This window comes from Poecile atricapillus, chromosome Z (assembly GCF_030490865.1).
Source record: "Poecile atricapillus isolate bPoeAtr1 chromosome Z, bPoeAtr1.hap1, whole genome shotgun sequence".
NCBI lineage: Eukaryota > Metazoa > Chordata > Aves > Passeriformes > Paridae > Poecile > Poecile atricapillus.
This window is the reverse complement of record NC_081289.1, coordinates 85,301,747-85,362,694: the sequence shown is the minus strand read 5'-3', so window position 1 is coordinate 85,362,694 and position 60,948 is coordinate 85,301,747. Positions and strand designations below refer to the sequence as shown.

Below are 60,948 nucleotides of genomic sequence, written 5' to 3'. Positions count from 1 at the left end.
TCTTTAGAGTTAATGGAACCCTTTTTTTTTTCCTTTAGGTAGAATAAAATCATTAATATTGGAAAAGACCTCTAAGATCATTGTGTTCAGTTGCCTTCTTCTGTTTGTTTGCTGATGTCTAGAGAGAAACATAAGGAAATAATCAGAAAATCGGAAAAAATATAAGACATGAAGCAAGATGTTTTTCACACTGCAAGGTATCTTTAGCTCAATAGAGGGGACTCTTTCCATAATGGCTAATTCGCATGTAAATAACTCCAAAATTTAATTTCTCAATCATATTAAGTGAAGACTAACAAAAAAGCTACGTGTTTAGGGGTTTTTTTTCTTACATGGAATTTGTTTTTGTGAGCTGCGAGTACTTCTCTCTTTTACCTCCTTACTCTTACTTTGACCATGATTGTTTGTTCACAGGAACTTTTGCCATTAAAAGATTGCCATCAACACAGTGGATAATACGGGCTGAAGATCCTTTATGCATGAGTCAGATCCCTAAAACACATGTATTGTTTAGCAATACCCCATGCTTGTCCATAGTATGGGTTTTAAAGTAGTGCTAACATGTCTGTGCATATTTATGCTCTAAATAGAAGGTTCACATGACACTTTCGTTTCATCACACTCCCAAAAAGTCTTTCTTGTTCTTGAATATAGGTAATTGTGGACAGTGTTGCTTCTCACTTGGATCACTTATCTTTGTGTCGGACATTTTTCTCTTCTAAGGGCAATACATCTCTAATATTGCTCAAATGTTGTCAGTCTCATTCTTGCTGTCACCACAGTGTACTCCTTAGTCATAAGCATAGGGCACTACATATTATAAGGGGCTATACTCAGAATGAATGTAGAATCCAAAATACTGAGGTCACCAACATGCAAGAAGGCCACAGGCAAGGGCTTGATAGCTTGTACCATTTGTCAAGGTTTGATGATCAAAGGCACTGTTTTGTTTGCTGCAGCAGAGTTTGTGCTCTATGGGCCATGCTGTATTATCAAGGCCTTTTAGCTGTATATGAAAATGTACCTATAAAGAATGTGAAAAAAGTAAGGGATTTTTCTGCACTGATAGTGAAAGGAACGTGGCCAGGTGCAATACTATGTTTAATAACTTGAAAGCTTGTCAGAATTTGTCAAATTGCTTTTTATGTCCTTAGCATCTTGGATTGATAACTGTCAAGCTATTATTTAGTCATAATCTCTTGCTCCACATAGAAATATTAGAAAAATGAGATTATGAACTAAAATAATAAAACAAATCCTCTCATTGCTGCTATCTGTTCTAGCTTTCTTCCTTCTAAAAAATCCTCAGTACTGTTGGAGTCACAGAGACACAGAGAGTGTGCCCTTATCTCTGACACCTGGCTCTGACATCCAAGAAAGCACTGAATTTCATATAACATCCTGAAAACAACTGTTAAATAGAAAAACTAGAAGTGTGTAAATTAGAAAGCTTTCTTAAGTCACTGTGCGAAAAAGTTAAAGTTTGGAGCTTAAACTACTTTAGAAAACAGAAGAGAAGATGGAGGATTTAGGGTGTTGTCTCTTGTCCTTCTTCTTTCTTCTTCTTCTAGAAGTTTTTGGGTAATAGTAAGTGATTGGATAGAAAATGCCACAGTGCAGCACACAGGTGCTGGGTCATTGGATCACTAAGAAAAATAATTTACTTGGCATTTGTTAATTGAGTAAATGAACATATAAAAGACCTTGAAGATCTTAGCCATTTTGCACCTTTCTATCTTAGTGCACGTAGCTCCTTGTACCTTGAATATATGTAAAATAGATAAAAGAAGAATAAACAACCAAGTCCAAACAAGAGAAAACTGCCTTTTTCTCATTAATCTCAGTCCAAGGGGAAGAAGAACCCAGCCACAAATGTCCTATCTAGACATAGTACTAACCATTTTACTTGGGAGAATTGGCCACTTCTATTTGGCTTCCATCAAGGACAACCTTATGGTGTTTTGGTTAATATTTCTGTCAAACCTCTCTGCTTTTCCTGCTAGTAATGTTCAAAAGCAGCTATGGTCTCTTCCTCTTCCATGGCCAGCTTAAAATACTGTGTAGGTATCATCGTTGTTGCTGCTCTTTGAGAGCTGTTTCACAAGCCAGATTTCAACAGTCAGAAGACCGAATACACAGTTCTGTTTATGGGATCATTATGCCTGCCTTATTTTTCATGCAACATTAAACTGACTGACTTGGTTTTCCAGAATTTTTTGCTTTTGTTTCCAGAGAATTATATTCATCAAGTCACTGTTTTTCTCTCAGCGTAATAGAAGTTGTAATTCAGTCCTTCAGACCTCCTACTGAGTTCACAGGGAAGTATTATTTCCAAATTTCCAGAGACCTTTTTTTACTGCTTTATTTTATAGTGGACTTTTAATAATAAGGACTTACCTAAGTCTCAGTTTTAAGAGGGAATATGTGGAAAACACTAACATCAAGAGAATTTTACCATGACTAGAATGAAAAGAGGCAGAGCAGAAGGATCAGGTAGTTCAAAAACAGGCTGACAGCAAACATGGAGATAGAGGGGATGGAGAAGAACATTTCATCTACTCAAGTTCATGTTAAATCTTTCAAAATTATAATGAGATCTTACAGTGAGATCTTTCAGAATCTCAGGGTGATCCTTTGCTTTCATTCCTTATCAGAATCCTTATACTTCTGTCACTGCTCCCTTCCTTTTTCCTTTCTTTACTTGTAGTTGTCTTTTCTGCATTTATCTTTCATGTTCCAGACGATCTACTCTTCTCCCCAAAAAACCTTTTGGCTGCCAAGTTCACATCTTTCAAATTCCTCCCTAAAACCTATTTCATCAGGGAATTTTCACTTTTTATCCAAGCCAGATGCCTTTCTTGCTCTGAATATTTTTCCATATCTTCCCTTGTCTTTCTTAAGGCCTGCATATCTGGTAGTGAAGGATTATCAGTAATTTTCTTACTTGAAACAGAATGAGAATTCTTTACAAATTCACTGTTTTGACTGAAATAGCCTATAGGTCGTTCTATCCCTCTGTTGCCATTCAAAAGCTTCCTCTCTCTTAAAGGAAAAGAGTGTGTCAGAGGCAGAGAAGGGGGCAAGCATCACCTCACTGATGGCAAGAAAATGGGCCATTTCTTGCCACCTCTCTAAGGAGTCCACGTTTCTAGAGCTTGCTTTTCTATGTGGTATAAAATTGCTTGAAACAGAGAACTTTCCAATAAGACTGCAAAATCATGTTCCTGATCATACTTCCATGAATATTAAAGGTGCGCCTTTAACAGTGTTAAGGGGATGGAAGCAGAGTTCACTAGGAAAATAAATAGTCCCACTTAAATCTGCTGGAATGTTGCTCTACATTATTTACGTAGACAGACATTGCCTTCAAGAACGGTAGGAAAAAGTATCATGGTTTCAAAAATAAAATTAAAATTTAATTACTGCTGCTGTCAACTAGCAGTCAGTTTTCAGGGCCTTGAAAAGACATGCAACAAGGTAATTTCTCTCATTAAATTTCATCCTCTGTGAAATACTGACTACAACTTCACTGGCATTATAAGCAACATTTACATAGAGATCAACTAGTCCTCTTCTCGTGTTTCATTCCAGTAAATTTCAATGGTGCTGCTTTGGCACATAATGGGAGTAACATGATAATGATCCAATCCCAAAAAGAAAGGGCCTCCTTAATCACCTGTGTAATATTTGCAGAACTTAAGTTCCTCATTTATTCCTTTTCAGATCACAATTCATCATACCTATGTACATATATAATTCAAAGACATAGCAAAGATATTTCACCATCAGATGGAGACTCTAATATTATGAACATAGTTACAAACACACCTAATTTTGAAATGACATTTCTTTTTATTAACAGACGGACATGTCTTTTATTAACACTACTAATGGTGTGTGCATTTTTGAGAGAAATCCACCCTGACCTCTGAGTCAGTAAACCGGCAGCTGAGGAACAAATGGGTCCATATTCTTCCTTTTTTCTGGCCTAGGCATCATCATACACTGTGAACTAATGTGCTCATGTAAGTCAAACTGGACTATGAAATTGAAAATTGAGCCCTTGTTTGCCTTGTAACTGTTTAAAGGATTGACACAAATATTGAATCCCTTAAGCTTACTAGAGGCCAAAGAGTGTATCTGTTTACATTGGCATTTCTTGGGAACAACTTCAATGCATCATCAGATCAATCCAAATCTATACTTGATTCTGATGAAGACTTATGATGAGGGTGTTAAACCTCGGCTGAGTGAGTCTTTGCCTCTCTCCCTTTCTCCCTCTCTCTTTCTCCTCCCTTGCCCCCACCATGCATAATATACACATGAAAGCACTTCTCTGACTCAAGGCATTTCAAATATGGCTTCAAGTCACTACTAGATGTCACATTTTGATCACATTGAAAAAATAAAATTGACAGAACAAGACCATTGCCAGCTTTCTTTTACCCATCAAGACTGTCAAATGGGAACTAAAATACATATTTACAATATTTTTGGGAACATTAAAATATTTTAGATGTTCTAAGGAGAAAAAATATGCATGCATACAAGGGTCCAGCTGGTTCTTCTCCTGTACTGTGTTTTCCTTTTCCTTGCATAATATTCCAAAGTCATTCTTTGCCTGGGCTTGTAGTCACGGGCATGATGGGTAGGACTGGATGTGCAGTCCTCTGCTGCCAAAGCACACTCTGAGGAGAAGGGAACCAGCTGCCTACATAGCACACATTCAGAGGAGAGCTGCTTCAGACTAGCCCTAGTCTGCTTCTAAGACCTGGATGGCGACAGCTGTTGGACTATACCAGAAACCATGTGTGAGCCTGCTGGCTTAATGCCACCAAAAAGGAACCCCATTTTGCTCCCTTGTATCCTTCTTCCAGGTAAAGAATGGAAGTTGGGAAGATCAGGAATATAATTTTAGAATTGCCCTCCCGATCCAAGACAAAATGCAAATGTAGGCTTAATGCAATTTGGCTTATATATCCTGCTTTGAAACTTCTACTCTTGAATGCACAAGCAGAATTTCGATGGTAGAGATTTTGTAGATTGTAGAGACCCACACCAACTCTAAAAATAGCTTTCAATTTATTTTAAAACAGGAAAACCTTCACTGTATTTGTGTTTTCACTAATACTGTGTCCCAGTTTTAAAGTCTTTCAGGTAATTTTGTCATTCTTTTCTTATCTGCAGCTTAATTTTAATTTTTTTTTTTTGTTGGTTTGACTTTATATGGCATATATTTTTATTTCTCTGCTTTCTTCTGCCTACTATTGTCTGCAGAAAAATCTCTGCTAATTATTTCACAGTACACTATTACTTTTGATTCACCCTTCCTTATTTTCCTTTATTAGTGCTGTGCTTGATTCTTAAAGGGAACAAGAATTCAATTTGTTTGAAACCTATGTCTAATGAAGTTGCTTTAAAGGCATGAATATGGGATTTGGAATGGATACCTTTCAAAAATAGATAATGTAGAGGCTATGGAGAGAAATACCTATTTTCCGGCAATTTTATGTCCAAGTCCTTAACGGAAAAAGACATTTTAAGAAGAGTCATAGGGTGAAAGTCTCATCTGTATTTTGTTTTATCTTATTAAAAAGAAAAATAATTTTAAAATGACCAGTGTATCCAAATCAACAAAACCTTCTTTCCTTTAAATACTGAGAAAATTCTCCATGCTTGCTGCTTAAAAATTTTTGTTGTGCCATGTTCTTACTTATTGGCAGAGGTCATACTACGTAAAAGGTTGCTTCTAAGTCTGAGCCTGTCTAGCAAGAGTTTACTTGTGGCTCTGGATCCAGTCCTGAGAAAATAGGAGCCTGTCAGTAGCAGGCTGTGTACTGGCTGTCTGTGGGCAGTACACATCTGCTTATCTGGTTTATCTGGTGGCTGCTGGAGCTGAGAGGCCTTCAGAGGCTGAGCTGCCAGACAACTGTGAAATGCCAGATCTGAGCTTGTGATCTGCTTGGGACACAGGTGTTTAAAGAGGGCCTTTGTGAGACTATGCAGCTATAAGAAAAGATGTGGAAAAAAGGATGAAAAGAGACAATGGATTAGAGGAGGAAAGAAGAGGGAAGAGAACAGGAAAGTTACATGAAAGAAGGTGAGTACAGGAAAAATGTAGCCGGTATAAATTAAAAAGGAGGCTGTGTTCCCTCTTCTCCTCTTCTTTCTCTTCAATGTTTCTTGCTCATATGTCTGTTAAGATTTGTTAAGCATTTACCACTGCAAAGCCAAGTTGTCTACCGTTGTGTGTGTTCATGTTATTTCAGTTATAATACTGGCAAAATATATTTATCCCCAATATAGAAGATGTAGTTTATTTCTGACTACCTGAACACGCCACCGGTGCCTCTGTTGTACATATTGCCCAGTGGTAAACTGGTGTAATAGAAAAGGCTAATGAAGGGAGAAGCACTAGGTTTTGTAGGTGACTTTTAATATTTTTTAACATTATAGAGATTACATTCATGTAGCATGATGAACAAATTTAATAGTCTAAGAAATATATCTAGAGAAACATAGAAACATCTGCTAACTACTCTTAAGTGCTTTTAAGGCCACAAAGAAAATGCAATGAGAATTTGCCATCTAACACTTAAAAGAGCACATAAGTTCAAAGTGTACTTGTAGAATATACTGAAAAAGTAAAATTTTCATAACACTACAGAGAACGACAACTGCAAACAAGAGTAGATCTTTCTGGATATGAATTTTAAAATGAACCATGGAACAGACATTAAAGATTTCTTTTCATAATTAATCACCTTAATTTTTTCTATGCTATTCTTTATATTGTTAATGTACGAAGGTATCTCTTATACAGTCAGAAAGCAGAAAATATGTAATGAATCACTTGGACAACAAAACACTTAAGAATTCAGATAGCCTTTTCAGATTCATTTGAAGATGTTAATTTCTGCACCTCAAACAGCATTACGAGTTCTTTTGAGGGATTTTGATTGTGACGGTCTTAACTTCTGTGTATTCATGAAGTCCGTATTCTCCCCTAGATAAAAGAGAACAAAGAGCAACATTTATGCTAATGCTTTTTATATGAGTTTTGTTCTGGATGGGATTTTCAGTAGTAGTGTGGAATTGGCCAGATATCTAACAAGTACATTGGACATATTTGGAAGGCAGCTGTGCAGCTAGACTGCTGCTGGAAACCTTTTGAAAGGAAAAATGGGAGAGACAGCAGTTTTATTTCTGGGAGTGGTGTTTAAATTAAAGCATTTCTAAACTGTATTTCTGTACAGCAGCTCAAGAACAACTTACATCATCACAAGTATGTTTGTAAAGCACAAGTTATTTGTAAAGCTCTTCTTCTGATGTCAAAACTTTCTCCAGAGTCAAAGAATAGGGACTTCATCTCAAGTAAATGGGGACTAAATTATTCCATGACGAAAACTCAGTGAAAAAGAGTTAAAATCTTTGACATGTTATGAGCATGTTTCACCTTTATGTTTTCAGTGATGAGATGAAGCTTGTTTGTGTTCCTAAATATTTGACATCTGATATAGTTGAACTATTTAGACATAACTGATTGCTCTATGAGCAAGGGTTTGCTACAGCGTAATATTACGCAGTTCTCACTGCTGTTTTTCCTAGATAGACATACAAGCAAGGCAGAAATCTGTGCTCAGGACACTTGTACTGGCTGAAAATGTTTACTGTTTCTCTTCAATTTTGGAGATGAATTTTGTTAATATATGACATTCAGTAGATTAATTCATAATGGTGTTATCACTCCAAGAATTATTCAGAGAATTTTATTCTGTGGATCAAGGAAGTCAGTGGCTTAACACAACCACATCCTAATTTTTTCAGTGTAGGTTTTTCACAGATATTTCCTCTTCTACTAAAAATTGTTGTCATATATTTATCAATTTTCTCATGACAGACATCTATCTGGTGATGATTCTTTCCTTGACCTTTAGTGGGAATATTTTTATTGGTCTGATAATTGTGACTTTGAGCCTGAAAACTTTGTTAGCATGAAAGATTTATTCCTTCAAAATGTACTGTTATAGAGAGCATTTTTAATAGTCTATTATTTCCAGCAAATAAATCCAATTAATATTTCTGAAAAAGGCTGTCATTCAGAATTGATTATCTCCCAATTATTGGCACACAACAAAGGCAAAGCTGTCTTTGATAAAAATGGCCTAAATTACTGAAGGTTTTCAATTTCCAGTTTTCTAAAGCTCTCAACATTGGCTTGACCGTTCCTTTGAAGTCAGTGGGACCTTTGCCATCAGAAACGGATTGTGTCCAGTGATGAGCAAGTATGAAAACACTAGGCTTTATCTCTGAAGAAACTACATAAAAAGAAGCTCTGAAGTGCCTCACTTATATTTTTAATCACTTCCATGGTTCATTAGAAGTGTTATGTATTTGTCTTAATAAGAAAAAGAAGGCTTACATGTACTGTAATTAGTAATTTAGTCATTGCTTTAAAAATAGTTTATACATATGACATTATTTGCAAAGACTGAATACAAGTAAGACAGGATATAATTCAAGTTGTAACTGAATAAAAACTTAGAAGTTTGAAAAAATTTGTTTAGTTTATAATATTTGTATGTTACTTGGCTTCTATTCCCGGGAAAATAAACAAAGGTCCAAAACTACAGAGGGTTATTTTCACCATAACTTTTGACCTGGCTGGCATATACTGTAAAAACATTAGTTTCACAAATTTTTAATTGAAAAATCTTAGATCAAGGATGTTGGATAGCCTTGTGTTTTCAAAACCTAGCATTTAAAGGGGGTTTCATAAATTATCCACAGATTTATCTTCATGAAAATGACAGTTTCTCTACATAAACATAAACACAATGGTCAGTTTTGTTTAACAGCATACCACAGCCACAGTAGGCTGCAAACCGGTCATATTGAAAAAGTATGCATCTAAGAAATTTTCTTATTTTCTTAGTGGAGGAATTGCTGGTTGATGTTGCCTCTGACAATGTGATGCCTCTAAGCTCTCTAGAGACTAATTTGACAAAATCTCAAATTGGACATCCTAGCTATGCATATTTTAAGCTGGGGTTTGGAATTTCCTTTTGAATTTCTTGTGAATCTACAGTTTAAAAAATATTTACTTACATTTCTCGTCCATTTCCTGACATCTTAAAACCTCCAAAGGGACACTGAGCAGACAATGCACTATAGCAATTAACCCTGGAAAAATAGGAATATTACTTTTGACAGTGTGAAACAATTTTTTTCACTTCTGAAAAATCAGTGTTTTTTTGTCACCTCTAAAAAGCCTATAGTGATAGTCACAAACAGTATCTAAGCATATATTTGCAAAAATATATGTAGTTTGGAGATAAGATAGATGAAACATCAAAAACAGCTACAGATATTATCAGAGTACTAAAACTCAGCAAGGGTTTTCAAGCAGAGAGACAGTCATATCTCTCTCTGATCATTGCAAAAAAATTCCTAATTTGAACATAAGCTCTCTCACAAAAGATTACCCACAGATAAATGTTCTGCATAAGAGTTTATCATTCTAGTAGATAAACTCAGGGTAGTTTCACTATATATTTAGGAAGCTTTGTTTGGTTCTACTCAGTTAAACCTTATTCTGTATTGCAGTTGAGAACAAAGACACAATAATGAATAAGAAAGGAATTTCAGAGGCATATTTTTAGGTATGAAGAATTTTGGCAGAATACTCATCCTATTTCCTAGCTGAGAAGCTCTTTTTGTTTTACAACCTTGTCAGACCAAATATTCTCTATTTTCATATCTTATATTCTATGCTCCTGCTAGTCTACTGGTTTCAACAAAAGAGATTCTGTTCATAGCTAAGGATTCTGAGACCACCAATCACGTAAGAGCAAATCCCAAGTATTCCACTTTTATTCCAAACTTTCTTCCATATAAAGAATACCAACTCTGAAGTCAACACTCTTAACATACTTTTTTGAAAGAATATGTTCTTAGATCAGAGGACCTGGGCAGGAATTTATGCTGGTTTCAAGTGCTTTCAGATAAAATGTAAATTGGACACAGGTTTTGCATTCAAATAAAATTGATTGTTCTCCTTCTGGTGCATTGAAATAACTGTAGCGAAATCCAGAACTTCATCAGTGATTGTCATTGGACCCTGCTATGCCTCCAAGCTTTCACTCTTTAATTTCTTAGCTCTTTCTTTTCCAACTCCATATAGGGTGCCTCTTCTTTTCCATTGCTGGAAATTTGTCCTTTTAGTAGTTCTCATAGCTTGTATATCCTTTATTTGTTCAATCACATTTTATCTATCTTTCCCATCACAGATGGATGTTCTGCCGAGGCAAATGGCCACTGAACTTCAGATAACTAATTTCTTTACACAATACCAAAACTGATCTCATAAATTATCTATTGGGTTATCCCCAGATCCTGAAGTAAAGGGCACTCTCACAACATTTTATTTTGTTTCCTTTTCTTTTAGTAAGTAAGTTTCTTTTTTTGACTAAGTTTGTGGGAAAATTGTATGAAGACTAACAAGAAGTAATAATTTAGTAACACATTAAATAGGGAAGCTTGTGGGAAGAATAAACAGAAGAGACAATGATCTACCTCTATAAAGAAGACAAGGAATAAATATAAAAAAAAAAGACCATGCAAAATACTGTGAGTATGTCTTACAATTAGTGCCATGGACACCTGCACATCTGAAGTAATAATTTAAAAAAACATTGCTTACCATACTGTTCCAGCCTGAAGGGCAGCTGCAAATGTCAGTGCTTTATCAATGTCTTTGGTAAAAACTGCTGCTGCTAAGCCATAGGTGGTATTATTTGCCCTCTTGATAACTTCATCTATGGTTTTAAACTTCATGATTTGTTGAACAGGTCCAAATATCTGTATCAAACACATGAAGTGAACTGGAAGAACTTACGATTTGAAGTAATTTATGAATTGTTAGATGGCCTTATTCCCAGATTCATTCAGTTAAGAGGGAATAAAGTTCTAAAAAATAGTCTAAACTTGCATAAAGATGTTTTCATTATGAAGTCAAGAGTACCTACAGTAAATAGTTCATAAAACAATAAATGAATAATGAAAACAAATAAACAATGACTAAATTGCACCCATCATAAAGGTAGTTAACATGGTGTCACAGTGTGCTAGCTATCTGTACTGGTTACCAAGAAACTCATGTTTTCTGGACAAGGTCCATTTTTAAAGTTGAGAAAAACATTCAATTTTTCCTTCACCTAAATCTACTATTAGACTTTTATCCCTGCAGTTAGCTGCACAACTGAGAATGTACTCCTAGTGAAACAACTAATTCTGCTTTCCATAAGGGTGTCAGGTAAGAGAATAGTCCCTCAGATTTGGCTTTCCTGCTACCACTGTCCAAAGTTGGCACCCAGAAGTGCCCATGCCTATCACAGAACACAAGGCTGGAGGGGCATTACAACATCTAACTTGTTCTATTTCCATAGACTGCAAGCTTTCTACTTGACTGAGGTTTTTGTGCTGGTTTCTAGATAGAGTTGTAAGGATTGATATCCATAGATCAGAAAAACATTGAACATTCCCCCAGTGTTCAAGTTGTGAGCTTCAAAACTCAAAAATTCTTTAGACTGTCCTGGCTATCTGTAGTTTCTTTGTTCATTACACTTAAAATAATGTGAGGAGCAGTCCTTGTACTGCTGACAAAGGGGTAACTAATAGAACTGACTGCAAAAAAATCAGAACTCTGTGCTGTCTCCTACTTGACTCATAGTATGGTGGAAACAATCCAGATTCTGTCTCATACAGCTCTATCATATTTTACAACCCTCTCCCTGTCACAAATAATTCTAAATGTGCTGTAGTCATTTTTACTCAGGTTGTTGACTCTTGGTGGATGTAGTAAGTACGTTTAGCATATTGCATCAGTTTTATAGTATGTAGTTTAATGGGCATTAATTGCAGCCCATTTGCAGTGGTTATTATTTAAGATAAATGTAAAAAAAACACAGTGAAGAGGTCATGACTTGACTTTGAGCTTTTATGTAGAGAGCTAGCTGAGATGGCAGCTCAGCACTCCCAAACTTCTCTGGTTCCTTCCAGACAATCACTGGTGGCCTAGAATTGTCATCTTAGTTGAGACAGTAGCAGACTCTTCAAAAATGTGTAGACACATCTGCAAACTGATCTAAGTTAAATAACCCCACAGGGCTGAAACAATAAGCCACCAACAAAATGCCTCTGGAAGCACAATCCAACTAGTTTCTCATATTGCAAAGTAGCTGCCTGGTGCATACAAGCACCAAGGGGCTCCTTAGGCAGGGTAAAATGTTCACAAGTTGTGTCTCCAAGGCTTTCATCTATGTTACAGGTCAGTGTGACTTTGATATGTGAGACATGGACAGTATGGAGCAATGCAACAATCCAAACCTCAGCATTTATCTACTGCAGGAGCCTTTGCTGGCAGGGCAGCCTCATACTCCTCTGCCTCCTTGGGCAATCTGGTGAAACAGGCACCAGAAAACAAGAAAAACACTTTAAACACCACCAGGATGGAACGACATCTTTAATGAGAAAATTTTCATGTAGTCACTTGACCTTCTAAATGGATATTTTGTACAGACATTTAAACAGATGACTTCCACTGAGAGAAGAGTCTGCTGAAAATTTATTTACCTCTTCTTTGGCGATGCGCATATCATCCGTAACATTAGAAAAAACTGTCGGCTGGATGAAGTAGCCCTTGTTTCCCCATGGACCTCCTCCACATTCCAGTTTGGCTCCTTCTTTTTTCCCACTCTCAATTAGCTCCAGGATTTTTTGATACTGCTCCTTATCAATCTAAATGAAAAGATATTTCAGGAATGAAAACTACACACACTGATAACAGTTGGTCTTCTAGCTTATTATCCTAAACCTGTGTCCCCATGAGCTGGAGAAAAATGTGGCTTTTTCTCTGTGGCAATAGACCTCAGAGAATAGACCTGATACAGACTATAATTTTCTGTTTCTAGGAAAAGTTACTCAAAACATAACAAGATATATGAAGACAAAGAGAGATATTAAACATAATTACCATTAAAAAATACAGCTACACCCCATGATTACAATTTTCCATTAAATGGGGTCATACCAGTTCTAAAAGGAGTAATTTTCTAATCCATAAAATAGTTAAGCTTCAGCTAAATGCTGCTAAAGAGAAAAATAAATTTAAAAAAGCAAATTATGAGACTGGAAGAGAAAAATGTTCATTCAAATATTTTCATTATTGCTTTTTTCATATGTTTAAATTCCTTAATTTTTTAGTAGGAGTGTGTTTACATGTCTCATTTAAATTGTTAGCATGAAATTCAAACTCAGTAAAGCCACAATAATATGAGAGAGGATTTCTGTTAATTTTATATTAGCTGTACACCAGACAAATGGAGTTTACTTTTTTGAATCTTCCTATCCTTTGACTTTTAAATTTCTTCAGCTGAATTTATTATCTTGCATCAGAGCATATTCCAGGATTTGAAATAATATTTTTGATTTCTCAAATTTTGTGTGGCTTGGAGTGCATTTTTTCCAGTTTACTGGGTGTCTTTTTTTACTCAACATGATTGTCATAAACAATAAAGAATATTTTACTCTATAAAATGCATGGGAGTGGTTTTGTCTCCTACTTTTTCTTTGGCTCTACTCAGCTTTTTATTCCATGCTTTTATTCCATATCCTACAGTATAAACTGATGCAAGAATAAGACAAGATGAGAACTATTGTAACAGCACTCTGATCTATTGAGTTCACAGCATTGTGAAAGCAATACTTTTTAGTGGTGCATTTTAATGTTCATTTGATGGGAAAGCTGTTGGTATAATTTTTGAGGAAAAAAAACCCTTGCATTTTAATTGTGTAGTATTCTAAAACTGAGAGCAGTATAATAAAAGTCTAGTACCTTGAAAAAGAGGAAAAGATATCATAACTCCTATTTCTTCAAGCTAGTCACTTAAGAGTGGCACTATGAATGGAAAGCTAGCAAGCTCTAACATGACATGGGTGATTGTACTTGCACTTTTATAGATCTTGCATTGGAGCTTTCTCAAAGCATTTCAATTTTTTATAACTGTTCCCCATCAATAATAAAAAGAACTAGAAAAGAGAAAGAGACCTTAGGCCGATGATATTGCCACAAACAACAATCACTCTGATTTCTTCCTTGTACTCCAGATTAACCTCTACAAAACTGTACTTAGACTTGAAGCTGTTGCAACAGTAAGTTTAGAAAGACATTAAATTGTGATGTCATGACACAATTATGCTGGAAACTTGTAATATTACTCACTTGAGGGCCTTGCTGTACACCAGGCTTCAAAGGATCCCCAAGCGTATACTTCTTTGCTCTTTCAATGCTTCGGCGAACAAACTCATCATAAATAGGCTCTTCCACAAAAATCCTAGACCCTGCAATGCAACATTGTCCCTGGTGGTAGAACAGACCAATATGGGCAAATTCCACTGCAGCATCCACTGGAAAGAAATGCAGAGTTTGTCAGATCATAAACCTGAATTGTCACGTCATAAATTCTTTACTATCCTTTGTCACCCGTCTAATTTCCTTTTCTAGCATTTCTTGTTTTTATGGCCCTTTAAAACACAGATATACAACCATTTGATTATGTCCAAACCACCCTTCTCAAGAGTATCATGATACACCTAGCTGAACTCACCTCCAGGCACTGTATGGGAAATTTGACATTATTTGCCCTGTTAGGAGTGCCAAGAAGAGTATTCAGACAAAAAGCTAAAAAACCTGTTTAAGATCTTTCTATCTGCTTTTCATTCTGCATTCATATTTCATTAGGATGAACATTAATTACATTAAGAGTGAACAGGTTTTCAGAGGTCCATATCTATTCAGGAGCCATCAATTTTGGCGGCAATTTAACTGAAAATCACAGCATGGTCAGTAAACATTAAAAATTACTTCTTTTTTGAAAAGGTTCAAATAATTTACTGAAAAATAAAGGGAAAAACAAGTTGGATGTGCAATTGTAGTAGTTAATAAAATAAAATTGCTACTAACAGTCTGCATCTGCAAATATAATGTTAGGACTTTTTCCTCCAAGTTCCAAGGTAACTCTCTTCAGATTGCTCTTCCCTGCTGCTTCTTTAATCAGTTTGCCAACCTAAAAGATAGGGAGAGGACAGCTGAATGCCAAAATGTTCATAATGACTGCTATAATATTTTTCTGATTTCCACAAAAGCGAAGATCAGTTAAGAGATTTCTACTATCCCAGTAATAACATGAAAAATCAGTTAAAATAAAACAACTGAGAAGAGTCAGGTGCAAGGGACTTGTGCCCTATGAAGTGGAAATGTTTTCTTGTAAGAGTTTTCCCCTGTAATATTAATTGCCAAAGATACATGGTGCTTTTTTGGTTACTACCACTCTACTTTCATGTATCTCTAATCTAAAGGAGGCACAGGTTGCTGCTGCACAAGTTACTCCCATTAGAATAAAATCCCTCTGTTTTATGCTTGAGAAGGCTTTTTAATGCAAAAAGTTTATGAGAAAATCTACGCTGGCTGCATGGACACTCTTCCTTGTTTCAATTTCTCTCTTAGATGAATGAAGAGGAGGAAGTGGACACTGCAAGCTAGAACCCCTACCCTGCTTTTCTCTACTGATGACATGATTAAAGGAATTACTTACTATGAATTGCCCTGAAAAAGCTGTGAAGGAAAAATCTGCTTGTAACTCTTGTGGCTTTGGTCTCTAACAGCCTGTGTGTATCAACTATCGGACAAACTTCTTCCCTCTGTCAGCCTTCCTGACATCATTTCTCATTGCTAAATTGCACTGCTAGAAGAGAACAGTCACCAAGTTCTAGAATACACCCTTCTGGTCCATCTGCCTGTGGAGGGTCACTGGGAGCTGGGAACTCTAGTTGTCACTGTCTGTTGGGAACATCTGTGGGATATTTCGCAGATTTCTAGGGGTTTTGGGTTGTTTTGATTTCCCATTAGAGCTGAAGATTTCTGAGAGTGAACATAGCTCTTGCACTCAGTGTGTACTGATCCCTGACACAGGGCAATGATATTTATCTTTGGAGTTTACATCCAAGAAGTTTAGGGACCAGACGGCAGCTTTTCCATTTTGCATGCATGTAGACAGACAATACAATGAATTGTATCAAGGATATAGCTTGATCCTATATATATGTAGCTTAATCCTATATATAGCTTGCAATGAGAAAACTCCAATTATAGCACTGACAGTTCTTCAGAGTGAAGGTTAGGGAAAATTAACAGTGACCTCCCTTTTAAACAGATACATATTCAAACAGTCTTCTTAGACCACCCAGATGGTACTAAGTGTCACTGAAATACCAAAAATCTGTCACTACACCTAAACGTGTGCAGACTGAAGAATGAGGTTTCCTAGGTAACTTCCTGTCATCCTGCTGTTATTAAACTTAAAGATAACAGAACTTCTTAAAAAAAGAGTAAACAATGTTATGAAAAAGTTTTGGTTTAAATGAGTAAGACTTGAAATACCCTTGCTATATTAGAACCTACTGTATCTCATGGACTGCCTTTGTTTGAAGGGCTTCCCAGCAATTTCCAGCAACAAATATTGTTTAAATATGTTTAAAGTTAATAATAACCAACAAATCATTAAACAGACTTTGTTTAATAAACCAGCAGCCATAAGAAAGAAAAGAGTTAAAATAATTACACAGACTAAGTAAGGCATTAAATCATTGCTGGGAATCAGAGGGGCACATTTCCTGCTTATATTTTCTTGCATTCATTGTATTACCTCTGTAGAGCCTGTGAAAGATACTTTATCTATATCCATGTGGTGAGAAATTGCTGCTCCAGCGGTGGGTCCAAAGCCTGGCACAATATTCACTACTCCAGGTGGAAATCCTGCCTGAATTGAAAGAAAGAATCCTGTAAATTTGGGGGAGGATCATAACTAGAAGAACACGTGTCACACTGTCTTACTTCCCTTTTCAGTTCTCCAGCCACCTTTTCTTAGCCATATATTTATTCTCAGCCCTAGAGCCCCAAAAAATTTCATTCTCACATGGTTTACACCCTCTTTCTTTTACCTCTCTGTTTAACCCTGAACTACCTCTTTTTTTTATTTTTTCCCAAAGAACATGTTGCTTTAGTTCTTTGTTAGTGCCTTTTCTGAATAAGTATACTTTTTAAAAATTCTCTCAGATGTATAATGAAACATTATTTACTTTCACGTATTTTTTGTTAAAGCTGTTTGAATCAACAAATATGTTTGCTGGCTTCTTAATATCCATGCTACATGGAATTTAATTAATGATCTGCTACTGAAATTCTTTTAAGAAAAATGATGGAGCTCTGGATGTAGGTTGAAATTACAGTGGGCAATATATGAGTTAACAGGAAAAAAAAGGGCAGATCAGCTACCAAGCATGAAGAAGCAGGCTGAGATATGCACAGTTTCAACATCTTGCACATTCTTTATGTAAATAAGCTTTTTCTATGATTTAAAACAAATGCATTGTCTCCTATAAATCCTGTATTAAATATGTTTCATTCACATAATACAAAATAAGCTATTTTTTCACAAAATAAGCTATTTTATTCCAGCAGCTTGTCAGGCAAACCCCAATGATATGCAAAGAGTAGATGGCATTTTTATTGGTTTATGAAGCAGCTGCATAATCTCAATGACACTTGTGGAGGAAACATAGAATTAAAATATCAAATAGGTTCATATCCTGAATTATCATTTAAATAAGTCTCTTTATAACACTAAACAGGGCTTTGGAATTGCATAAAGAAGCTCCATATTTTTTAGAAAACAGTGAATTTCAGATGGTGAGTTGGAGCTTCTAAAATTCATAGCCTGCATTTTGGATATCAGGTTGTTACTTTTGTTTAAGCAACTTTTATTCCTTACAGTTTCATGCTGAGATACTGTCTGTCAATGCTTCCTATGCTCATTTAGTTTTCCAGATGTTTACCCTGAAATTGATGAGACAATGAGGTTCTTTCCACTTGCTTAGCATTGTGTTTCTTAATTTGTGTAGAGAATCTCATTTTGAGCATTTAATTTCCGTATTTGTTTTAGGATGTCTTCTCTTTATATTAGTAAGGGAGCCTTGTAAGAGTTGTGAAGCAAGATAGTGAAAGCCACCAGAAGTATATATAAATATTTTTTAAAGTGGACATTTGGGAACTAGAAAGTTAAATTTTAGATATTTTCACAAATCTAAAGCAGCTATTGAAGTGCTTACTGGGAGGGATTTGGGCTCCTATGTTTTTTTTATATTCTGGATACTTATCATATTACCACTTCTGAGCTCTTCTTTCAAATAATCAGACTATCAGAACAGATGTTTCATTAGATCATAACAAAATTGAGTTACTTTCCATGTAAAGTTCCTTTTTTCAGAAGAATAAGCTTTCAGATACTCATTGCTAAAAATTAATAGAGGACATTTTTAAAAGCTATTCCTCCTTCCTAGTATTATCTAATAGCATTTATTATATGATGCAATAACAGCAGGACTTGGCTCCATTCTAATAATAATTTATTTTCTGTGTAATATTAACACACAACCAGTCAGTATGCTTTGCTGAATCACTGTTTTAAAGCAGAATTATAAAATGTGCCAAGTCATTTCCATTAAAACTCTGCAAGGTTATTGCACTGGTGGTTATTAACATCTGTGCCAACCTTTGAAACAACTTAGATTGTATTTGTTGATTTTACTGGGAAGAAAACTAATCTGTTTTACTGTTCTCTTTGGGTGTTTGCTGGACTGGGCACAATAGCTAACTTTGGAGATGCTAACTTTTTGAAGGAACTGGCACACATCTTGTTCAGGAGCACAAAGTGTCTTCTGAGTTTCTGTGTAGAGAGAATTCACAGATTTGGCAGCAGTCATCAGTTTGATTTTACAGCTTCCTGTTAATAATAAACTTAGGTGCATAAAAACTTTGTTCAGCTAAAAAAAAAAAAAAGAGCTGTACAAACATGTTCTTTTCTGTGATAACTATGCTAATAAAGTCATTGCCATCCACCTCCAAGTACTCTGCACTTGACTCCTTGTTTGCTTTTGACTTTGAAAGGTACTTTAATAATACAAATATATTTAAAAAATAGCAAAATAATACTTGCTAAAGAATTGAGTCCACTGAATTGCTGTTGTGGGATTTTTTTTGTGTGTGTACTAGGCTGAAAGATATACATGCTTTTGCTCTGGTTTGGCTTCACTGGTTTACAGCAAGGTAAGTTCCACAGTGCAAGGCTGGGCATGCAGTGAGCCTGTCTTATATTACCTTTGTGGCATTTCAGCTGCAGTATACTCTTACATGTCTGAGAGGGGCAAATAACTCTGTTGTAGGTGACTTACCTCTTTAATTAAGGATCCCATGTAAAGGGCACTGAGTGGAGTTTGTTCTGCTGGTTTGACAACCACCGTGTTTCCACAACAAAGGGCAGGGGCAATCTTCCAGATGAACATAACCAATGGGAAGTTCCACTGAAAGACAGACGAGAAAGTGTATCCTATTTCTAACACATCACCAAAATACCTCAGCTTTTTCTATTATTATAGTGCAAATTTTCAGCTGGGTGGTTGAACTTTTTGTTGTAGTCCTTTCAGAATGAAGATGTTTTGAAATAAATTGGTGAGCCATGTAATACAAAGACTGGGGATTTTTGTGTGTTCATAAGTCCAGGGGATCCAAGGTTTTAGTTACAAGCTCAAGAGACAATGAGTGTACTCCTTTAACAAAGTATTACAGGCAGTTGTTGGATTAGTGGTGCAATTGGGATTTTTGCTGTCTTAAATGGTCACATCCATCATGAATTCAGTTTTCTAAGGGAGAAAATGTAATGGCACATAGTGCTGCACATGCCCTCTACCCTGGAGGTTTCGCTGGCTGTTGTGGGCTGTTCAGACAGACTGAGGAGCAGCTAAATGCTTTGGATCCCACGTTCTGCAGTGTGAGGGACAACATGGCCAGGGGAAAACAGCTTTGAGAATATTTACAATAGTTTGTGTAGTATTGAGGCTATGAGCCTCAGCTCAATAGACACCTTTCTGAAATGGGGAAAAAGGCAGTTTAGAGTTACCTATTACAATCAGAAGGGCTAATTGGAATATACATGCAGCACTTCTTTTTGTCTCTCCTTGTATCTTGCCAGACTGACCCCAGCCTCAAAAATAATGGGAACATAAATAATACAAAGTGAGGGATTATAGGGTTTTCTGCATATTCATTGTTAAAAGTGGAGCTGTATAAATGAAGGGAAGTGGAAAGGGTGAGCTATCAAAAGTGGTTTGCAACATACACACAGTCCTCACAGTTTTGGTTTATACAGAAACACTCAATTTGTTGGTTCAGGTTTCAATGGAGAGAAAATGAAGATATATTCAGAAATACTTAACATTTTTTAAGGGAAGTCAGTATTTGTTCTAACTGCTGCTTATACTTCCAGGAGACAGTTATATTTTAAATGACCACATCTAGTATTTCTCTCTTAGCACAGCTTGACTGAGTGTTTTACTTGAAATGTCTTGTATCTGACATACAAGAGGATCTAAACCAGCAGTTTCCCAAGCTCTCCAGAGACTGGATACAAACATATTCAAGCAATGTTTTCCAAATCAATATGGAGTTCTAAAGATAGAGCAAATTTTCAAGATCAGCTTAAAGATGTTGGGAACATGAGCAGGATCCACCCATCTGAGCAGACCTTATGGACAAGATGACTTTTTGAGAATCTGTTGAGTTGTCAAGCAGATTAGCTGAGGCTCATAATTACCATGTGTGAGGGGTGGGTGGATTAGGAGAGCCTAGTGCATACAACTATTTTCACAGACACCCACCAAAACTATATGGACTTCAAAAATAAATTTAGCACTTGAGATCCTCAAATCTTTTGAAGGATCAGACTCAGGTAAGCCTTTTGAAACTTCAGTTAAAATGAGCAAGTTCAAAACTGGGAATTTAGGCATGCCAAAAGCTTTTTTGCACACATTTGTGTAGTAACTTGTACCACCATCATGGTGAATGATTCTTAGCCATAAACAAAGATCTAGCAAATCTAAATGTCTAAATGCTGTATGGAGCAGAACAGATATTCTAGGTCTAAGAGAACTTATTGTTTATAGCCTCATAGGCATAAACATTATAGACTGTAAATATTACATTATCCTACATGTTTACTTCTAATTTTTTCAGTTTCAACAAAACACAATTCCATCTTTCAAATTATTTCATAAACCAAACTCTTCAGATTTATTTTCTCTCCATATACTGGAGGAGAGGGACAAGGTTGGACAAAAGTGACTCATCACACACCGATGAATCAGAATTACAGTACTTAGGATGGTAACCTGAGGGATAGGACCTGAAAATTTGTATTTGTGGTTGGTAATGTTTCACAAATGCACTTGCATAGGCAAAATTTTAAAAGCATTTCTATTTGTAACAAGGAACATTTGTGTTTACATAAATGGTTCCAACTTACTGGAATAATTTGGCCACACACCCCAATGGGCTCATGTCTTGTAAATGTAAAAAAGTTTCCATCTAAGGGAAAAAAAAATAAATTAGGCATTCAGACAAAGCATTTGTGAGAAACAGTTAAATCAGAAAGATGATAAAGTAGGCTACCAAACTTAGCTGGATACAATTTTACTTATAAATGATATTTTCAAAATCTTAACTATGCGAAAAGCCATAAAGTACATCTGGATTCAATGTCTACTTTCTTCATAGCTCCAAGGTTTGATTTTTCCAATCTGACTGTCTTTTTACAGTGACAACCCTGCTTCTCAATATGGTATGCACAGCCAATAAGAAATAAGCATTCCTCATTTCTTTTTTCTTTTATCACCTTTTTTTTTTCCTTTAAAAAAATTCTCTTTTAAATCCTAGGTACATATCAGACATTTTTTAATATTAGATCTTAGCTTAAATCAAATCCATTAAATATAAAATTCTCTTTGATTCAAATAAATATGTGTTCTATTAAACCTAGTATAGAGATCTACATGAGGCAAAAAAGTTGGAAGTATTTATCACTCTAGTTTTCCTTAATTCCTTCTTTATTACCTTTTCCTTAATTCCTTCTTTATTACCTTTTCCTTAATTCCTTCTTTATTACCATTCTTTTTTTTTGTCTTTCTGAGAGAAGGTAGCTAGAGAGACAATGTTTTCATAGAGCTGCTTAATGGGAAAGGGAATAGAATGAAATTTAGCAAATGCTGTTTCCTCATTCCTATCTCTTGGTACTTTTCCTAATACATTATCCAATCACTGAAGTAAATATTTTTGCTTTGTGCTAATCTTTGCTTAAATATGTAGGCACCCAGGTCTCACTACTGTAGTCTTGTATAAACTATACATTGCTGTGGAAAAGTAGCCTACCACATTTCTTAGCTGTACATACAGGTTGAATGTTTTTGGTTCATAAACAATAGTTGTTAGTAGTGTATAGAACAAGAAATAAATGTGAAGACCTACACTAAATGTTTAAACTGAGAACTATGATAAATCCTTAATAACCTATCTTAGAAACTTTCTAGAATATTTTCCATTTGAGATATTTTCTGTGTTGCACAACTTTTAGGTAGAAGTCAGTTATTTACAGCTCGTGTTGGCCTCAGTTCTGTAGTTTTGTTATCTGGGAACTACTCACCCATTGGAACAGTACGCCCATGGATTTTATCAGCCCAGCCTGCACAGTAGCGTAAAGTTTTGATACAGGCACCCAAATCCATTAGATAGGCTGTGGAAAAGAGCTTCCCACCATCAATCGTTTCCATTGTCTGCAGACAACAGCAATTGAAAAGTTAATACCAAATACTGATAATGGTTCTTTTGCTTGTGCTTCGTAATTTAGCTTTTGGTAGTTCACTTTGAGGATTTCAGCTTCAGCAAAAACATTTAGATTAACTCCCCCCTGAAGAACACATTTTGAAAAACTGAATGTAGCAATTGACAAGTGAGAAAATTTCATGATGGTTTATTTGTATTGAGCGATGCAGATAGTGTGATTATGACGCATTTGTAATGGTAAGATTTGCTCAAAAACCATCTCCCATATGAATCAGTAACACAGTTCTACTTTATGTTAAATATTCTGCAAGCACAGACCAAGAGATCAGGCAGGAGACATTGCAAACAACTGAGGCACATAAAATGAGTTGATTACCTCAAGTTTCAGCAAGTCTCAAGTCTTGTAAAAAACAGCCTAAATACACCTTGAGTATTTGATGTGCAAAGGAAGGATATGAGACAGCTAGAATACTTAAGTGAGAAAAATTCATTATGAAAAATACATGCTTATACAGAAGAGAGTCTCTAAATAAGGTTGCTTTCCAGCCAAATCTAAGGAATGTGGTTTGGATTAATCTCCATTGGATTAATTTTCATTAGAAAAACTATTGGGACATAAAGATCATGAGCAGTTCTTAAACAGTGTCAATATATTTTTGACACTTCAAGAATATTTTTCTCAAGCTTTCCAAAATAGAGAGATTGAGGTCCTTCAACTTTATGAACAATCCTGTTATGACATTCAGCAGTAAGAGCACAAAATATAGGTTTAAGATCTAAACTATAATTCCAAGATGTAATCAGATTGGCATTCTTTAGCATTTCAGGTTGGTTCAACAGACTGATCCTCTAAGAAGTTTTTCATCAAAAACTCCCCTGTGAAGTCCACATTTTTAGTTGACTGGACACAGTTCAGATACCATGCTTGAGAAGACAACAACAACAAACAGAGAAGACAGAAATGCTTGATGCTCTTAGCAACAAGAACAAGCTAAGATGTTCAACAAGATGGCTCTTAGCTTTCAACATCACAACAGATTGAATCCTAAGCAACACCATTATCAGTGGCTCTTTCACTACCTTGCTTTGACGCTTTCAGTCATTGAAAGCAAGCCTATTAATTATTCTGCGGCATCTTATCAATAAATAAAGCGCTGAAATTCAATAATTTTTCATCCAGGTCAAATGCATGAACATGGGAAAATGACTGCAATGAGCTTTGGACATGTATTTTGATCTCTAGCATGCAGGGGTATGTGTTACTCTATAGTACAAGTTTTACAGGTAGGATAAACTGTGAATGGAGAAAATTTCATCAAAGACACGAAAGCACCTTACTCATACACGCCTTTTCTGAAAACGGAAATAGTTATAAGGTGATTAAGTTGTAGGAAATATAAATAAAGTCAGTAAAATAGCGACTTAGGAGGAACCTCAGAGAAAAGCAATTCTTTCATATTATACAAAATGGTAAATGTAAACAAAAACAAATTCAATGTTTCATCTTTCCTGCAGAAAAAAGACTGTATCTTCATCCTCTTTGCATTTGTAATGTCTTAGACTGTACAATAAAAAAAAAAATCCTACTCATCCAATTATTTAATGTACAAGAGGGCATAGTGCTCTATTTACAATATAGCTCTCTTAAAATTTTGTCTCTCCCAACTCAAACGTAGCATTTTAAAAGACATAAGTTCCACTCACGGAAGGTTTCTCCTGAGAAACTACTACAGTCATAAGGACATATAATGGGCAACAGATGTTTTGCAGATTTTACATATCTGAAGGTTTAAATTTTATGAGCTTATCTACAGTGTATTTTTTTGCTAATGGCTAAATACTTCAAACTATAACTAGATCAGTGTGAGTGATGATCCTGTATGTTGAATACTCCTCCTTCTCTAAATTTTTATGCTGCTTGCAGAAAACCAGGATTCATCTTCACCACAAGCAATTATCCCACCTAAATTTGAATTCCAGAATGCGCTTGAAATAGGAGAGCAATCACCTTAATAATTGTGCCATATGCGGAGTCTAAAACAAGGAGGAAAGGAAACTATCCTTTATCAAACTGGTGGTGTGTTTCTATTTTACACGTCATTGCTTGCCTTAGTGCACAATCTGTAGGTGAAAGCATTACAACTTATGTGTCTTCTGTTAAGTGTGGTAAAATAGCAAATACACAGTGGAGTTTGTAAAGAGAGGACATAATTCCCTACCACTCATGTTATTGTTCTTTTCAAAATAATCCATTGTTGCCTTTGGTTCTGGTTAGGCTTTATCATTGATAAAGTTACAAGCTGGAGTTACTGTCGGACCGGTGAAAAGAAAATACAGAATCATGAAATTAAAAATTTCTCACAGTTCTGACTTGTATAAACATGGAGTCAGGCTTTGAGTTTAGGCCTTGATTCAAGCTTTGATTTGAGTTTAGGCTTTGATTCAGACTTTGGTTTAGACAAGCATTAACCAGGTGACCAATGCTAGTGTGCCCTTAAAAATTAGTTATTGAAATTACTGTAGTTGTAGGTAGCTTAAGCATTACTTTAAAGCTAGTCAAACACTCAATACTTTGATACATCAGCGAAGCAAACCAGCTTAGTGAAGTCCATTTACTACAGAGAGGAAAACCAATGACTGAGACAGCCTAGCTTTCCAAAGAGCAGCAATGTTAAACTTGCTTGTATCTTTAAAAATCAGGACTTTTCCCCTTGTCCTTCAGTTCACATGCCATACTCACAGCTAAAATCAGACGATCTCTTTCAACCAAGTCAGCTAGTTTATTCAAGAGCCTTCCTCTCTCTGAAGCATCCATTGTGCGCCAGGTTGATCCGAGCTCGAAAGCCTTTCTTGCTGCTTTAACTGCCTTGTCTACATCTGCCTGTGGGGAAAACAAAAACACTTACATCATCAATAATTGGCTCTGTCATACACTTTTTTCGCTGTTAAATGTGAAAAAGTTTCACATAAATTTAACAAAAAGGTTAACAAAGTTTCACAAAAAGTTTAATCAACACCAATCTAATAAAAATTAGTATCAGTAATGTTAACTACATGGGTTATTTTCTTTCAAAAGCTGCTGTTGCTATTTCAGCAATGTAAAATTCTATGAGAAACAGATGGGTTCTCAAAGTTTCCAAACTAAAAATACATAAAAGAATTCTGTTTTTAAAAATCAGACTTTTAAACCCTTTCTATAAACCAAGCAGTTACATTGATAATACAATTTAATCTATTTTATTTACAAAGAGATGCCTGAGTCTGCAAGGTAAATGCTTAATTACTCATCATCTGAAAGTATTTTATGGTGCAATGAAGACCAGGTTAGAAAAGCCTGTTCCTTAGGATGTTTCATAAAATGGACACAAACTTATTATTAAGGAAGAAAAAACAATAAATTAATTTTTGCATAAAATTACTTTAAAAAATAAAAATACACCAGGTTTAAAAAGCTAAGCCTAAATATTTTGAAGTCTAAGGACTGTCTTTGCATATACCAGCTAATTTGTCGGTCCATTAATGTTTTTTATTGCATATTTTGTTATTTATCATTTGGTTTTTACTATAGAAAAGAAATCTACAATGAAATTATTCTGTTCAAAGGGCGTTCCAGGATTTCAGGAAAAACAATTACAATTTCTTGAAAAAAGCCTTTTAGTGCTTGCCATCCCTGTATTTAAAAATACAGATTTTTTTGTATTTTTTTTTGGTTTGGTTTTTTACAATTTTCTAAAATTTACCAATGAAAACAGTGACATAAATAGAGGTTTATTCTAGTTTTTTTGTCAGAAACAGAACACTTGGAAAAAAAAAAGAAAATTATATATGCTAAATTTCTGAGAGAAATTTGCATGCAGTGTTTGAAGAATGTTTTTCAAACATTTTCTCTTTGCTAATATCTCCTTCAAGAAAATCATTATCAAGGCTTACAAAGTCAGTGAATTCAACTAAGTCAACTCTATAGTCAATTGCTTTAAACATGAACCAGATCTTGAATCTGTAACTGATGTTGGTATCCATCAACTAATTTTAAGAAGCTGTTAGTGGGGTGTGTTAGTGGCTAGGAAACCCGGCACAGACCTGTGAGGCAGAAGACCACAGAACATCCAAAACTTTTTTCCAGGCAATTGGGAAAAGATAGGAAGGAACTATATGAATAGCATAGCCATTACTACAGAGTAATACTGATCAGTCATCTACACCACCTACACCAGGTAGCGGAAATCTACCAAATTAAGAATTATTTTTCTTCAGAATCTGTCAGCATGTTGACAAACACCTCATCACTATCTGTGATCCCTATAGTAAATTTTCTACATCTCTGCAACAGGATTCAAGCACTGTGGCTTGGTCTTAACTGTAAAAAGAAAAGGAAAAAAAATGTCATATGTATATAAACGACGTAAATTAAAGCTACGTTGTCTGGTGTTCTTTCTACTAGAACTGCAGAAATAATTAAAACTGAGAAAAAATAGTATAAGAGTAATATAGGCTGTGAATAAAAAGTAATATAAAAAAGATTCTTCTTTAACTGTATGAAATTTAATTTCATTACTTACATCTACACTATGAGTATAAAGACTCCTTTCTGGTCCAGTTTATTTTACAGAAGGACTTTTAGTTTACATATGCTGACCATTTGGTGAGCTGTTTTATTATTACTTGGGGCCTTTAGGATTAGGAATGTAGCTTGAAAGAGCCATCAAACTGGAAGAAAACAGTTCCCACCCACCTATATGTCTGTTCTTTGTAATCTTCTCTTGTTTTTTAAAATACCACTGCAATGCAGTGGACAGCCCTTTGTCAACCCTATTGTATGCACAAATTAAATTCCTAAAATCTCTTGGCTCATTATCTGAAGTCTAGCCTCTTGCATATTAGGTTCATAATGGCTGTGTAATTTACTAGATCTGCACAATTCACTATGCAATTTAGTTAATAGCAGTTGTCATTACACATTAGTTTGCAAAATTATTGAAGAGAAAGCAAACCTGTGTGTTGAATAGTATTATCTCTTTGTTCAATGAGTTTTTAGAGAGCCTGTAAGGAAAGAAAGCTGCAAAAATTTGGAATGGTAACTGAACAGTTGCAGGTTATGAGTAACTTAATTTGGGGATGATAAATTATCAGTGTCTCAACACTATAGATAGCTGATATTAAAAAAACTTCGAAAAATGTCAGGTTTTAAAATTTTTTAAAATAATTTCACTCCAGGTGAAGTAATTAAAAGTCAGATTTTCTCAGTGATGTTTTTCTAAGAAAATGTTTAAAATGTGTCCTCATTATGGCCTTAGTATTTGTGGTTACTACCACTCAAGTACTAGACAACAGCAGAGACAAAGATTATTAGGAGAGTCATCATGAGATTACAAACCAGAGTAACAAAATTTTAATGAGAAGATTATTCTTAGTGTCTTTCTTAAAGAGAATTCTGTTTCAGTGTGAATTTCTGCACAGTAAATTAAAAAAAAATCTGAAAAAGCACATGCTTATTACATTGGCAATAATTTTTTGCTTAACTTATAACACAAACAAAAGTTTTACATTATTTCTACTGGATAAAAAGGTGTTTAGCATTTTGATGTTAAGCTTAAAAAAGGCCCTATCATACAAAACATTCTAGAGATGCATATTTCTTGATTAAAATGAAATTTTGTGAGAAGTGTGGAAAAATTTTTCACTTTTGGATACAAGATTGATTTTGAAGTGGAAATGTAGAAAATGAAGTATGTGCAAGAACCAAACCAGTTAATTATAAAACCATCTTTGTTTCCAGCTACAATCATCTTGTGAACTGGAAATAAAACCATCACATTTTGTATTTACTTTATAAGAATATATTAAAAGAACTCTGTCTTTGGACAGCACTTTTAATGTTATTGAGCACATTGTCTGTCCTATTTAAAAAAACGACCACCTTCCTTACATTTAAACTATATAGTAGCACTAGCAAATCCTGTTTGTAAGAAAAACACACAATATAACAAAAATACAGAGATTAGGTTTTGGTTTTCATTATATCTTTGGTTACATGGCATCTATCTGAAACTTTCCACTACGGAATATCATAAATTTATATTAAAAAATGTTTCTTTACAGTCTTCAACAATTTTTTTAGTCATCTTCTTCATTGATCCAACATGCTTTAAGGAGGTCAGTTTTGGAGGAATTAGGTACTATTTTATAGGCTACCTTCAGCTTCAAAATAATTTTTAGGACTATGTTCCAACATGTTTTTCACAAAACAAAATATTAGAAGGAGACAGTTCTGAGAATACATTTAGCTAAAAATATTCACAATAGTGATCATCTTCACAAAATTTTTAGGAAATGATAAGTATTTGTCCTTTTTATATATTCTATAAGGAAAAACCTTATATAAATATGCAATGAACAAGATTATATTACTTTGTAATGAAGAAAACAGAAAAAATAGAAAAAAATTCTGACTAAATTTTTAGATGACAATGAACATAGATAAGAAAAAGAATCAATCATATTATTAGAACAAATCAGCAAAAAATATTTCTTCAGAATGGTTCTCACATGTGGCTAAGGTAAAGCAGATTTTCTGCATCTTTACAAAAAAATGTTATGGCTTATTAAAAAAGGGTTTGTGAAAGTAGGTACACAGGATGAAGTAGGTACATCTGAGGTGATGTTTTGCCTGCCTTCCTTCTTTTAAGATACACTGAAATTGCAGTTACAGTTAAGGGTAAGAAAGAAAACCCTACCTTGTCACCTTCTTCAACCTCACAGATTTTCTCTTCAGTTGCAGGGTTAAAGACTGCAAATTTTTTACCATTGACTGAATCATGCCATTCATTGTTTATAAATATCTGCAGGGGAAGAAATAATGCAACAATATTAGTAACACATAAATGGCTGTTGTCTGTTATATGCTTTAGTGAATAAACTTATCTCTCATAGCTGAGAGCTGCCAGATTGATAGATGTCTGAACTAAAAGTGGATAGATTGCTGCTACATTATTCTGAAGAGATGAGGAATCACATACACACTTAACCAGGATCAGTTTTTTAAAATTTACTTCCTTTGGAGACGCAAACTTTCCCTACATTGCATTTTTATTCTGTTTCGTGTCATAAAAATATGCTATTGTAAAGGGGTCCTTCCTCTCTGTGAAGTACAAGGGAGGTACAGCCCTAAATGACCTATGGAAAATTACCTGAGTTTCTCCTGCTCACAAGGTTGGTAACAGTGAAGGGCCCTTCTGTTACACAGCCTGACAGAAGTAAACCCAGTCCTTGGATTTAGTAATTATAATTTAGTAATTAGTAATATAGTATATCGAATTAAGAATATCTCAGAGACAACTGTTGTATTTAGCTGTGCTTTAATTTATTTTCATGCTCTCCTGCCAAATTAAGAAAATACCAACCAAAACCAAACCAAACCAAAACCCCCAAACAAACAAAACCAATAGCAGGGTTTTTGAAATTGAATCTGAGACTGAAAAAAAAGCCCTGTCATAGTCAATTGAATGAGTTAAAGAATCATGGAATGGAGAAGGCTGAAAGGGACCACAGTGGGGTCATATGGTCCAATCTCTGTGCTCAAGTAAGGAGAAGGTCACACTGCAAGAATTGCACCCAGATGGTTCTGTGTGCTTAGGACACGCATAAGGACCTCTGAAATTTGAGGTATACTTGTCTCTGTTCACAAATGCAAGACAGAGCCTGGGTTTTACCTGTGGGTGCACAAGATCTGTATTATGTTAGAGCTTGCCATCTTTGGGACACTGTTGGCAAAATGGTCAAAGTGGTTTAATTTTTTTTTTTTTTTTAACTGTAGGTTTACCTTGAAGCAGAAAAGGAACACTCATTGAAAAGACCTGATAAATGCACAGCTGTTGAAAATGGGAGGATAAGTTGCTAATAAGTGTTTTGTATGTTGCTTCTTGAAGTAGACATGATAAGGTATACAGTCCAAAGCTAACAGCACCTGTCCTTCTCTGCCTGAACCTCTGTCATGTCTGGGTTCATGTCAGTGCTGAAATGGGTGTGCCATGCTAAGCCATCCTCCCAGTACCTTGAGCCCACCCTCCTGATGCTTGTGGGCTGGTGCCCTCCCTTCTCACTCTCTTCCTGTGCCGTTGCATTCTAGGCCTGCTAGATCTCCATGGTACTCACCTGTAAGGACATGATTTTTTACTCTAGAGTCAAGGCATCTTGCCCCACAGTCAGTCACTGGAGTCTAGCAGTGATGCCAGCTAGCACTCTCCATTAGGACAAAGAATCTGGTGCTGCTGCTTAGGGTAGCAGGAACTTTGAAACAGCAAACCAGAAAAAATTTCTGCTTAGTATTAAAATTTGTCTAGTAGTTGCTAATAGTTGGTGAATAGCTTATTAATAACCATCAAGATTGATTAAATTAATATCTCTAAATGGATATGGCAACAATATCTTAATATATTAATATATTCCTGTATGATATTAATATAGTTCTGTATGTTTCTGCTTGTCTTTATGCAGGCAACTCATACAGTGCCATTGTCATCTCTGACCATCAGGACTGACCAGCAAACTCCTGAATTAACAAAAGCTGTTGGTAAAATAAATATCTAAGTCCATGGAAATTTCTGATAGGTGGTGAAGAAGTTCACCAAGTTTTGAGAATATCCCCACAAAATTGCAATTGTGGTGAAAGGACAAAGACAGCAGTTAAATGGTTAACATGAAAAAAGCTATTGCCAAGAAAAGAGACAAAGAAAAAGGTAAATATTAACATAACACTGCTATGATGTTACCGTATGCCAAATTCATATCTGTCTGTGAAAGGGATAATAGAAAAACATACCATTTTTGGAAATATTAAAGTGCTTGTTTAAATACTACATTTATTGCACCAATCAATATCACCCATAATATTAGTTTAGAATATATTTCTTATTAATGTTTCTGATACCATTCTTGTTTAAAACATAACTTCATTATATTAAATATATATACAATATTGCATCAGAGTTGCATAAATCAAACTACACAGATGTCTTTCATAAGCAGCCTTGCAGAATGGGGTTAAGAAAGATGGGAAAGAAAAAGTCTAAACTCTCATATAAGCTGCATTAATACATTTCAGGCAGCTCTACTTATTAACGTGCATGCAGCCATGCTCATAAAATGCTGCGGAGTGTTTGCTACAAACAGGACATGGACCTCTAAATCCAGGCAACTCTGAAGCACCAGCTAACAGCAGGCTCTAGCAACAGCCCTGACCTGCTGAGGAAAACAATGTTTGGGATCATCTTGCAGTAGGTTACAGTGTTTTGTCAGTGAGTCAGAACTCTGCTGACAGCTCTTCAGGCATAAATGAAAAGGACACCACCCCAAGTGCTGTGCAGGAGGCTGTCTGTGGTGACTGACTATGGCCCACGAGATTTAGGGCCACAGATTTATTTTGCAAAGATTTGGAAATATTACAGAAGTTTTGTGACTGTTACTTCGCTGGAATTTTAGGAGAGAAGATTTTTTGATTTCAACAACCCAAAGAGTGAATGACTGTTCAGATTTCTTTGCAGTAGAACTGGAAATACAGATTTCCAGTAGATGAGATTGTACACTGTTAGAGCATAGTATTTTAAATAAAGCACAGGCAACGCCAGTCAAAGACCCTCAGATGTTTTTATTCCTCAATGTCATAAGGGAATAAAATCTCACATTTCTGAAACAATTGATTTGAGTTCAAATGATGTAATACAACCCATTTGGTGTTGAAGCAACTTTCAAGACTACAGTATTTCTGTCCTTGTTAACACAGTTGATTTTTTCACTCAGATGACCTGAGCAGAGAATGGACACACAAGACCTGAACTTTGCCTTTTTCTCTGCCTTCCCAGTGGCTTTTTCTCCTTCAGTTCTGGAGTACTTTGAATGAATTATGAATTAATTTTGAAGTTTCTGCTAGATGGGAAGTGCCATATTTCTGTCTGTGCTGCATGAGGGAAGAAAGAATTTACCTCTGTACAGAAAAACAATACCATAGCTCTGCAGAAAGAAATTTCTTGGTCTTTACATGAGGTGTCATCATCTTATAAAACATAAATTTCTGCTTAATCTTCCTTGGAATAAGGATTGCCTTTTTTTGTGGGCTCAATATTTTGCAGTCTGTACAGGGTTTCAGGCTTCAGTGCTTCTGTAAAATAACTTAAAAGTACAGCTTAAAAAGAAAATTTCTGCTGTTGCATTGATCCCATATTCAGCATCTTTCTATAAACTCACTGTTTTTTAGGGAGGAATATAATTTTATATAATTCACTAATATTGATTTACATTGTAATTCATAGAGAGATGTAGTCAAGAAAGATAATGGAACTAACTAAAAGGTGGATGTTCCCTAACTTAGCTGTTAAGGACAGCTTTTTAAACATGGAATTATAGGTCTGAGCTATCTTCTGTTTAGATATCAGAAACTCTTCCAAACTTAAAGTATGAAAAAAACCAAGACTTCCTCCCACCTTAAATCTGCCCCTGGCTATAGCAAAATTTTTCTTGACAATGCTCTTCAAATGAGCCCAGTTCAAATGAACAAAACAGTTTCCTGTTTTGCATAGATGAAAGTGATCACCAGATTTGAACTCTTGCTCATCTGGCTGCTCTCAAGCATTCTTGTGTGGACTATGAAGCAGGGAATTACACAAACAGTACCTTTTTGCAGGCCAGGAGCAATGAGGAGACACCAGGGGTGAGGCTAGACAGCTGCTGGGGGCAGCTCAGCACCACTTGTGTGATGTGGTACACAGTGCTGAATAACTGCTGTACCTGTTCAGTCCTGCTTATATTGACTGTGACACCCATTCAGGTATTCTTGAGTACAATAACTCATCAAAAATTCACTTGGCAGTAAATTTTACAGATACATCCAAGCCTTTAAGTTTTGTAGCCCAAGAGGAGGCCCACTTCAAGTGCTATAAGTTTAAATTTACCAGTCTCAAACTATGTTATGGAATCTCACTATATTCTTTGAGCAGCAAAATTAAAATAAGTGGCATTTCTTAAGGTACTACCAAAGAATGAATATTTAAGCTTTAAACAAATATGTCAATACAGATGCTGCTGTGAAATCTCTTTTTTTTCTTCCCCTCAGGTTTTTCCTTACAAGAATTTTATATTTGGCTAATATTTCATGCAACTTTTTTTTTTCCCTTTCTTGCAATATGCTATTATTGATTTAGGAATTACATTTTACTGTTGCAATGGACTAATAATTAGAGAACATATTCTTTCTCTTAAATATTATGTAATTTTCTTAATTTTTCACCAAGTCACTCTGTGTCCAAAAAGTGAGCTGAGTAAGTTTCTATAATACCTTTCTAGCTTTTTACCTTTCCCCAGATATTCCAATTACATTTTTTGAGTTTTTATGCCAGCCTTTGTTCTTGAAGACAGCGGCTGCAGCATTTTAATGTTCAACCATATTTTTTCTTTACTCAGAGTGTCTTACCCTTCCACACTTCCTGATATTCCACATGTAACTTAGCAAGAGAATGTTCAGCCCTTTTTTCTCCTTGATGTAATTTGACAACCTAATAATTAACTAATCTGAGTTTCTCTGATTAAAGGAGTACTACAGGGTTTAGTGTATGTGAAATCATCATGATAGAAAGCATTTGTCAAGCAATCATTGTCTAATTCCTCTGTGTTGACTAGGTAAATTATTTACCAACACATTTTTAGCTAGCTACCAAAACTCATTGGGTTCATTGAAATATCTTTAAAGGAGGTTCATACAAGAAACCAATACAAGATTACTTTATGGTTCAAAATCCAGGCCAATTTCAGTGTTTAAAATACATTTGATTTGATGCCTGAAAGTCAAATTTCATGAAGAGTGTTAAGTTATACCATATGCATATGGTATTTTATTCTGAAATATAGCTATACCAATCTCATTTAGTTAAGTGAACCCTGTGAAAAGCCAGAAATGATCCCAAACATAGAAAATAAAATATAGAGACTGTTAAATAAGGAGTCCTTGGAACATTTCCTGCAGAGGTCTGTTCAGATCCTTTTGTGTTGACTGTTGGTATGATGCCATGGTAGAAAAAAGATAAATTGGAGGTTATGACTGGCTCTAGGTGATTTAGACAGAAAGGTTAATACATCAGCAGTAAGTAGTGCTTCCCTCATCTTGATACTTCCAGTGTTGCTAATCACCCACATCCCATGTTCTAACTTGTATGGGACAGAAGAGGAATGGGATGGGTAAGAACACAAGAGTGGAGAGGCCTTATTAAATTGGGGGATGAGTGTTGCATATGGGGTGACATTTCTATTATCCCAACTCCCTTGTCCCTCAGCACACTGCTGGGGCTTTCAGAAAATCCTATGTGATATTTGAAAGAGTAGGAAAGCTTTGCAAATATCAAGCCTCCACAGACTTGTGCTAGATCTTGTAAATAAATGCATTGCACTTCTACACACTTAGAATTTATATGCAGTTTTTAAGGAAATGTTACCTATTGTCAAGGCAAAAGAAACATTTATTATGTGACACTCTTCTTGATTGCACATTACAAACTAGACTTTTCAGCAATGTCTTGTGGTTGCTTTTTTTGTACTAATAGAATTGCTTTTTAATAATGAAATATTTTAGAAGAATGGAAATATTTACAGGGATTTGTGTCTTGCATATTCAGTTACATCAGCTGGTGTTTTTCTCCTATTAGTTTTTTTTGAAAACTAAAAAAAATCGAAGAGTAAAATATTAATTTTTTTTGAGACAGGAAGAGCAGTAGCAGGCTATCACATGGCAGAACTACATATCTTTCTGTTAAATATTTACAAAGTAAGATCCTGTGTGATTTATTCAAGAAAGACATGTAGTGGAACATGGTTAAGTTTTTTCATTAGGAAAAAAGTATTGCATGAAATTTAAAAGACCTAATTTACATGAATACCTGCTTTAGGAAACGAAACTAAACAGTGGTTCTAGAAAATAAAATTATTTCCCTTGCAATGGTAACAAGAAAAATAAAAGAACAGTAACCAAAAACCTCCAGAATTAAGAGGTCCTTTCTGATCAATTCAAACCTGCATGTTTCAGAGGGCAAAGTTTCTGCCAACACTTTTTCAAAGTTCTACCAGATATCTGTGTATAACCATACAATACTATGATATACAACCAGCAAAAAAGTCTTTTAAAGCTGGAAACATAAGTCTGTATTCAGACCTTCTTTATCTGTATATTTCTTACTCTATATGGAAAGAATTTTCTGTTTCAAGAAGTTAATTGTAATGTTGCATAGTTAGATTGGTAGACTATATCTAGTTATAAGCTGCTTGTTTACCTGAAAAACAAATTCAGAACCAGATTCATTTTTTCTAATGTAAATATGTGACCAGAAAAAATTTTATTTTAGTTTCATTTTCACACATCCCTTTCCGTGTAAGTTTATCTGGTATAATTATTTGAATCTGATTATAACAAAATGCAATATGCTAACATTTTAATTTGCTATTTTAATTCACTGTTCTGAAAAAAAAAAAAACCAGAGTAGAAACATTTCCTTCTTTGCTCCATTTATACTTTCTGGTAAACTTATCATTGATGAAAATTTGTTTTAGGAGAGAAACAACACCCACACCAAGTGAAATATGGAACTATTCTATCATGCATGCACATATAGGTGTTTTAAATTAGGTTAAAATAATTATTGAACATCACTTGTTAAAATGTGTAAAATCAGAATTCAGGCAGAATAAACATTTTAAGCACTGATTTACAGTGGCTTCCATAGTTCGTATAAGGTTAAAATCAGCACATCCTTCTTTCTGAAGTGAATGCATAAGGAAGATTAGGAAAAACAAGTGCTACTAACCTTGGTGTACTTAATTTTCAGATCTTTTAATGGTTCTGGCAGCGCTGGCATAACTGGAGCAGGATTGCCATCTGAGCCTTGCTTCTTCATATTTTCAGCTGAGAAGTTTGAAGACGTTCCTGAAACACAGGTGAGAAAAGGTATAAAGGGAATACAGTGATTTTTGCCCTGACTGAGCTCTTGGCTTTATTTGTGCTTTTTTATCTGAACCAGCCATGGTATATTTGCATACAGGAATATGATTGGATGAAAGAATTCATCGCAAAGAGAAAATGACACTACTTATTTTTATGACCAAAAGCTACAGCCTTTCCAGTGAGCTGAGACCTCGAGGAAGCACATGCTGCTGAAACAATCTGCCTAGGCAGACACCACAAATTCCTTACTGGGGAACAGAGTTTAAGGCCTTTTCATCTTACCTGGAAAATTGCTTTCTCTCAGCAGGCAGGTACCCAGAGCCTAGGGGAACGTCCTAACGTACTTGAAGGCAGGTCTAAAGGTAAAGACAGACTTGTTAGCTCTGAAAACAAACCAACACCTTCTTACTAGATGGTAAATGAGAATAATTACCAGAGTAAGAAAGCATTCATTAAAAAAAAAAAAAGCCACCTTGGGTTACATTTTAATATGTTCAGAGTACATTAGAAGTACTGTAATTAATGCTTGTTTTGTAGACCACAGAGATAAGGAAAGATGATAAAAAAAATAAGGATAGAAAATCCTTCATGTGTTTTTCACAAAATGTGAAGGTAGAAAAAAATGACCAATCCAGAAAAAAATTCTCTCTGGGTAGAACTAAACAAAAACTGTTGTTTTTTTTCTTCTAGACAGCACCACAAATTTAAGGACAATGTTTTTAACACAGTGCCCTTTGGAATATCTAAGTCCAAACCAAATTGTTCAATAGATTAGACTTTTCTACCCTGGATGGAACTTATTTTTCTGTTTTGATTATTCAAAGAAAAACATATATCTTGCACAGGTAAATACTTTTATAAGATACAAAAAACTCCTTTTTTCAAGTTCTTCCTTTTCTGATTAGTGATCTCACAGAACCTGTTTTTATATGCTGGGCTTCTGATTAATGCACAGTGGATCCATGCCATAGAAATGGAATAAAATTATCTTGTTGCTTTCACTGAGGCTACATAAATGCTTGGAGAATTCACTGCTCACAGTTATTTCATGTGTCAGGCATCATCTAGACCATCTGTCAATGAAGGACCTTTAACTGATGGATGAGGTAGGACATATGGTGAGCTTAGTTTTACCATGCATTAATTCTGTTTCACGTGCTTTCAGAATTAAAGTCAATGCCATAATTGCTATTGATGATTTTTGTGTTTGGACACATGGTTTGAGCAACAGCTTCTGAAATTTAGCTAAGTTCAAGTTACTTCCAGATCACAGAGAATTCTACTGTCACAATAGTCATCTCTCAGTGAGATGTAAAGAGATGTGTGGACTGAAACAAGTTTCAGCCATTCACCTCGTCCTGTGAATGAAGAGCACTCATTCCCATTGCTAAAGACACCGTGATATTGAATGTTACCTGCTCACTTATCTACTTTTGCATGCATCTGTCAGCTTTTCTGCCTTAGCTGTCTGGCTGAAGACATCTGAACACAGAACAGGATGTTTGAAAGTATTTGAGCAGCATTTTTAGACTTTAATATTTTGGGTTACAGTGTTTGCCTGCCTTAGAGAATCATGCAGTAAACAGAATTATCTAAATAGGGTTTGTTCATTTTTATTTGGAATATTACTTTTCAGTCCTATTCTTACATAGAATTCTTTTTTTCTAGATTTAGACACTAAAGTCTACTCTAGCAATCTTGACCCTAACTTCTCCATTAACCACAAACAGTTTCTCTGTTTGTTCCCCTGCAAATTGCTCGAATTTGCCTAACTGGAGATACAAAACAGAGATCAGTGGATTTCTCTGGTTTCAGGTAAAACAAAGGTCTTTCACACAGATGAGAATGCCTTAAATGTGCTCTCATTTAGGTACCATTGTATTCCTTATTTTTAAAACAACCATTTAATATAGCAGTTAATTTTTATAGCTTCTTATGAAAATGGTAAAATATATTTTCTTTCCATATCTATAAAGGACAACCTGAAATCTCAGCAGGCAGGCTTTAAAGATGCCGGATGAAAACTTTCAACTTTTTCAAACCTGCTGGTAATCACTGCTTAGTTTTCTACACCATTTATTCATTTAAGACATACTTTAGCCTTCCTTTTTTCTTTCTGTTTCACCTTTGGATTTCATGAATCATCTTCACTTTTCTATTTATTTTCATCTTAGGAATGCTTTTAGCCTAGTGCAGGAAGTATTTTATTTTCCTCATATGCCATCTTCCTGTTTATTGCAGCTTTCTGCTATTTTCATTCTAGGACTTTTTCCCCCATCCTGAGTCACAAACTCTTTCACATTTCACCTGAATAATGATATGCAGTTCAAGAACTATAACTAGTTCTAGGACTACACTATTATTTCAAGTAGTGAATTATACAATACTTGAATTGAAGCTTACATAGTTTTGCTGTTAATGTTTTCTTGGAAATCTTGTATTCTATCTAATTCTTTCCTTTCCTTTGATCAATAATTTGGTTATTAGTTGTTACCTTTTCACTGCTGAAGGAAGGAACACTAGAGTCTCCACACCCAGGCAAAGAATATGATGTATTTTCTGACTTTGTGATAGTGCTTCCTATATTCCAAAGCATAACATTTATTCCTGTTGAAAGCTACTGAATTCCCCTGTTTAATACAAGTTCAGAGGGAAGCAAGAGTATAGGTCCACTGTGCAAGACCAGTGGCTGCATGAACTTTAGGTCTGACTTCTGTCACTCTGTGTCAGGAAGTTAAGTAAAAGTTTTATGCTAGAAAAAAGTTGTAAATAGTTTTTCTATGTGTCTCCTCTCAAAGACTGAAAAAAAATAATTAAGAACCAAACACAGCACACCAAATTACAAGTTCTCCTCATATCTGACCATACAGTGGGACATCAACAATGTTGTAACACTTTCATTTAGTGTTCATTTAGTCTCGGTGGCCAAACTATTTGGCATATATTAAGATTTGTTGCAGCCCCATATTCATCATATAAGATTTAATTTAATAGCCAGAAGTGCACAGATGAAGGCAGAGCTTCTAGTTGGGCTAGCTGGAAATCCAGCTAATGAAACCAATGTGTCAGAGGTGTGACCTGTGACTGGACTCTTGTCCCTAAACACAGTACTAGTTCCGTCTGTAATGCCTTGTCCTTTCCTAGCTGCCCTGAGATATCAGTCCAGGAGAAATTTTTGATTTTACTTGGCATTTTTATATCAGTGTATGCTGAGCTAATACTGTCTGAAAGCCATGATTTTGTTCTAGGACCTTCTACTATTTCATAGAGAAATATTTATTTTATATTGTAGAAGAATTTTGTTTATCCAGAAGTTCCTTTCATTTTTCTAAAGGCCATAAACTTTTGGGATTTTACACCCCACAAACAGGCAAAAGCTTTTTTTTCTCGAAACAGTCTTTTTTTTTCTCTTTTATTTTCCTTTATTTTTTTTATTTGTTTTTGTCATTTTTTTAAATGGCTGTCCTATTGTCTTCCAAAGTCCCACAGTCCACATGCCTCCATTCTCCAGCAATAGCAGACAATGGACTTAATCTTTGTATAATACTGAAATTTTAATCACAGCAGTAAGAAAATCTGGCCCATAGATTTCTATAGAAAAAAAACCCTTGTCCTTCACCTATTTGATCATTAAAGAAATCTAATTCTTATTTTGTTCTAGACATGCTCAAAGGTGCGTAATCAGATAAGATTGCATGTATTTAGCTTTAACCACCTCTAATGTCAGAGGACATTAGCGTGCAAGGACTTTATTGCAGGTAAACAGAGAGTAGATGTTCTCTACCTTTGGGTTTTGTCACTTACAGCTCTGGAAACTTTTCAAACTGAGTATTTCTGATCCATTGAACAATCAGAATTACAGCCTGAATTCCACAGTGCCTTCTAAAAGGGAACATAGAAACTTAAGAAACCTCTACAAAGTTGCTATAATTTAAAGCACTGGAGATAAACAGTCTTCCATGGTGACTTATACAGTACTGTCTAAAGTTCCCTGGAATAGGAGTTGCACAAGACACACTGCTGCACTCTGTAGTTATATTGCATCATCTGTGCTGAATTCAGACTGAGTCTTGAATGTTGAAGTACATCCCTAGGCTTTATAAAACCTCACAAATTAAAAAAGAAAAAGAAAAATCTCTGTTGAGACAATATCATTGTTAAAAATCTTGATTATCTGAAACATACCTTTCAAATTTAGAATATACAGGGAGTTCAGAAAGGGGATTATTCAGGGATCTGAGTAGATCCCCTGTTGATTCTGACAGGATCAAGCATTAAGTTATAAGTGGAAGATCTAAGGATCAAAAGCAGTAATATATGTTTTGAAAGTCAAAATCTTTGAGATTTGCAAAATCACTGGATTATCGTTCTGAAATTCTCTATGCTCTTTGGTAATCTTCCTTATGAAATTGCATTAATGGCAGTAGAACAGAAACAGTGGCTGCTGTTTAGTGTGATGTGGCAAGGCAGACATATCATAAAAGAGGCAAAACTAATGTGAAATTCATTTTTTGGCCCATCCAAATTGAGAGTACAAATCTGGGTAGAAAGTGCAAGTTCTCATAACTCCCATTGCAAAGCACTGAAGTAAAATGACAAGCTTTTCAAGGCTACAGAGCAAATTCCCTTGCCTCTTGCAGAACACTGACTATCCTGCATTTCTGACAATCCAAACATTCCTTTAATTTAATTGTCAGTTTCTCTGAGCACAACTAGCAGTTTTTCACTTATTATGAAATTTCTGTGATATATATACTCATGGAGTGAGGCAGTAGACAGATGCATACCTATCTATTTGAGGGTGAAATTTGAACTATGCTAATGAAAAGTTGTTCCCTTTGCAACACAGACAATAAGAGTGTACAAAGAAATGTCTTGGAATACATTTCTCCATTCTCTTCACTCTCATGACAAGTGACAGGATTCAAGGAAATGACATGAAGCTGAGTCAGGGAAGGTTTAGGCTGGATATCAGGAAAAAGTTTTTCACCCAGAGTGAAAAATCACCCAGGGTGATTGGGAGCAGGCTCCCCAGGGAAGTGGTCACAGCACCAAGCCTGACAGAGCTCAAGAATCATTTGGACAATGCTCTCAGGCACACGGTGTTGCTCTTAGAGTGTCCTGTGCAGGGCCAGGATGATCCTTGTAGGTCCCTTCCAACTCAGTGAGATCCCTTCTGTGCTTCTGTGGCTTTCATCTCACAATGACATTTCCAAAGTACAAGAATAAATTGTGACAGTGGGTAGGTTTAGACTGCTGCATTTCATCATGTGAGCTGGAGGGAAGAGATGCCACCCAGAGGGAATTGAACAGGCTTGAGAGGTGGATTTGTGAGAGCCTCATAAACTTCAACAGTCCTGCATTTGGACTGGGGCAATCCAAAGCACAAAAACTCTGTTGGCAAAGAACAGATTGAGAGCAACCCTAAGGAGAAGGACTTGAGGGTGTTGGTGGATAAGAATATCAACAGTTTTGACAATTTGCACTAGCAGCCCAGAAGGTTAGCTGCATCCTGGGCTGCGCAAATAGAAGTGAGGCCACCAGGTCGAGGCAGCCGTTTCTCCCCTCTGCACTAGTGACACCTCACTAGTGTGGCAGGGAACTTTCCATTAAACCAGGTTTCTCAGAGCCTCATCCAACCTGGCCTTGAGCACTTCCAGGGATGGGGTATCCAGTTTCTCTGAGCAACCTGTGCCAGGGCCTCATCACCCTCACAGGGAAGATTTTTTTCCTGATATCTAATCTAAACCTGCCCTTTTTCAATTAGAGCCATTACCGTTGTCACTATGTGTCCTCATGAAACTTCACCTTTCCAGCTTTCTCATGCCAGGCCCCCTTTACTGATGGCTGCCATGAATCTCCCCAGAGCCTTCTTTTCTCCAAGCTGAACAGCCCCAACTCTCTCAGTGTTTCCCTGCAGGAGATGCTCCAGCCCTCTGGGCGTCTCCATGGACTTTTTCCAATAGGTCCACATCCATCTGCTGAAACACCAGAGCTGGATGCAGTACTGCAGGGAATAAGACTTGTACAAAACCATAACTGGCTTATAAAGGTCCTTCTCTATATTGCCCTGAGATAATGGAAAATAGAAATGGAATATAAGCAACTCTATTTTACTCATACCTATAGAATTTTCCATACTTTCTTAATTCCTACTTATTATTCAATCCTGACATCAAATATTTGCCATTAAGGTCGTAGAAAGTGTCAATTAATAAGTTATCATATGGCAAAAGTATGGGTTTTTCAATTAGGGTAAATTAGTTTTCATGTTAACAGTACAATTTTAATTAATAAATGTCAATAGTTTTTCTAACTTTTTGATAGACGTCAACATTCATATCTTTTTTGCATACTTTTTTGCAATACTCTCTGGTCCAAGAAAAGGAGAACTCTGAATAGAACAGTATTATCGGAACAATGCATTAGTTAATAAATGAGTACAGTTTTATTAGAGACTATAAGTCCAGTCTTGACAGCATAGAATGACTTATCTTTAGAGTATCTTTTTGTGAACTAGAATAAATGTATTCCTGTTTTTCCTGTTAAAAATAAAATTTTTTAAAAACTTTTTTGGTACACAGTTCAAATGAAGGAGCAAGTAATAAGTAATGCAATAGTTTGAAGGTCTCTCAAATGATTTATTACAAATAAAGAGAAAGAATTTATGACACAGGTCACAATAAAAGCTCTTATCAGTTAATTTAATGAATAATTTGAAGCAAATCAATCGAAAAAAAAACTGTTCAGTGTTAGATCAGAATCAGACCCAACACTAGTTATTAACCTACATTGTTAGCAACAATTTATGCCAAGTAATTTTCAACATTTCCTCCATGAACCTTTGTTTCAAAGCCAAGTTTTAGACAGCCTCAACTGATTTTACATAATTGCTATGTGTGCTTTTTAAGCCTCTGTGTAGTAATTGTGTTCTTCAGCTATGAAGGACACACAAGTGAAAATGACCCTCTTTCTTTCTAATTTTAAAGTTTTGAAGAGAATCTAAAAGAAGTCGCTGTACAGCTAAAATTAAAAATAGTCAGAGGTATATTTAACATCTACCTCTTTCATTGATATTTAGAAACAATTCTCTGAATGAATATCCCTTAATTTTTTTACATTGGTTTTTATTATTTTCATGTTACTGTCTTATATTAATTATCAACATCACCATGAATACAGTATTTTTGAAAGGCTTACTTTTGTGCGCTTTTATATAGGATGTCCTGAGTTCTCTGCAGTGAAAAAAAATTCAAATCTTTTTACTCAAGATGAGCATCTTTTTCATATATCATGGTAGTTAACTGCTAGAACAGAATTTGAAAACTGCAATTAATAGAAGGCATTAAGCGAATGCCTACTGAAGGTGCAACTGAACTGATGTAAAACTAATACAAAGTTCACAATTATCCATTTTTGTTATCCTGTCATCCCACTCCTCACTCTAACTTGCTATTTATTATTCATACTATTATTTCCAGGAAGTTCCTACAGAGCTGTCTAGAAAACATGCAACAGATAAATAATCTTGAAGTCAAAATTTCCCTTTATAATACTTGAAATGTAATTAGAACTGCTAAGGAGGAACCATATCTGCAGCAGGAAAGTGACTTATTAGGAATAAAAAACTTGGCACAGTGACTAATCACACAGCATTTCCAAATTGACTGTGACACTCAAGTACTTTCCTTGTATTGTAATGTCAGTGGAGGATTTTGATGGATTTCCAACTCCTCTGTTTCCCAACTTTTTAGTTTAACTTAAACAAACAAACAAATAACATGAAGCAATTTCCTTTGTTTGCAAATGTCAGGGAGGTTTCTGTGGACGCTGTCAGAGATTGACGCTTCTAATGAAAAGTGAACTTTAACCAGGTTGTAAATCCGTTTATCTGTGGTCTGGGGGACTATGACTCAGAATTCAAATTCCAATGTAGAATAAAACTTTTGCAGCGCATATAAAGAGTCTCTGTTTTCCAGCTGATAGAGTCTACTCTCTTTTTAAGGTAATTAGTACGATTTACATTATCCCCTGTTCTGTACTTAAAGTCTTAATTTCAAGTTTAGATGTAGTGAGTTGGCTACATTATCTTGTTACTTGTTATTCCCATTTTTCTCTACTTTGTTGTGATTACAGAATCACAGAATCAGCTAATTTGGGAAAGACCTTTGAGGTAATCAAGCCCAACCTGTGACCCAACACTAGCTTGTCAACCAGACCATGGCACAGAGTACCACATGTCCAGGGATGATGACTCCACCACTTCCCTGGGAAGCCCATTCCAATGCCAAATTGCCCTTTCTGTGAAGAAATTCTTCCTAATATCCAAATGGTTATAATCCAATTCTCATGCTTTTGTTGGTAGAAATATTTTACTACTGTGCGTATGCTACTCACTAGTGCCACTTCTGAATGAGAATTAACAACTAAAGCAGTAGACTAGGATTTTTAAAAAGAAGATGTGGTCAGTCTAGCATCCACTGAATCCTGTCAAGAGCTTTCCCGTTGTTTTGTCAATCTTCAGAAGGAGCAGTTTTAAGTCCTGGTAATCATCTAATTAAGTAATTGCTTTTAAAAAGGAATATGAGTTGTGAGAAATTTGAAGCATACTGGTAGTTTCTGGATGCCTGGAATGCATTTCAGGATGGAAAATAGATGATAACAACATAGTACAGGAAATCAGGTTAATAACATACACTTGGGGAACTAATGTTTTAGCTTTGTTACAGAAACGTGTTACCCAGCAGAATTACAAATGCAAACCCAGCAACAGTAAATCTTGGAAGGAACAAAACTTACAGTGAAAACCCTACTCCTGTATGTGGTGTGTGACATTATTCCCTTTTCATTTAGAATTTAATAATATGATACCTGTGTGTGCATTTGTTTTTTATTGAAGATAGACAGAACTAGACTCACATTTTGGGACTGATTCAATAAGTGTATTTCACTTCTCTTCTTAGAAGAAAACTAAAAAAAGAAGGAAAAATCTTTCTCAAATGAGTAAGAATATTTGAAATGGGAACATTGGAGTCCAAGAAAATGTTACAGTACTTAACTAACTTATTGTAATTCTGAGGAAATAATGCCTGCAAATATTTTCTCATTGTTACAGAATTGATAAGAAAACAAGAGTAACATTTGGTTGTTTTTTTTTTTTTTCCAAGAAGCGTGGCATGTGTTCTGCGTCTCTTTCCATAAACACATGAAAACCTACAGCCTCTGTGTGCTTTTCCTGTTATTTGACATTTTGTTGCATTAGGCTGATGCTCTGATCATCTGTGGACAAAGCCTTGATGATCTACGTAATTAAGAATGTAAGTAAACTTCTTTTTTAGATGATTTTTGTGCAACATCATCTTCAGCCAAAGTGTCCCAAGAAAAGTTCAGACCTTTAAAGCAAATCTCTGAGAAGGTTTATATATATTTAAAAAATTAAGTTCAAATTATATATATATTAATTTAACTGTACATATTACAGGTCAGTAGAATAATTAAAAACTTAAAAACATGTTTCTTTCAATTTGTATAAGAAAAACCATGAAGACTGAGAACATAAAGATTTCTTATTCCTGATATAAATAAGTATTTTGATAAGATTTCAGTGCATTTTTCAACATCTTGCTGAAGCCTGCCAAATTCATATTTTCTGGCATATTGGTTTGGTAGTGAGAATGCAATTTTTATGCACAGTAATTATGTTAACTACTGAAAAAATCTTTGAATTATACATTTCCTGGATGATATTTGTATTCTGGGGCTATAATGATAGCAATAAACTGAAATTTACTTTGATGATCTGCACATCATGCTGGAGAAAGCAGAGGCAAAAATAAATCAAAGGCAGGAGACAGTGGTCAAAAGCAGAGTTACTATTAGTTCCTTACTAATTTTCAATGAAAAACCAGAGGCATATATTTAAAATTATAAATCTGGCTAGAAAAGCAAAACTATTACTTCTTTTTCTTGTTTCATTAGCTTGCCAGACTCCACTGACACAGAAGTTTTGCAGGCAGTGGAAGAGAGTATTTAATCTTTAATAACCAACATAAATTCATAATTGTTTTGCTATAGGTTTTCATAGGGTTTACATAAAACTACTCCTTTATTACTCCTTTTATCATTGTCAAGAAAGATTTAAAATTTCATCTCAAAACTAAGTAAAATTCTGGTGTTTTCTCAAAAAGTCCCCTGAAAATTTGTATTAATTTAGCATGGGCAAGTAGGAAAACTTTTACTTATATTACAGAAGGTAATAAAATGGAGAGATTGAAGGAAGAATTAGCAGAGGAAGGAGAGATTGCCAAACTGCATACGAGCTAATGCGTAGTTGAACACTAATCAAAATAAAGTTCTGATGAGATGAAGATTTAGTTACTGTGGGCTAAGAGATGAATTAGAAGAGAGAACTGTATGCATCGATCTACTTAAACAACCTGAGTGAATGTAAGCAAACTTAGTAGGAAAAACCTCATTAGAAAACTTTGGTTTTGTAGTTTGCACTCTGAGTATTTTCCCATTCTAGCTTAACGACGGCTAAATACTCCTTTTGCCACCTCAGTGAGAGCAGAAGCACACAATTTATGTTTCCTTGCAGTGGACAAACATCCATACCTCTGTGATGCACCTTTTGAAGATAAATGTTCCCAAAGCAATTGTCCAATTTTTCAGCTGCTGGAAGCTGGAGCTTGAACTGCAGTTCCACTTTTCCGTGCAGAAACCTTTTTTTTTTTTCTGGGCAGAAGAACTTTTCTTCCACTGTACTCTAGTCAGTTAATCACAGTAGTTGGGGGCATGCAAGGGCACTCAATCTCTTTTCTAACAATGAAACTTCTCACTTTTTTATTCACCATTCCTTGATAAATCTGCTTTCCCTGTGTCTTCTTTTAAACCACTGCAGTACACTAGAAGTTTAAGTGGTAAAGCTGACAGCTACATACTAGGTACACTAGAATATATTCTATTTTATTCTTCTCTCACAGGTCACTGTTGTACTGATGAAACTGCAGCATCAGTTTGGAGAATATTGTCCTTACACTTTCTTCTCTGCTTTTCACAAGATTAACTTTCTTTTTTTATTCTTTCATCAATTACAACTCTTTCAGCAAAATCCGCATAGCTGGTTTCTTGTGAGAAATCAAATTTTAAAAAAAAATTTAAAATGTATGTGCAATAATTATGCAGTATCTGTGTAACATCTGTCTAATATTTTCCAACATTGTAAGTTCTTAGAAGCTCAAATATCTCTATACATTTCTTTTAAAAGTGTCCTCCATTGCCAAGGACACTTAATGATGGAAAATAATACTGTCATATCCCTGTGAAAAGAGAAGAAAATTTCTACTCAGTAGTTTTCCTCAAAACACTACTCAGGAGTGTTCTGAGAAAACCTACAGAATAGCTGCTCACTAAGAAGAAATTACATGAGATTCAAGTGCTGTAATTTGCAATGAAGAGGAAGAAAAATTTTAAAATGAGAGCATGTTTACCTAGCTAGAAAAGTCATGTAAGTTCATATAAAGTCAAAGAGTACTGTTAAATTGTCACAGGATGGATCAATACTTTTAGTACTCACAGTTCAGAAATGTTCAGTACTTGAGGAATTGCATTTTCAGTTTACTTAATACAATCACAACTATTTAATCATAGAAGTTTTTGGATGGAACGACAATCAGTTTAAGAAGATCTGAAAGACAAAGTGCAAAAGTTGCTTTGACAATATTTTTGTCATGATTTTTTTCCCCATTTCTTCTCTTTGTCATAGCAAGTAAAGAAAATAATAAGAACATTTTATTCTATTGGACTATAAAATCTTGTTTTAGTGTAGCTACAGTTGTACAAATTAAGCATTTAAAAACAAGAAAACATCAAATACACAAACTCTTTTTATGAGGGTAAAGAAATAGCTATTTTGTCATGCTATCTCTGTGGCAACTCTAAGAGTGAATAAGAGTAAAGTTTCAATAAGACATTTCAAATCCATCCCATTTTTTCCTATCCAGTCCCTAATTCCATCATGAACTGAAGTATAGAATTAGTTAAATAATATACACTGACATATTCCGAAGGCTTTTGTATTGTTCAGTTTATATAAATATCACAAAGAATATATCTTAAAAATAGTCATGGCAATTTGTTTTAGAAAAAGTTTTAAAATGTCAAACATGCAAAAATGTCATGACTTCACAAATACCTCCAAATAAAAGTTCTCTGAGTTATTTTTTATTTTTCCCCAGACCTCACCACAAAATAAGAAAAATTGTTTTCTTTGATCTAAAAAGATATTATTTCTCAGGGCTCTAAATTTTATTTACTACTAAATTTTTTTTTAATTTTGGAATAAATATTAATGCTAATGGAAATTTAAAAAGAAGACCAATTAAGTTCATTGACTCAAGTTTTAAGCAAGACACTAGAAACCAAGGAAAGTACTAACCTGAGTATTACGTAAAGACATTTTTTCATACAGGTTTGTGCCTGTAGCTGTACACCCAACATAGAAAAATCAGAATGAATATTAATGATAGAAATTACTTGCTTGATGGTGAGCATTTGCAGAAGTCTGCAGTCTGTGTAATGCCATGCAGCGGTTTAAAAAGGAAGTGTTTGTAAAAAGGGATGGTCAGCAAAAACTGAAAGGATATTTGGGTAGTTAACTCCATTACAGTAAGAATATGCCTACTTTGTCCTAACAATTTCAGTTATTTGTTTCCATGATAAAAATGGAAATGGATTCAAAACTCTCTGGCTAAAAGCTGAAAAATTTTTTATGTAGATTTTTATGCTGCTATATGAAGATGCAAAAATTTCTGTATACAGCAAGCTGTACTCACCATCACTAAATGTTTTTCCAGCATTCCTATTAACAGTTTAAGGCTTACCAATCACCAAAATTTCCTAATGAAACTCTGGCTTCTGAGGAAATTAGCAATCCAATTAATATTCTGCATGTACCTGTCCACAAGACCATTTGGGTTGATCATAGTACTTTCTTATGTAGGCTAAACAAATCCTTTGAGTTCACAAATTCTGTTGCTACAGCTCAAACATTATAAGCTTTGTTGCCTTTACTCTTTTATTACCTGTTTTCTGTTTTTCTGGATTTTTTTGTTTTGCTAGGAATATCTGCCTTTATGTACTTTTTAGCAATTTGTCTGAACATATAAGCAATGAATATTTAATTATACTTAGTCTGAGTTTCAATTCTGAAGTGAATTTAAGCACTATATCAAATCCAAAAAGATGCTCGTTTCTAGTGTCAAAATACCACTGGTTCATCCTACATATATATTTATCACTGTGATTTTACCTCTATATGTCTCAAGAGTAAGTCTAAATCAACTGCAATGCAAGCATTAGCAGCACAAGATAAACTATTATCATGACAAACTGATTTAGAGAAGTTTTTAGTACCAAAGTCCTCAATCCACTAGGAGCAGTGTCTCTTAAAGGATAATTTATAAAACAATATGCTTTATGCTTTTGTAATATCTCTGGCTAGACAGCCACAAGTATGAATCATATGTATGTGCCACTAACACCCACAGGACACAGATGCTTTTGCATTACCTGTGCATTTTAGAAGTTACTTTTCTCTTGGTTCTGCAGCTGTTTATTATCTTACCCTGCATTCTGAAGCTTTCACAAAGTGTCATACTGAGAGTGGCTCAAGCTGAGCTTGCTGTCGAAACTGTGTCTTGAGCTGAGCTTCAGAGATAGCAGTGAATTGGTAGCACTTGGGACTGTGGGTTCTGCTTTGTGTTACCTAACAATCTTCTAGTCATTCCCCTCAGCTAGTGACAAATGCTTTCCCTGGTTCATGACATACTAAAATGTCAACTTCTTCCCCCACAGCACTATCTTGCTCCTACTCTTGCCATGCCCCCCATGGAAGATGGGGGTTTGTGTGCATTGCACGGAAAATCATGCTCTTTTAGGCATTGAACAAATTCAGGGGCAGGCCTATTGGTTTTACATGAGGGAAGCTACAAGATATGATAGAAACCATGGTTCTAATATGAGCATGTGAAGGGATAAATATCTTGAAGAATCACCAGTATGTTTACTATAGATGTGATAAAGTGGAAACTATTTCCTCACTTTTTAAAAGTTTTAACTTTCTAGACATCTTTTTGATAGACTTTAGATTAACTCAGTTTTACTATTCCCCCCTAATATTTTTCTTTCTGACTAATAAATGGATTTATATGAGTTCATACTAGTTTTATGACTTTTTTGTACCACTGGAACTTATATAGTCTCAGATGTCAAAAGTTCATAAAATTATTTATGTCATCACTGCATAAAATTTTAATGTCATCTAGTATAGAGATTTTTAAAGTCCTGAGTTTTTGTTAAAGTACATATTTATACCTTTTTCTTATGCCACTCTTACATTTTAATCTAAAACATATACAGAAAGAGAAAGATTGTATAAATTAAACAGTCTTAATTGCCAATACTGAAATAGAGGTGTTAATGTAAATTCTTTAAATTCCTTGGGTGAAAAAAGAACAATTTTTCATCTGTGGTGTAAAGTAGACCCACACAATCAGTACATTTTTGCATTACTATGGAAAGAAAAAAATCAAACAGAGGAACAGTGTAAGGGCCAAAACTGTCTCCTTGTTGGATTTAATGCAGTTCGCACATAACTGTACCAATAGCTGGGGAAGTAAATAAACAAATGGTATATTAAGAATAAATTGCAAAAAATCACCTAAAATTCTTGCAACATCTCCTTACAGAGATGTTTCGTCTCATGTTGTCTATGTCCAGCTAGAAATTTCTTGCCCCCCTATCTCCCAGTAAAGCCTCAGAGGACGTCTTTTTGAGGGGATATTATCTTCTCCAATGCTGGCACTCTGGTATGTTCTGATAATCAAGCTTATACTTTGTCATTCATTAAGCATTCCTTTTGTGTCTCATTAGTCTGATGTCTTCTCTGCCATAAAGAGATGTTTTGGACAGAAAGGAAATTATTTTTTCTTAATATGTATAATGACATTTTGATGGCAGTATTTTCAATGTCTGTTTCCTTTTTTTCAATAGGTTTTATATTCTGGATATCAGATTTCAAAAAAGACCATTGAAAGTTGTTTAACTTAAAAGATTTATTGCATTAGCATTGCTAATTAATGGATAAATTATTGACACAAATTACTGCCACACAACCTCGTATGAATGCAGACACATACATACTGTATTAGCAATTTAATGTAACAATTACCACAAAAGTGGTTGTGTATAGCTCATGAATCTTATGCAACAACCTCTGAAGATTCAAACTTTACATATTTATGCATTTACATATATATATATAAATAGACTCATAAAAATTCAGAAGCACTCACATTTACGTTCAATGCAGGCATGTATTTTTTGTATTAGTTGTACAGCTATACCTTTCCTAAGCACACATTTCATCCAAGGAGCATGGTATGAAGTCAGTCAAAAAATGTAAGGCCTTACCTTCAGAATCAGGACTTGATTTCTCAGACGTGTTATAATTCACTTCCACAGCACACTCTGCCCTAATGTCTGTGATCAGCACTACAGAAAAAGTACCAGGCATGACCTCTATATATACACAATTCACTAATAGAAACAAGCAAATACTTAGATTCTTGTTTCAGTTCAACATTTATCAAATGATATTATTGTTAGAAAGAGATCCTTCAAGCAAACAGTCTGCATTGAATTGGGAGTTATCTTGATGATACACTTCGGGGGGAAAAAAGGACCTTATTGTACAACACAGCAGATGAAAATACCCGCAGCCATTGCACGTACCACTCATTCTGTTAACCATGTAATATAAATTGTCATTTTGACATGTAGACTATTTCTCTTCCTCTATCACCTCCATGTCAATCCAATTCACTCATTCTTGCCAATGATGAAATGAAAAAAAAAAGAAAAAAAAAAAAGAAAAGGAAACAGGGAAAGATTGTTAGTCCAGATCTGCGTTTGCGGAACATTTTAAAGCCAGTTAGGTTAACCATTGGGAAGATGTTAGTCTAGATAAGAGAATCCCCACTGGTTTTCTGTCTCCCTTAGACAATGAAATCACGTAGTTGTGTCTGTGCCTCTGTTTTGGATTGTTCTGTTTTAACACATAACAGATTGAGGGCTGCCTACTATTCCTAATTAACTCAAACTAATGAGAGAAGGGGTGGAGGGAGTGCCAAAAAAAGAAAAGAGATCATGTGTTGGAAGAGATTGAATTACAACTTAAAGGGGATGGAGAAAGGAAAAGAAAAAAGAAGAAGGGGGAGGAGATGCAAATACCATTAAGGCTGCAAAGTAGGGGAGAAGAATCGCCTGAGAACAGATTTGTCTTTCATTTCTAACAAGCGTCAAAGATGTCTTGCAAAACCACCAAGGAAACATAAGCAATACAATATTGAACTAATGTTAGATTATTGTTTCTTTTTAGAAACTACTTCAGCACCCGCTACTGTTCTGATTCCGCTCCCACCCTCCTGCTACCAGTAAGTTTGTTGTTGGCTTGATAGCACAGCCCCTAGTTAAACCAGTTTCAAGATAAAGCAAGTAAAATTCTGTTTTCAGGTGTGCACATACGATGTGAAATGTCATGTTTAGAAGGGTACTTATTTGCCCCAGGCCCAGAAGAAGACTCTGGCCAAATGTCCCACATTTCTGTGCCTGAAGTCTCCTTTCTCTAGGAGCCAAGATGAAGATGGGAGCCTGCAGGAGGCAGAGAGGACAGCAAGAGTGTGTTTGCTGTGGTTGCAGCTGAGGCTGTAGAGCTGCCTGGAGTGAGACCTCACCTCTTCCACAGATGTCCCAGCTCCATTGATTCAGGTTGGGCAGGAGAAAAGGGGGGCAGAAAGCAAAGTGAGAATGAGAGGTAGAAGGGGAAACCAGATCATGACAGGGACGAGGGGCAGGCTGGTGGGGGAAGTCACTGCGTTGAAAGAAAGAAGTGCCATGAAGAAAACAGGTTGTCAGACCAAGGGAGTGGAAGACAGAATCAGTTAAACTTTCACATTAACAGAATTTGGGAAACACTGGGAAAGCAGTCAGAGGCAGAGAGCAGCATGGAGCTGTGTGACGAGGAGTTTTAGCAGGCAGTGTGCTTTGGGGAGAGGAAAGGGGGAAAAGAGAGGGCTGGGAGAGGCAAGGGCTGGGGTGTAGCCCAGCCCCCACCGCTATCATCCCAGAACCAGAAGTTCTTGCTGGGCCCTACGCCTGCATGTGCCTGCACACACATGTGCACAAGCATGTGTAGTGCTCCCTTCTTTACCGCTGCCCAGACTGGGGTTAATAACAGCCCTGAATAGTTTAGCAAAAGCCCTGGGGATGTGACAGGTAAGCAGGAAGAAAATAGCCAGCTCGTTTTGGCCGTCTTATGTGTTATTTGCACATAAGGAGGCCAGGCTGTGTGCAGATGAAATGAAGCAGTGGGCTGTGGCAGGGCAAAGGACGCGCCGCCAAGTCCTGACAGGCTGAGGTGTGACCTGATGAATCCTAACCACCCTGGACATCCCCAGGACAGCGAGGGGAGGGACAGTATGGCCACAGGGTGCTGGACACTGCCTGGGCTTGGGCTCTGGGTAGGGAGGATGGCAAAGGGAGCCCTACAGCACCTTGTCTCAGACTGAACACAAATGCAAATTTACTTACAAGTTCAGCCAGTGGAGGACTGAACATTGCACCAAGATTTTCTTAGATTACTTTGTTTCCCCAAGGAAATTTTTGGCACCTTTTTTTTGTTTTTTTCAGAAAACGAACTTCAAAAATTTTAACATCATCTCATTACCAACAGAGGATTTTTTTCTTGGGTTTTGTTTTGTTTTTTCCAATTTTTTTTCCCCTTGGAGCAGGATATGTCTTGTATAAGAGAGATACAAAAATTAGCTTTTGAAATGTATTCTGCAACAGAACAGCCTGATATATGTGCCCCAGATATATGAGCACCTGTATCTTTGCAATTACTAAGAAATTTTGGACATCCATGGAATTTAACATATGGCATTGGTGAACAGATACGGCCACAATAATCATAAGGAAACATGTCGTAGATAGGTCAGCTGTGGGAATATTCTTTTTGCAGATATTTGTATATGTCCAGGTCCACATGGGCCAGACAATTTACTTGCCTACAAATGCATCTCACTTGAAAACTTTTAGGAGAAGCTGTTGCAGTATGCCAAGAGGTGTTCTATTTTAACCTGCATCTAAGACTAGCTGTTCAACAAAGCAAAAGAAGAGTGTGAATTGTAGCCTTAAAATCAAAAGTGAGGGAAAGAAAATTCTGGTTACCTTTAAACAGTTCCTGCCATGGAGACTCCAGACCACGGAAATCTTTAAGCTAGGAGGTTTAAAACCTAGCCAACAGAGCTGTAAAGGAATACATGTGTAAGTATAGGACAATCACGTTTTGCATTCTCTCCTATCATAATTTCCTAAAAAATAAAGGAAATAGTGAGAGAACAGATTAACTCAGTTCCAATCTCTGGCTCCAAACACCTATTAAGAGCACACAAAGAAAACAAAACAGTTGGTCAATGTTTTTGCCAGTTTCAACTGGCAGAACCTTTTGTATTGCACCTGTGTGCACACATAGGTAAATGAGAAAGATCAGATTTACGAAGTTGTTAATTAACTAATCTTTCTGAAACGGGTTTTGTACAGTGTACAATTGTGAGGTGAGCTAGGGTCTGTAGTAACAGAGTCTTCAGGCAGGTGCAAAGGAGCACTGCTTTATTGTAAAAAGCAGGCCTTTTAAAGCAGTTAGGCCTTTATCAGTTACATAATTTTATATCATAACAAACATAATTCAACCTACCGCTGCACACCACTATGTGAACATGTAATAGTTATACAACTTGTTTTTCTACCTCTAATTCAGCTGAGTCACTTTTTTTATAGTCCTTTTTTGCCTAGTAAAGTAACAGGCCTGAGTCATTATTTCACAAGGCCTTCCCTTTGTAAGGTTTTACTTATATGCAACGTACAATCATTTTTTTCACCCCCTTTATCAAAAAGACCTTTGCATTCATTCATAAATCCAGATGAATGTTTTATGCCACCTGAAAAATTGCATCTATAAAAACACAGGAGAAAAGGGAAAAGTGATGACAATTTGGCTGAAATCCCAGAACAAATAGGCAAAGCTCTGTAGAGAACAGATACTAAACCTGTTCCACACACATTGCACTACATATTTACACAAAGCTAATGCAGACAGTCCTGTCTCACTAGACCACACCAGGGTATAACTCTTCTTTGGCTAAGTGAAGCTGTAACAGTCTGCTTTTACCATGGATACGCTTGCAGAAAAAGCTGCCAGAAATGGAGCTTTGTAGCTGCTGTGAGACTTTGAAAACTAGATGTCCATAGGATTAGGCATCAAGTATTTACTTCTCTTGCTCTCAAGAAGGATGAAAATGAATTGAGGATATGATGAGGAGGTACAGCCCTCACTTGTACATTTTGCCAGTCTGCTCTCTAAAGGAGTATTAGATTAGTCTTTCATTTTCCAAACTGACACAGTAATGGGAATGAATTCAGAAAAATTAAAATCAACTGCCCGAAGAACTAAAAGTTTTTCAAAAACCTCTATATATATATATATATGAAGATGCAATCCCCAAATACCAATTTACACAAAGTAACATCCAACACCTGAAGAAGAGGAAAAGAAAGAAGTGAAAATGTGCGCTTCTGTTATAATCCTAATGTATCACATTAGGATTATATCACACCATGTAAATAATGAAGAACTACATTCAAGTTAGTGGATGTTGTGAATGAAGTTACACCAGATTAAAATTTTAATCTACTGCACACTTGTACTACACACATATAGCAGTCTTTCATTAAAGATTGAATTCCACTCAATAATATGGAATTTTTCATTCCTCTCATTCATATCAAAGTATTATTTTTTAACTTCTGTAATTATCTTCAAATTACTCAATCAACATTTGTTTTGAGGTGACATATGAAAAGTCAGGCTATTAATGTTTTCTGCATGACAGTTATCACAGGCTTCTTGGGCAAATAACTTCAGAAATAAATTTTGCTTTTAAAAGACGATAAATATTCTAACAGTATTAAAAGTTTATCTGGAAATCTATTATCAAAACTCCCCATTGTAACAGGAAAATGCCTTCAACAGGTATCTTACCTCACAGTAACAAATATCCCACAGATATATTGATTCATCAGCAACCACATGCACATTGAATTTTACATTTTACTAGAAAAAGTGTTGTTCTGCAAAGACTGCAGGAGCTCTGTAAGTCTGTATGAGTATGCACCTCTCTGAGACTTCAGAGAGGATGAAAAAGAATTAGTATCTGAAGTGTACCCTCTTCATTGTTTGTTTTACAAATGCTGAGGCCGTAACAAATAATAGATAACAAATCTAAGCTTTCTTTTTACAATAAAGATGGTATGACACCTCCAATTTTTTAATAATTATTGGATTGAAAGGTATTCTATTCTGTTACTATTTTGTGTTCTAGCATGCTGTGCTAGCAGGAACTTCCTAAAGCAGTAAGCAGTAGCTTTAGCAAAGTTAGTTCCCCAACACTTCTACTTAATTGTAACACAAGTGAAATGCTACCAATGTTAGGAGATCTTTTGATAAAATGTATTGTAGCCCAGCTGGAATGGCACCATCATTACTGGACATTGTGGGGAAAAGTCCAGTAGCTACCAGCTTGTGTTTTGGCCGGCATGGAAAATGACTGATAACTAAAGCAAATTGTCTCACAACCCCGTGACCATCAGTCCAAGCTCCTCTCTGGGAGCAGATCTCTGAGCTCCCCTGAGGCACAGCACCTCTGCCAGTAGCCCCATCCCACTGGGATGGCTCTTGGAGCCTGCCAGCTCTCCAGTGGGCAATACTTGAAAGACTGTCACTGATTATGAGGCCTCAGCTGGTTCTGTCCCAGCACACACATACCCCTCGAGGTGCAGGAGGACCCATTAAGAGATGCAAGGGGATTTGATGTGAACATTTGACTGAACTAGAGGGGAATTTTTGATAGGTTCCTTTAAACACACAGATGTAGATGTATACAACTCTTCTGTGTGAGAGCCGGCTATGGCATGAATGTTCTTATTTTGAATTCATAATTAAGTCACTGTATTATTGTAGCATATCTATTTGAATAAGTGTATAGATGTTAAATTAGTCAATGATTAAGTGCTACTATACCCTTTTGACCCCTTAACTTCTTGCATCCACATCCTTTGTACTTTAACCCTCTTACAGTCTCTACATAAATCATTCTCCAAGGATTCTAGTCTGACCTCCTTACGTATGATTTATCCATAAACGATACAGTGAAACTTGCCACTGAGCTCTTTTAAAATTGCATTTTCTCAAATTTATATAAAAATCTGCTCTTTTGCCAATAGCTTTGATGACAGCTCTTTAAGCAGCTTAGTAATTAATTTGTGACATGAGCTTGTCAAGCACGGGCATTAGTGCCCAGACATATGTGAACACTCGAGAGCAGTCAGCAGTCTTAGCATCCACTATTAACAACGGTCTACATCTTGCTTAAATTATGTCAGCACTTGACTGGACTGTGACTATCCTACCCACTCATACATGCAGCAATTACCTGAATGATGAAGCATTTGGCAACTCATACCCAAGTTTTAAGTCTGTTCATTTAATGTAAATCCTTTCTACATCTTTCTTTTTCTAGTCTTGGAGTACTGAAAGCTCCAAAATAATTATCAGCACTCAATGTAGACTTATGCCTGAAGCTAATGTCACACCAAATTTACATCAGCACAACTCACTGTGTTTAGTCACACTACTGTTAAAATACTCCAGCAGAGAAACAAGGTCAGATCTATATAACCAGAGGTGACTTACATTTCAGTTGTGTTTTTTACTATTTGGATGTGTTTCTACAGTTGGAAAATATTACAAGACCTATTGTGTCTCCATTAGTTCTATTGTGGATTCCTGAGAAACATAAATGTGGTGTAATGTTGTGCTCACAAAAGCTGAATATCTCCCAGAAGATAGTAATGCGCTCCTCAGAGGTAAAGCCATGTGTTAACAAGTGGAGAAATTGCCAAATTGCTCATCATTTTTTCATTCAATCACTTGCAGATTGTGTATTGAGGATATTTGGGTTTTTTAATTAATTTTAAAAAAATCTTTTTAAAGGAATGAAAAGTTAAATTAGGATAAGAGATTTTTGGCTCTTGTCTATCAGATTTTGTCTTTGTTCTACTGTAGAATGTACTAACAGTCTCCAAGTCAAGCTAACAAGAGCTTAGGGAATTCAAAGAAGTCCACCCCCTAAATAATGTCTGGCATGACTGAATCTTCAACTGCATCACTTATCATGAGTTAATTTCAGGCACAGGTGTGTCTACCAGAGAAAAACAAGGTATGTTAGTTTGGAGAAAATGCAAAAATTGTGTAATACAGTACATACTATTTTTACTGAACTTTTTTCAGTAAAGACATCCTCTTGAAGTGAACTATATGTCTAACACACCTCAGTGTGTCACATTCATGCAGCATACAAAATACAGTTTAGTTTAACTTGATATCTATTGGAAATTAAGGTAAGCAGCAAACGTCTGGTACCCTAAAGACAGTATTTAGCATGCTGAGAAATAGTACAGATATTTAGCACATGTTTCATATTAACTGTAATTCAGATTTTCACAGTAAGACAAAAGCATTAAATGTTCAGTTTGCTGTAGCAATCTTGCATATCTGGCTCTGAGAAGTTGTCTAGGAAAATTCCAGGCACAACACTGATAAATTTGCTGCCCAGCAACAAACCCCTAGCTCTAAAACCCATGGTCATATTTCTATAAAAAACTCAGTTAGAGGACTTTTCCCCAAAACAAAAGCAATGGATGAGTCTTTAATGATTGTTGGAAAATTAGTGCAGCAGACAATTGTATGGGAAATACTTCAGTAATTGTGTTGCTTTTTGCAATTAGTGGCCTTGTGGTAGCAAACGACAGTACCAGAACTGACAGTAGAATTCTGGAGTTTTATGAAGTGTCACATATTGAAGGAAGAGAGGATGAAATCCCCAGAGCCCTGTACTATTCAGACTGTGGTAGTGTGAGAGCCAACAGGTTGCCTAGCAAGCTCGGATTCCCAGAATGGGACAATCAGGATCTCTCAGGAGAGCAATTTGTCTGTCCTTCAACCTGGAAGTGTTTATGTTAATTACAGGTTTAAAGTAATCTGAAAATTTTGGAGTTTGTTGTTCTGATTTTTTTTTTGTAAGGCATGAATAGTTAACTGTGAGGAGATCGATTTTCACCTTGTCATGGTAAATTTAGTTGAATTTGAGCTAACCAATTACAAGTTGTGTAATGAGCCTGCCACATGAACCTTCATGTACCATTTTTTCATACAAACAATCCCCCCTACATTTTTCATTATTATTTTATTCTTAGGGCTGCCTTTTTGTTCTTGTTTTTCTTTGAAGACAGAAATGTGTCTGAACAAAAAAATCTCTTCAGTTGCTGTTTCCATCTGTGGATGACCACCTACAATAAATTTGAAGAAGAGATTTTACTGATCAAAAGGATTTAATTTAGCTGATTCTTTAATCATTCTTTTAGGTGAAGTTTTATTACCTTTATGAATGCTCATGTTTTCTTGCATTTTATATTTTTTCAAAGACAGCAGCTTTCTAAAATGTTACTTGAGTGTGACTACTCAAGTCAGATATTTTCTATATAAAAAGAACTTTTGTATTTGAAGAAGTTTTGCCGCTCCCAGGAAACTGGTGTACTGATTTAATATTAGCTGAGTCCCAAAGGTGTTTTAACACCGTGTACTCAGCTGACATGATTGCTCTATGATTAGAATTTTTTTCTTCAGAATTAAATATTTTCAAAAGTACTACAGAGACTCCATGATATTAATTTGTTAATGTATCAACAGAAGAATTTTGGTGTATACATGCTTAATCCTCATCACTCTTGCATCATGTTTTCTTTCAAGCAGTAAACTGTTGTAGTATGTTTATTCAGTTCTGTTAAAATTGTTAGTATTTCATCTGTTTGGTATGTTCCTGGTTCTCCCCCATTTACTGCTTTGGTTGGTTCCATTTGTCTGTTATGTAAACCCCTCCCAGTTTTCCTGAATGTTCCCCGTCAATCACCTTTACCCTGCCCCATCTCCCCATCCATCCTCGTAAACCCCACC

At 35.6% G+C, this 60,948-nt stretch overlaps 1 protein-coding gene across 2 annotated transcripts; it reads right to left on the bottom strand.

Moving 5' to 3' along the window:
• Positions 1-6,415: 6,415 nt before the first annotated feature.
• Positions 6,416-37,112, bottom strand: ALDH1A1 (aldehyde dehydrogenase 1 family member A1). Of its 2 annotated transcripts, XM_058827730.1 has the most exons (14): positions 37,044-37,112; positions 36,625-36,743; positions 29,521-29,625; positions 25,527-25,667; positions 22,647-22,776; positions 21,474-21,535; positions 19,348-19,476; positions 16,764-16,877; positions 15,023-15,125; positions 14,282-14,466; positions 12,634-12,798; positions 10,703-10,860; positions 9,109-9,183; positions 6,416-7,006 (listed from the first exon to the last, which is right to left on the bottom strand). In XM_058827730.1, exons 2-14 carry the CDS (start codon positions 36,712-36,714, stop codon positions 6,934-6,936), a joined length of 1,530 nt encoding a protein of 509 aa, XP_058683713.1. In that variant the 5' UTR covers positions 36,715-36,743; positions 37,044-37,112; the 3' UTR covers positions 6,416-6,933. The 2 variants fall into 2 exon arrangements, with proteins under 2 accessions (XP_058683713.1, XP_058683712.1); XM_058827729.1 differs by lacking the exon at positions 37,044-37,112 and having other exon boundaries at positions 36,625-36,808.
• Positions 37,113-60,948: the final 23,836 nt, after the last annotated feature.

What these genes read in the sequence shown, in the direction of transcription:
- ALDH1A1 (XM_058827730.1), bottom strand. Translation starts at nt 36,714, where the DNA reads ATGAAGAAGCAAGGCTCAGATGGCAATCCTGCTCCAGTTATGCCAGCG. An exon ending in TGTGTGGCCAAATTATTCCA is followed by an intron (nt 19,477 to 21,473) that starts GTAAGTTGGAAC and finishes TCTGTCTTTCAG; the next exon opens with TGGAACTTCCCATTGGTTAT. An exon ending in CTTTCACAGGCTCTACAGAG is followed by an intron (nt 15,126 to 16,763) that starts GTAATACAATGA and finishes CCTATCTTTTAG; the next exon opens with GTTGGCAAACTGATTAAAGA.